At 37.8% G+C, this 72089-nt stretch overlaps 2 protein-coding genes across 2 annotated transcripts in view; one reads left to right on the top strand and one right to left on the bottom strand.

Annotated features, from left to right (window-relative positions):
• Positions 1 to 21946: 21946 nt before the first annotated feature.
• Positions 21947 to 53464, top strand: OSTN (osteocrin). The gene is made up of 3 exons (XM_003412922.3): positions 21947 to 22355; positions 25136 to 25335; positions 53240 to 53464. Exons 1-3 carry the CDS (start codon positions 22257 to 22259, stop codon positions 53322 to 53324), a joined length of 384 nt encoding a protein of 127 aa, XP_003412970.1. The 5' UTR covers positions 21947 to 22256; the 3' UTR covers positions 53325 to 53464.
• A 14001-nt stretch (positions 53465 to 67465) lies between these two features.
• UTS2B (urotensin 2B) overlaps positions 67466 to 72089 on the bottom strand; it is a 10498-nt gene continuing 5874 nt past the window's right edge. Inside the window, exons 3-4 of the mRNA XM_010592857.3 lie at positions 71564 to 71601; positions 67466 to 70459 (exon numbers count right to left, since the gene is read on the bottom strand). Of these exons, the coding sequence (XP_010591159.1) occupies positions 70367 to 70459; positions 71564 to 71601 (131 nt within the window). The 3' untranslated portion in view covers positions 67466 to 70366. The remainder of the gene's footprint in view (positions 70460 to 71563; positions 71602 to 72089) is intronic.

Below are 72089 nucleotides of genomic sequence, written 5' to 3'. Positions count from 1 at the left end.
ATAATACAAAATTTCACACAAACTCTTTCATAAAATAGAAAAAAATACAAATTTCACACAAACTCTTTCATAAAATAGAAGAGAATGTAATTCTTCCCAATCATTTATGAGCCCAGTATAACCCTGATACTAAAACCTGAAAAATAGAAAATAAAATAATAAAAGAATAAAGATTTAAAAAAATATTAACACATCAAATCCAGTAACACAGAAAAAGGATAATAAATCATGATCAAGTAGAGTTTATCTCAGAATTTAAGGTTCTAATTCACCATATCAACATACTAAAAACAAAGTCATCTCAGTAAGTACAGAAAAATAGAAACATTTGATGAAATTCAACCCCCATTTATGAAAAATATTCAAAAAACTGATTAAAAAAAAAAAAGAAAGAAAGAACTTCCTTAATCTTAAAGAGGGCATCCATAAAAAATACCTACAGATAAACTACAATTATCATCATACTTAACGGTTAGGTTCCAAAGACCAGGTTGTTATGTGAATATTGTTGTTAAGCAAAAATGGAGAATTTTTGTTTTTCTGTTTTCAGACCACCCATTTGTCCAGTTTTTTTTTGTATTTAGAAAATATGATCATAGAAATAATAACAGCTAAGATTTATTGATGTGCTCATCACTGTGATGAGTTCAGTTATAGATTGTTCCTCTGAGGAGAAGGAGGCTTGGAGGAGACAAAGCTGGATAAAGCCAGGCTTTGTGGCTGGAAGGTGCACGGCTTAACCACTTCACCTTCCTTCCTCCTGTGCTGGGTCAGAGCTTCCTCCCGGAGCCACCTCCAGCGCTCCACTCCCGCCCCTGCAAGCCCTGTGTTCACAATCCTGAAGCCTTCTCTGCTCTCTGGGCCTCGCAAGTTACCACAGCTCGGGATTACTGTGAGAGTGCTGGGAGCCCGGCTTCACACTCAGCCTCATACCGAAGCACAGGCTTCAGGCCGGGTTTGGCTCGTTTGGGGATGTCATTAAACTCACACACATTTCTTCCAGACATCCCCTCTGATGCCTCTTTTTTCCCTCCCTCCCCACCCCATAGCAATTTTAAGCTGCAAGGCCTCAGACTGCATAGCAGCTGGGTACCTAGAACAGGTGCCTGCTCGCTGGGTGTTGCCTGCACACCCATCTGGGGGCCGTGGCCACAGAGGAGGCTGGCCTCACATGGCAGCTGGATGCATTGGCCGCTGGCAGGAGGGAATGAGGGTGTGGGCCAGCATGGCCCAGCTTTGCGGAGGCCACCTGGAGACCCTCCTCCAGGAAGGGGATGCTCCGTAGCTGTTGTTGCTATGCCTGCTGCCTCGTTAATGCCCAAAATAGTCAGATATTAGATTTTTTACTATTGTTGGAAATGCAAAAGGTCCCATATTGAGAGAGTCGATAAGTGAGGAGTAGGTGTAGAATGAATATTTCCCCCATTTAAGACCAAGAAGAAGGCAAGGGTGTTTACTCTTCCCACTTCTATTCAATATTGTACTAGAGGAGCTGGTTGAAGCAGTACTAAGGCAGTAGAAAGAAATAAAAGACATACAGATTTTAAACAAAGCTATAAAAGTTTTTATTTACAAACATGATTTTCTACACATAGAAAATTCCATAGAATCTACAAAACCTACTAGGTTTTAAGTTTAGAAGGTCACAGAATACCAGGTCAGCATACAATAAGAGATTGTATTTTTATCTGCTAGCAACGTACAATTAGAAATTGAAGTTTAAAAGAAATGTCATTTACAGTAGCATCAAAAAACATGAAATAAGTAAGGGTAACTTTAACAACATATGTGCAAAGTATGTATGTTGACAAATACATTGTTAAGAGAAATCAAAGACGATCTAAATAAAAAAGAAACATGCCAGAAGACCTAATATGTTTAAAATATCAATTCTCCCCAAACTGGTCTATAGATTCAATGAAATCCCAATTAAAATCCCAGCAGGCTCTTTTGTATAAATTGATAAGCTGGTCCTAAGATTTATATGGAAATAGAAAGAACCTAAACTAGCCAAAAGAATTTTGAAAAACTTCTGGAAGGAAACATAGGAGATAATATTTGTGACCTTTGGTAAGGGAGTGGTTTCTTAGATGGGGGGAAAAAAAACATGATCTATAAGAGAAAAAATTGTTAAATTGGATTTCATCAAACTAAAGTTTTAAAAAACTTCTCTGTGAAAGAAACTTACGAGAATGAAAAGGCAAGCTACAGAAAGGGAAAAAATTGCAAAACACGAATCCTGTAAAAGTATCGAGAATGCATAAAGAACTCTCACATCTGAATATTAAGCAAAAGATTTGACCAAATACCTCATCAAAGAAGATATGCAAATGGAAAATAAGTACATGAAAAGATTCTTAACTTCATTAGAGAAATGTAAATAAAAACACCATGAGATGCCAGTATATACTCAATAAACCAACAAGAATCAGTTACCATCCAGCCAATTTCAATCCATAGTGACCCTGTGTGTTTTACAGTAAAACTGTGCTCTGTAGGGTTTTCACGGCTGTGACCCTTTGGAAGCAGATATCAGACCTTTCTTCCCAGGTGTCTTTGGGGGGGCTCGAACCTCCAACCTTTCCTTTAGTAGCCAAGCACTTAACCATTTGCGCCACTCAGGGAGTCCAATACATACTTATTAGAATGGCTAAATTAAAAAAAGGGCAACGTCAAGTGTTAGCAAGGATACAGAGCAAGTGAAACTTTTTCACCCATCGCTGGTGGGAACACAAAATGGTAGGGCCACATTGGAAAACAGTTTTCTTTAAAGTTAAACATGCTGTTTCCACATGATCTAGCAATCCGCATCTAGGAATTTTCTCAGGTGAAATGAAAACACATATCCACTCAAAGACCTCTAAATGAATTTCTACAGCAGCTTTATTCATGATAGCCAAAACTGGCAACCACCCATATTTTCGTCAACTGGTGAATAAATAAGCAAATTGTTATACATCCGTACTGTAGAATGCTTTCATCATTAAAAAGAAACCAAGTGCTGAAACCTTTGGCACCATGGATAAATCTCAAATGCGTTGTCCTAGGTGAAAGAAGTCAGACACCAAAGACTACATTAGAGAAACAAAGGCAAAGGCAAAATTATAGGGGCAGAAGTCAGATCTGTGAAAGTCAGGCCCTGGGGGTAGGGTAGAGGATTAACTGCAAAGGGGTATTAGGGGAAATACGGGAGGTAGTGGAAATGTTCTGTATCTTGTGCTAAAAAAAAAATAGTAATAATCAAAGCACAAATAATGTATGTAGTGTTTATTCGAGCAGTTATTCTATATGCATATAGGGAGACCATTCTGTTTCTAAAAAAATAAATGGCTCAATGGAGGCTATTTACAATGGCGTTTTTATATTTTAGTCTATCACTGATAATTACATATTGCCTTGGAAACAGGGCCCAAATAGGGATCATAAAATAACTTATGGACATGCAGGATTCCATGCAACATTTCTTGAAAAACCAGGATCAATGGTTGACCTTAAAGCATAGCTTTCCATTTGAACCTTTCAGTTATTGCTGTCAATTTGATCACACGTAGATAATCCTGTAAAACAGCACAGTACTTAAGGCCAAAGTTCTTTGCTAACTAAGCTATTGCTTGGTTTAAAGATGATTTTCAGAGGACAGTTTCAGTTAAAATTTTACTTGAAGATTACCTCAGGAAAATCGTTTTAGGTGGTCAACCAGCCTGCCTCACTGGCGCCAGAAGCTCTGGATTCCATGAGAATTTCAAATTCGGTTCGACACTTGATTGGAGGTCAGTTGAACGTCTACATTTTTCAAAATACATCAGACTGCACACTTAAAAATACTAATTTTGGGTATAAAAATTATACCTCAATAAACCTGACTCAATAAACCTGACTTGAAAAAACAAGTATTAGCAAGTATGGGATAGTAGTACTGGCCGTGGTTGCATTTGCAGTCATGTTTATTTCCCCAGAAGACCCAATATATATGCCTCTTAGCATAATTTTGAGATTAGACTGTATCCTGGCCCTCTTTTATCCTCGCCTTCAATGCCTTTTCCAGTGGGATTTGGCCAATGGGAAGCACTATAGGAGACTGTAGGGAGGAAGTATAACGAAATCTTGGTGTTAGGTTCCTGGGTTTGCGCCTTACTGGCTGCATCCCTTGACAAAAGGTCACACTTCTGGCGGACAGTCTTCCCCACTCAGCTCTCCTTGTCCCTGGGCCCCTGTAACCACTCTCCCCCTTTAGGCCTTGGGGTGGCCACTTTTATGGGCTCAGGGTACTGCTCTATCTTTTGTGGTTCCTCTGCACCCTACCTGCATCTTTGTAAATGGTTCCTTTGTTAAATTCTCCTCAGATGAGTCCATTTGAATGTGCCATCTCTTTCCTGCCTGGATCCTGCCTAATATAAACCAAAACAAGCAAACAAACAAACCCGTTGCTGTTGAGTCCATTCTGATTCATAGCTACCATATAGGACAGAGTAGAACTGCCCCATAGAGTTTCCAAGGAGTGCCTGGTGAATTCGAACTGCCCACCTTTTTGGTTAGCAGCCATAGCTCTTAACCAGTAAGCCACCAGGGTTTCCAAGATAACCAAAAACCAATTCCCTTGCCATGGAATCGATCACAACTCATAGCTACTGTATAGGACAGAGCAGAACGACCCCACAGGGTCTCCAAAGCTGTAGTCTTTATGGAAACAGACTGCCACCTCTTCCTCTCACAGAGCAGCTGGTGGGTTTGCAACACCAACTTTCGGTTAACAGCAGAACCCTTAACCACTCCACCAACTCCTGGTCACATCACTTATAAGCTGTGAGAATTTGGGGTGACTGTTTAATAGATTTGATCTTTGGTTTTCTCCTCCCTTACATATGGATAATAATACCTCCTTGGTGAGGTTATTAGCAGAATGAAATAATGGTGTGCTAGCTAAAAATGTTTTTTTAAAAATATTTTCTCATTTTAGTCTCTCCCTAACCATCACGGTCTCTCAGAGACCATTAATTCTCTTCAAGACCACTTATTCTCTCGATTTTTCCATTACTTTTTATGTTCCCATTTCTACTGTCTTTTTTAAGGTAAAGGACTTATTCTATCGGTACAAATACGTAAATTAACGGCATAGGGGATGTATAATGTACAGAAGCCTGTATAAATGGCTTCAATGTACCAGAGTTATGTTCCTGGAATAAGCTGCTGCTATTTCTACTGCTCCAGAACAGATAAGTCAAACTTTTGAATTAGGTCAACGAAATCCACAAATAGGGTGGAATCTTTGGACTGTCTAAGCCAGGACAGATCCGGAAAAAATCATCCACAGATATCACTTGTCAGCATGCTGAAAGAGGCCTTTCAAGTAAGGATAGGCCATCCGTCAAGGATATGGGCTTCTGGTAGCAATGTCAAGCATCCATTAAATCTATATTGAGAGTTTTCCATCATGTGGGTTCAAGCTAGCATAATTGTTTTATGGCAGTAATGTCTAAACAAGGATCTACAATTAGGCTGTATTTTTATCTCAACTTGTGAACTCTTACTGCCAACTACTCAGATTTCAAGCTTGTTGAGACCTACTTAATCCCTGGAAACCCTTCATAAAAAGGAAAACTTTTACTGTCCCACCAGTTCAGTGAGCTCTGCTCAGTTTACCCTTCTAGATCCAAATTAACCATGTAATAGTTCCTACACCAGTCAGGTGTATTTTGAATGGCTTTTCGAGCAAAACCAAAAAGAACAAATTTATTTCTATTTGTGCAAAAAACATAACCTGGCTTGGATTCCTTCTTCCAGTGTTTTAAAGAGTGAGGCAGAATGACGCCGGAAAAAGAACTGGCTATGAAATTAAGAAAATCCGTGTTTGAAACCTGGTTCTGCTACACCTTCCTAGCTGTGTGATCTTAGGAAGTCACTTAATTTCGCTGAGCCTCAGTTTTCTGATCAGTCAAATGGAGATTCGTCCGTGAAGCCAATGATCTGACAAGGTAACATATTCCGTTCAGGACTCCGTAATTTCAGTGTGTGTAATTTGCCTGCGTAAGGATGAAAATGTGATCAGTGGGCGCTGGGAATGAAGGCAATTTTCAGACAGAGGAAGGAATATTTTGATTGAAAGGAAATTAAAATACTGGCAGAGAAGAGCAAGGTAAGAATGATTATAACTTCTGCATTTATAGCCCACATGTCACAGTTCAGTATTTATAGGTTTGTTAGTGACACCTTTCCTGGTACAGCAATGTTAATTACGAAGTAACTGTTAGTTTCACTGATACGGCGCTGCGCCCCTGACTGATCCTGGAACTACTCGCCATCTCCAGAGCTGATCAATTAATTTAAGGGTCTGAAACATACACCAATAAATCAGTTTGGGTTTCTGATTATAATCGTCCCAAATTGTACTTTGAAATACCCAGTGACTTTCTTTTTAACAAATCTCTTAGTGCATTTTATGATTTGTGGTAATCGGAGCTAGGATAAACCTCAGGAAGAGGTGATAGGTCTGAAGCTAAACATAATATTAAATGTTTCCTCAAGTTTTCCAGAGTCCAGGCTCTCACTGTTACTTAAATGCCTTGATCAAAGCAATAGATAGTGCATAGCATGTGGAGAGGAGAAAAAGGAGAGAAGAGAGGAAAACATTCAGTGGAAAATCTGTAGAAATGATGTAAGAGGAAGCAAAGGCAGGGATTGGAGTAAGGGGTGTATAACTGAGACTATAAAAACTAGGAGAGAAAAAACTAACCATCAGGGCTGGGTTTGGGAGAAACTGCACAGACCGGCCTTTAAAGTTAGGATCTCTTGATTTTTCACAAGGTAAGTTAGATGTAAAAACTGATAAAGATTGAGCTTTCTTTTCTTTTAGCTATTGTTTTTAAATTTTTACATACATTTTTAATGTGTTGATTCTGTCTTGATTATGTTCAAATGAGGCTTCTTTTAAAATAGTATTTCCTTTATAAAGTGAATACAAAATCTAAGAAGATATTTTTGTAATGCATACATAGGGTAGAACTAATTGTTTGCTCTGATGTTTCATATATATTACATAGGTTTTTGCTTTTTTTTTTTCATTTTAAAGCAAAGAGAAAGGAAACTCAAGTTAATGATTTCATATGTACATTAATAAATTTAATTGTGCTTTCATCAAAAACGTTCAATGTGAGGACGTTTTTAAACATCCAGAATTGGTCTAGCTGGAACAATCTAGGTAGGAAAGGAAGTTTTCCTTGTTCTCATCTCTTCCAAAAGTAAGATTAAGAAGAATTTCTAAGTTGATCAAATTCTGCTATGAATGTAAAAGGGATTTTATGTTCTTTAAACCTAAAACATCCTCTGTTTTTCCTTTTATGCAAATCAAATATGCAAATAGGATATTCATAACAGTTTGGAGCAGACATAAACCACATCTCTTCTTCAGTATTTGGAATACTCCTGCTTTTTGTGACTGAGTTGAGAGTTGATCTGAAACGTATACTTGAGCTCTGCTTAAGAACCAGTTTAAAATTGTATTTAAGATTTCAATGTATGGAAAGGTTAATAGGTAGTAGGCACTCATTGAATTCATTTTTAACAATGAAAAATTATACCCCTTTATTACAAGTATAGACTCTATAGGTTTAGGTGTATGATTATTAGATCCTGAGTTACATCTTTACAAAATAAAGAATTTTAACATTGAATTGTGGTGATTTTAAGGCCCAGATAGCTATAGAATTGATGGGATTAGATCTTATGATCTCCCCAAACATATCAGGCATATTTTGTATATTCTCTTTATGTTAGCATAACTCTCCAGCACTCTTACAGAACTTTTTCTACGGAGTTTTCTGTAGGTAATGAGTTCAAGTCTCCTTCATGTAAGTGACTTCATTAGAGAAGTTATTCAAGGTACTTAAGTTTGTCATTTGCTTTCTTACCTTTATTTCTCAGAATCTTTAACTGAGTCATATAAAATGAATCACAGGCAGTAGAGAAGCAGAGATCTTTAACAGTCTAGGTTTGGAGACCTCAGGGCTATAATTTTAGGTTCTTCTTCAAATACTCTCAGTGATTTGAATGTTCCATTAATAAAATTAGATTAGCTGAGCTTGTCTCAAAGGAATAGAGCTCGAAATAAAGAGCTCCTGAGTGTTGTTCCAACTAAACTACCATCTAGCTGTGTGACCTCAAGCAAGCCTTCAGCACAAAATAGGTTCCATAATCTTCTGTTAGTATTGAAAGGCACAAAAGAAATAAAAGTGCCAGGGTTTCTGAGTGCAAGGGTGACCCGGAGAGGTTTCCCTACCAGTCGGTTTTCCTACATTAGAGAATAAGGAGTCAGTATCACAGAATTTGGCACGAATCTTTAGACATTACCTAATTGAATCTCCTGGCCGACATTTCATCTACTGTGATTCCTATTCACCAGACAACTTTTGCTTAGATCCAACGATAAAGTCAGAAGAACAAAAGCTTTGGCACTGGGAAACCAGACTTCTTAACATAGTCCTGACTTTAACGGCTTTGTCACCCTGGACAAGTCATTTGGCATCTCTGGGGCTTTGTTCTCTCCTCGTTAAAACTGTAGTCTCGGGTATGGGAGGGTAAAATAGGTGAGTTACAATTTATATCCTAGGCCCGGCTGTCTTTTTAAACAGGCCAACTCTCCATGTGCCTAAACATCTCTGATTAAAGGCATGTGTTAGCTGAGCCCTTCTTCTTTCTCCAAATAATTCTCAAGGTACCACTCTGGAGCAGTGATTAGCATCATCTGCCAACAACTGCCTGGTACCTTAGTTGGCCTGAGCTGGTTGTTGCCCACCTTACCTCTTCTACCTTAGTTGACACCCATCATCTCATACCCAATATCAAGGACTCCCTCCCACCAGTAACAATTTCTTTGCCCTAGTCTTCTTCCTCTCCCTCCTCTTCTTCATCCATCTCTACATCCTTTACTTATCTCCTCTCCCTCAGGTAAGTTAATTCTCTCTAAGCTTCACATTCTACATCTGTTAAATAGGGGTGATGGAGCCCTGGTGGTGCAGTGGTTAAGAACTTGGCTGCTAACCAAAAGGTCGGCAGTTCAAATCTACCAGCTGCTCCTTGGAAACCCTATGGGACAGTTCTGCTCTGTCCTGTAGGGTCACTATGAGTTGGAATCAACTCGACGGCAATAGGTTTGTTTTTAGTTTTGTTTTTTTTTGGTTTTATGCAAATTTAACAAAAATAAAAGGTTATGAAAAGCAATTGTCCTTGAAGGAAATGGAAGCATTCCAGGAAGAGCTTGATCTTTCATAATGAAAGCCCTATGTAGAACAAGTGGTTGAAAGGTTTCCAATGTGTCCTCTACCAAGCTGTGAGCACCTGAAAGATAGGGTGTCTTACTCACTTTTACATCCCTGGTGCCAGGCATACAGAGTGTGCCTAAGAAATGCCCCCTGTTGTTGAGTATAACATTTACATTTTTGCTCTTCCTTTACATTTTGAGAATACTTTTTCATTGACTTTATTGGCTAGTTTAATGTAATTCTAAGTCAAGGTTGTTGTTATATAGTTAAGTACAAGGTGGGAGAAAGGGTGAAAGCTGTGGTGATAGTTTCCATTATCCTGAAATTTATAAATGCTGTATATTCAACTGCATTTACCCAACTTTACTCTTTGAAAGCCTTTTTATGCCATAAAAGAATTGCCTGTGATCCTATGTATCCAACGGCCAAACAGAACTTTTACGTGCAACTCTACCAGTTTTTGCCTACCCATAGTTTTAAAGTCCTTCCCCCCATTAGTGGACATTAGAATTAAATAACGGATTTCCATGGCAGAATCATCTACAATCATACCCTAAACACTTTTCTGTTTCTAGGTGACATAGTTTTATAACAAGAAACCTGTAGTTATTCAGGGATCTAAGTACAAATAAGGAACCCTGGTGGTTAAGGGTAGTGGTTAAGAGCTACGGCTGCTAACCAAAAGGTCAGCAGTTCGACTCCACCAGGTGATCGTTGGAAACACTATGGGGCAGTTTTACTCTGTCCTATAGGGTCTCTATGGGTCTGAATCGACTCAATGGCAACAATAGCCAGCCAAGTACAAATTAATGGTTGCCCAGGAGAAATCTCAAACTCTAAGTGGGATGATGTTTGGGGAATGCAATGCATGTCACTCTTCTTAGCACGAGAATCGTGATGTACGGGAGAAACATTGATAGACACACAGGGATTCTAGCAGGAATTTCATCACATATTACTGTACGCATAAAAACATGGGCAGATCTCTTGACTTCTCTGAGTCCTAGTTTCCGTATCAATTAAACTGAGATGACAATATTTGCCCTGTGGTCTCATTTGCCTCCCACTTAAGACTGCTTCATTCATTCACTCAACTAATGAATGTTGACTCTACGACAGGCATTATGCCAGATGCCAACGTACAATGGTGAACATGACATCGTACCTCCCTTCAAGGGGTTTTCAGTGATACCTAAATAATTTGTTAAAGAGACATAGTTTTTTTAAAAAATGGGAACTTACTTTAAAATGACATCATTGACTAGCCCTTTGGGAGGAAGGAAGAATGAAAAAAAACAAAGATACAAGGGAAAGATTAGTCCAAAGGACTAATGGACCACATCTACCACAGCCTCCACCAGACTGAGCCCAGTATAACTAGATAGTGCCCACTACCACCACTGACTGCCCTCACAGGTATCACAATAGAGGGCCCCAGACAGAGTTGGAGAAAAATGTGGAACAAAATTCTAACTCAAAAAGAAAGACCAGACCTGCTGGCCTGACAGAGACTGGAGAAACCCTGAAGAGTATGGCCCCCAGACACCCTTTCAGCTCAGTAATGAAGTCACTCCTTAGGTTCCTCCCTCAGCCAAAGATTAAACAGGCCCATAAAACAAAATGAGACTGAAGGAGCACACCAGCCCTGGGGTAGGGACTGGAAAGCAGGAGGGAACAGGAAAGCTGGTAATAGGGAACCCAGGGTTGAGAAGGGAGAGTGTTGACATGTCATGAGGTTGTTAACCAATGTCATAGAACAATGTGTGTACTAACTGTTTGATGAGAAACTAATTTGTTCTGTAAACCTTCATCTAAAGTACAATAAAAAAAAAGAGAGAGAGAGAGAGATAAAATGGCATCATAGAGTTGTTGCCTTCTTAATCTTTTGCAAAAAGAAAAAAAAGACATTCAGAGTATCATTGAGAATTCTGAATAAAGATATTTAACAAAAAAATGTTAAGGAGATTTTTGGAAGGTCTGAAAAGAATAAAAACAGTTCCAAACAGAACAAAATCAATTAATATAAGTATACTGGTAAATTATCATTCGTCATGATTTGTAGGGTTCAGAAAAAGTCATTTTAAAATGCAGGTTTCTCCCAAATTGAGAACACCTCATCCGTAAAAATCTTACCCAATAAGCAATTTATTTTGGAAATGGAAACATGTTTTTACACTTAACAAATAGATTCTACTTGAAGCTGGGAGTCTGAAACCTTCAGTTCTTGTTCTGGCTCTTCTTCTAACTGGCTTTGTGACTTTGGAAAATCAACCGCTGCCAACTGAAGAGCGTATCCCTGATATTTTAATTTTTAGAAAACTGGGATGTATTACACTTCTCACTCACAAATTACACCTTCTTTTCAGGATCGTAATCAACACCGAAAGCAAAATGCCCATCACACCGTTGACTGAAGATAACAAATTTCACAAGGCATAAATAAATGGGCATTTCTCAGATATATTTTTAAGAAGATAATATAGATGTTAGTGACAGGAGCTAAAAATTGTAATTCAATTGCTGTTGGGCCAAAATTGCCAAGTGATTTTTAAATCTCTTAATTGAGTTCCCACCTAAAGTTGGAAGTGCCATAGCCACACTCAGTGGCCTGGTTTTGTGGGGTCAAATTCACTGAAGGCTGTGGGATCTCAGCTCCAATGAAGAAGAGACTCCAAAGTCATGTGATCCGAGATTCTGCTATCAGGGGTGCAAATGTCTAAATCTTCTGATCGCTGCTCCCCTCAAAGAACACTAGAAACAGCCTTCTTTAAAACCCTGTTCAAATTGTGTCACTTATTGAAATGCCAAGATGATCTGTATAATGTCAAACTGTAATTTGTTCTCTTGATTTTTAACAAAAAATTTTGTAGACGGTTGCTATGAATGGCCCCAAATTCCACATGTGGTGGTTCAAGATAAGCTTTATGTTCACTGACAGGGCTTGTCTCCAGAGACCTGCCTTCAGCTTCATAATAATCACGTTTATATCATGTAATTAATATTTTTATATTAGGTTATAGTTTATAAATGATGTTATGCACGCTTGTAGAGTTCCTATTGCAAGTTCCTACTTGGCTATGACAAACTCAGCATTGAAAATGATGTAGTAATTTTTCCACAGATAAACTTACACAATTTCAAGACCTAGTACCTTGAAAATATATCTTTATACATTTTGTGTAAATAATATAATGGTAGGGTTGTTTGTGTGTTTGTTTTATTACTCTTATGATTTGAGCTGTTCATAAGTCATTGCACTATTTCATTCGATTCCCCAACCACCAGTGTATAGTCCTTAACATTACTGTTTTAAAAATTAATAAAGTAAGACTTAGGCAGTTTAAGCTTCTTGCCCAAGGTCACTAGGCCAATAAGTAGCACAGTAAGGACACTTAGCCCTTCAAATCTAATTCTGAGTCTTTTCCTCATTGTCACAGTAATAACTTTTCTCACCTTGAATACCTATTTATTGACTGAGAGTTTTATTTGAAAGTATTTGTTAGTTCATCTAAAAGGGTTTTCGGGGTAACTATCATGTGAAAAAAATATGTGTGTGTGGGAAACCCTGGTGGCGTAGTGGTTAAGTCCTACGGGTGCTAACCAAAAGTTCAGTGGTTCAAATCCACCAGGTGCTCCTTGGAAACTCTATGAGGCAGTTCTACTCTGTCCTATAGGGTCGTTAGGAGTCGGAATTGACTCGACAGCAATGGGTTTGTTTTTTGTTTGTTTTCTTTGTTTTTTTGGTACATGTGTGTGATTTTGGTGGTCATTTCAGATGCCTGAGCACTGGAAATTAAAAATTCATAATATAAAAATTTCCTATTTTTGTATTCACTAATATTGAATGGAAGATTTATAGTTACTAAGAAAATATTCAAGTGATTATTTTACCCTGATAGACAGAAGGTTATCTCCAAATGTAGGGAAATAGATACTCCATCAAATTTTTACAAATTATTAATATCATGTGACTTTTAAAATGTTTATCTGGTAATTATGTTAAATATCATACCATTCCTACTTTCTCTGTGCCCAAAAGAGGGATGTAGCTGCATTCTGTTGTGTCTAAAATCTCAGCTGTAACAATTCTGGAATGTGTGTGGATTTGAGCATAGTGACTTAAGCACTTAGAGAAAAGTTTAAAAAAAAAGTTCCAAGTAAACTTTTGAAAATAAAAAGAAATATATATATATATGTGTGTGTGTGTGTATATAAAATGTTCATCAATTCTAAAGCTCACCTTTTAACATTTTTGAAAACGGGGTAAATTTTACTCTTGATAGCATGTCATTATTTAATTGGTAGCATTGTATCTTTCTTAAATTAAAAATGGGATCTCTTACCATGAATGAGGTCTTAAATTCAGTGATTTGGGGACCCTTTCTTTTCAGCTAGAAGTACTTAAAATTAAAAAGAGATGTATTTATATGAAAGCCTAGAGACAATCTTGTATGTTGACTCTGGCTGATTTGAGGGACAGCAAAAAGGTTTTTCTACCTAGACCTACCCCAACTATATCATTACCTATAGCAGCCGCACTTCCACCAGAGAAAAAGCCAGATTCACCAACAGACTTAAAAAGCCAGAAGCAGCATTAAAGGTGAGTTAGACCAACCCCATTTTATGCGGTCTAGAGAGGAAAGGGAAACCCTGGTGGTGTGGTGGTTAAGAGCTATGGCTGCTAACCAAGAGGTCAGCAGTTCGAATCCACGAGGCACTCCTTGGAAACTGTATGGGGGAGTTCTACTCTGTCCTATAGTACCACTATGAGTCGTAATCGACTGGGCAACAGGCTTTTTGTTTCTTTTTTTAGACAGGAAAGAGTTCACTAAAGATCACACAGTTAAATAGCAGCTGAGACAAAGCCAGAGCCTCACAACTCCCAGATCAGATCTCCTTCTATGATCTCAAACTCCGCCTACTTTGTGTTAAGCATTGTTTCGCTTAGGTCCTGTTTAAAAATTAAAAATTACAGTTACTCTATTATTAAAAAACAAAAATAAGGTGGCTTTAACTTAAGGGATTGGCTAAAGAGTAAATTGAAGGAGAACTTGTCCTACTTTACAATTTCATTTAAGGACCAAGCTGGCTACAAGACCACCATTAGTTTCAGAGAAAGACAGCTGTGAGCAGTGATATAAGCAGGCTCGTACAGTCATTGCATAGTGTCAGAACTAGGGGCACCTTAACATCCTCTTAAATCTCAGTTTAAAACATCTGTGCTCTGTCAAAGTGGGGGAAGAGTGCCGAGAAAATATAGACGTTTAATTGGTCTTTGACTTTTGTTGAAACTAGTGATGGAGTGGAGTCTGCTTTGAAGACTTCCAATCAAGAAATTCAGACAAATAGACAAGTTCCCAGAATTCCTCAAGATCCACCTGCAAAGCCAGCATTCTTGTGAATTTCTAATAGTTGGTTGACAGTACTTAAGTCAGATATTAATTATAAAATCTCAGACTGAAGAGAAATTCCCTTCATCACCTGAGTAGCTTCTTCAACACCAGCCCTCAAAGTCAGAGGGCTAAAAAGTTTTATAGAAGTGCATTGGATCAGATACTGGCTCTTTGCTTCTCTTTTTCGGCTTAATCCTCTCTAGTTTTAACAGCTTCCCTCATTCCCGTCTTGCTCTTTGTTTTTAGATCAGTTATTCTCAACTTTTTTTTTTTTTTTTTGCTTTTCTCTCCCAGCCCACTTGAGAGATTTTTTTTTTTTTACAATAACAATGACTCTCAATACTGGAAATATTTTTTTCTTCGTTTTAACAGACTTCTCATTTAACTCTGTTTTAGATATAATTCAGTCAGCTTCTTTACTACTCAACTTTCAGAGCCTTGAACCTTTCACGTGCCAATATGTGCCCTCAATGTTCAAAAAATATATATGACTACAAAAAATCATGTTGCCTTTCAGGGTATGAGTCCTTACATGTGGAAAGCCTGGAACAAAGTATAAGATTTAATAAAATGCAAGATGTTTGTCAGTTCCTCAGTATTATTTGAAAAGTGAAAAAGCATGCACATGGTAGACCAATTGGCTAAAAATGAATGACATACCCACCGAATTCTTCTTATAAGGCAGATTCTATGCTCCCTGTGTCTTTTGAAACTCCTTGCAACCCAGGAAATATTATTTTAAAATCATTCAACAGAAAATATTGACGGACTGACAAAATTAGAGACACGTCTACTTTGGAGCACTCACACAGTCAATGAACATTTTTTGAGCATGCTTTTCTGTGATCTGCAGTGTACATGGGGCCAAGCAGATTTTTAAATTACGGGCTATATTTATCCACTATCAACAAAATGGGGAAATAGAGCTGAGCCAATCTTTCCTGTCCCTCCCTATAATTTCCTCTGTTTCTAATTTCGTAGCAATAAAGTTTTAACTAGTTAATCAAATGTCTTTTGTGCGGCAGGTGCCGGGGTGTTTGTTTTCATTAGTGTACCAAATGCCATATTTAGGAATGTGGCCTTTTAGTTAACTGGCTAGGCACATGGCTTTAAACCATTAAATGTGTGTATTTAAACTCCGAGTTTATTTTTACATCTTCATGTCCGAATAATCAGGATGTGGTTATCTGTAAGATGATACATTATAACTTATTTCCTTTATACACCCAAGCACAAAAATATATGCCTTAAACATGATCACCAATATTGTAAACAGCCCTCCCCTCCAGCCATTTATAAGATTTCAGAGTTGAAGAAAAACCCAGTTAGTAAAATGTACATGAAAATAGTCAAAGGAAATCCACATGGAAAGGCTTATAAACTTGGGAAATCTCACAGTTTGTAAATTGTTTTTTTAACATGCTAAAAAGAAAGGAAGGAAAACCTCATAATTGCAGTTTCTTTGATTAAGTGAGAGAACTTTAAAAAGCAAAAGATATGCCAGAAATATGAGATCACAAAAAATACAGTTATCATCTTAATATACCTTCTTTATGGCAAGCAAAGTAAAAGACGCATCAGCAAAAACAGAACGAAAGAAAATACAATTTGGGGCTGATTTTCTAAAGGAAATTTTTACCAGGGAACCATTGTATTCTTTTATTGTCGTTTGTCTACTTTCTCATTTTAAAGAGAGGCATAGTCATGATTTATGGTTTTTTGATAGTTACCAAAAACCCAGTTTAAATGTCAATTTGGCACAAAAAAGAATACAGAGAGAGTTTACAGCTCCCTTCCAGAAAATTATGGATTACAGAGAAGTAGCTAATGACAGTCATTATGTACAAGATTCCAATATAGTTGCTGGCATAACAAAGAACTAGTTTAGGCTATATTACATGGAAATTAAAACTGTATTTATAAATAAGTGCTATAGACAATGCTAAAATATTTTTTTATCTCTGTTATAAATCTTAATAGACATGGTTAATACCGACGCTACCCTGTCTGTATAAAACAACTATCTAGGAACAGTGGTTAAAAGCTCAGCTGACAACAAAATTCAGCAGTTCAAATCCACCAGCCACTCCTTGGAAACCCTATGAGGCAGTTCTGCTCTGTCCTATAGGGTCACTGTGAGTGGAAATCTATTTGATGGCAAAGGGTTTGTTTTGGGGGGAGGGGGGTTTATCTTTATTCTAACATGTAGCATTTATTATTAAAATCTACATTGAGGTTGCACAATACCATTTTTTAGAAGGTGTCATTAAAAAAAAAAAATCCCGGTCCCACCAAAGAGAAAATAGAATAAAAGAGAAACATTTTTCTTTTAGAATAATTCTCTTTTAGAAAATTAGAAATATTTAGGAACATGTCTCTTTTAGAATATTTCTCACACCAAACAGAACCATTTGAACATTTGAATTATTGTGTTGGCAAAGAATATTGAATATACAATGAACTGCCAAAAGAAAGAACAAATCTGCCTTGGAAGAAGCTCAGCCAGAATGCTCATTAGAAGTGAGGATGGCAAGACTACATCTCACATACTTTGGCCATGTTATCAGAAGGAATCAGTCCCTGGAGAAGGACATCATGCTTGGTAAAGTAGAGGGTCAATGAAAAAGAGGAAGACCCTCACAAATAAAACCTCATAAAGTTCTTTCACTTAGAAATTATAAATGCTTTATGGGATAAAGAAACCCTGGTGGCATAGTGGTTAAGTGCTGTAGCTGCTAAGCAAAAGGTTGGGAGTTCGTATCCACCAGGTGCTCCTTGGAAACACTATGGGGCAGTTCTGCTCTGTCCTATAAGGTCACTATGAGTTGGAATCGACTCAATGGCAACGGGTTTTTATGGGATAAAGAAGTTAAACTTTAATCGGTTCAGTCCCCTCAAAGTCCTGTTCAGATGAGAATCTTCCTCACTTCACAAATAAGGAAAATGACCCCTCGAAGCCCTGTTCAGATGAGAATCTTAATCACTTCACAAATAAGGAAAATGAAGTTCAAGCAGGTTAAATGATACACAATCAAGGTCACACTAATACTAAGGCAGAAGAGACTCAAAGTCAGGTTTCAAATTCCATGCTAGCATCCCTTCCTCTTTGCTTCTAGCAAACTTTCCAGATGATATTCTTTGGGGGGGGGGAGGGGCGGGGAAGATAACTGAGACTTTTTACTTGAAATGGATGGATCCAGGGGAACTTTTCCGATGCCATATACTAAATGGCAAAACTTGGGTTCAGACCTACCCTGTTCTAGCCCATACCCCATGATCTCCCCTCTTCAGCCCATTGCCTCCCCCTGTACCACATGGTGTTTAGAGAAGCAGTGGTGTCCAACTGTCAGCTGGCTGGCCCGGTGTAGACCATGCCCGCACCTCCCCGCCCCCCAAAAAAAACTGTTGCCATAGAATCAATTCCAACCCATGGCAACCCCATGTGTTTCAGAGTAGAACCACGCTCCATAGTGTTTTCATGGTTGTGACCTTTACAAAACAGATGCCAGGTCTTTCCTTAGAGGTGCCTCTGGGTGGGTTCAAACTGCCAACCTTTCAGTTCATATCTGAGCACTTAACCATTTGCACCACTCTGGGTAGATGAAATTTAATTGGTGTATGTGGTTTTGTTGTTGTTAGGTGCCATCGAGTCGGTTCTGACTCAGTAACCACCCTATGCACGACAGAATGAAAACACTGCCCGGTCCTGCGCCATCCTCACAATCATTGCTATACTTCAGCCCATTGTTGCAGCCATTGTGTCAGTCCATCTCGTTGAGGGTCTTCCTTTTTTTCGCTGACCCTCTGCTTTACCAAGCATGATGTCCTTCTTCAGGGACTGATTCCTCCTGATAACATGTCCAAAAGTACATGAGATGTAGTCTCACCATCCTGGCTTCTAAGGAACATTCTGGCTGTACTTCCTCCAAGACAGGTTTGTTTGTTCTTTTGGTAGTCTGTGGTATATTCAATATTCTTCACCAGCACAATCATCCAAAGGCACCAATTCTTCTTCCATCTTCTTTATTCATTTGTTCAGCTTTCACATGCAAGAGGCAATTGAAAATACCATGGCTTGGGTCAGGCACACCTTAGTCTTCAGGGTGATGTCTTTGCTTTTCAACACTTTAAAGAGGTCCTTTACAGCAGATTTGTCCAATGCAATGTGTCCTTTGATTTCCTGACTGCTGCTTCCATGGGTGTTGATTGCAGATACAAGTAAAATGAAATCCTTGACAACTTCAGTCTTTTCTCCGTTTATCATGATGTTGCTTATTGGTCCAGTTGTGAGGATTTTTGTTTTCTTTGTGTTAAGGTGTAATCCACACTGAAGGCTGTGGTCTTTAATCTTTGTCAGTAAGTGATTCAAGCCCTCTTCACTTTCAGCAAGCAAGGTTGTGCCATCTGGATAATTCAGGCTGTTAACGAGTCTTTCTCCAATCCTGATGCCCAGCTCTTCATGTAGTCCAGCTACTCGGATTATTTGCCCAATATACAGATCAAATAGGTATGGTGAAAGGATACAACCCTGATGCACACATTTCTTGACTTTAAACCACGTAGTATCTGCTAGGTCTGTTTGAATGACTGCCTCTTGATCTATATTCAGCTCCCTCATGAGCACAGTTAAGTGTTCTGGAATTCTCATCCTCCAGAATTTTATCCATAATTTGTTATGATCCACACAGTCGAATGCCTTAGCCTAGTCAATAAAACGCAGGTAAGCATCTTTCTGGTATTCTCTGCTTTCAGCCAGGATTTGTCTAACATCAGCAATGATATCCCTTCTTCCACATCCTCTTCTAAATCCAGCTTGAGTTTCTGGCAGTTCCTTGCCAATATACTGCTGCAACCACTTTTGAGTGATCTTAGCAAAATTTTGCTTATAAGTAATATTAACGATGTTGTTTGATAATTTCTGCATTTGGTTGGATCACCTTTCTTGGGAATAGGCATAAATATGGATCTCTTCCAGTTGATTGGCCAGATAGCTATCTTCCAAATTTCTTGGCATAGACAAGTGAGCACTTCTAGCACTGCATCCATTTGTTGAAACATCTCAATTGGTATTCTGTCAATTCCCAAAGCCTTGTCTTACTCCAAAGCCTTCAGTGCAGCTTGGACTTCTTCCTTCAGTAGCATCAGTTCCTGATCATATGTTACCTCCTGAAATGGTTCAATGTCGACTAATTCTTTTTGGTATAGTGACTGTGTATTCCTTCCATCTTCTTTTGATGAGTCCTGTGTCATTTAGCATTTTCCTGTAGAATTCTTCAGTATTGCAACTCGAGGCTTGAATTTTTTCTTCATTTCTTTCACCTTGAGAAATGCCAAGCAGGTTCTTCCCTTTTGGTTTTCCATCTCCAGGTCTTTGCACATATTATCGTAATGCTTTGTCTTATCGAGCAGCCCTTTGAAATCTTCTGTTCAGCTCTTTTACTTCATCATTTTCTCCTTTTGCTTTAGCTACTCGATGTTCAAGAGCAAGTTTCAGAGTATCTCTGACATCCATTTAGGTCTTTTCTTTTTCTCCTGTCTTTTTATTGACCTCTTAGTTTCTTCACGTATGATGTCCTTAATGTCATTCCACAAGCCTTCTGGTCTTTGGTCATTCATGTTCAACATGTCAAATCTATTTTTGAGATAGTCTCTGAATGCCGGTGGGATATACTCAAGGTCGTACTTTGGCTCTCATGGACTTGTTCTAATTTTCTTCAGTTTCAACTTGAACTTGCATGTGAGCAACTGATTAAACCTGTTTGCCATGGGTGACCCTGCTGGTATTTGAATACCAGTGGCATGGCTTCCAGCATCACAGCAACACACAATTCCTCACAGTACGACAAACTTACAGACACATGAGGGAATTGATGTATAGTGTTTTTTTTTTTCTTTTAAAGAATCAAAAATGTATAGATAATACACCTTTATGCTTACTACCCAGAATTTTTTATATATAATATTTTAATATATGTAATTAAAAATATAAATAGAAATGGAATCATTTCTGGTGATGCAGTGGTTTAGCACTCGGCTGCTAACCAACAGGTTGGCAGTTCGAATCCACCAGCAGCTTCTTGGAAACCTTATAGGGCAGCTCTACTCTGTCTTGTACAGTTGCTATGAGTCAGAATTGACTCACCAGCGATGCGTACGTTCCCTTCAATAATCTAATTCACTTTCCTCCCTCTCTGGAGGCAATGAGTTTTACTTGTATGAATTACGTTCCATATTTTTACACTCTAATTACATCTATATATTCCAAAATATATGGATTTTTTTATGTACGTACAATTTAAGCAAATGGGATCATGCCATAGTTATTATTCTAAGATTTCCCATTTCTCCTCAAAGCTATTTCTTTGAAATCCATGCATATATACACACACAAATACTTAAGTTATTTGTTTTAAGTCCATAGTATGAATATATCTCAACCAATAAATCCATTCCTTCTACAGTGGGGCATTTGAGTTAACTCCAAATTTTTACTGCTATAAACAGCCAGGGTATGTGCATGTCTCCTTATGCACATGTGAGAATCTCTCTGGGGTACGTTCCTAGAAGTAGAATAAATGAGGCATAAATAGGACAAGATCATTTTCAACTTTCTTTATATTGCCCAATTTTCTTCAAGTGATTGGATCCATTTACAAATTCAGCAGCTTTATTTGTTTTTCTGTTTCTTTCTTTCTTTTTTTTTGATTGTACTTGATGAAGGTTTACAGAACAAACTAACTTCTCATTAAACAGTATACATATTGTTTTATGACATTGTTTAACAACCCCACGACATATCAACACTCTCCCCTCTCAACCTTGGCCTCCCTATTACCAGCTTTCCTGTCCCCTCCTGCCTTCTAGTCTTTGCCCCTGGGCTGCTGCACCCCTTTAGTCTCATTTTATTTTATGGGCCTGTCTAATCTTTGGATGAAAGGTGAACCTCAGGATGTTTTTTCTTTTTCTTACCATCAGCCTAACACTTCCACTGTTGACTTTAAATTTTTTCTGATCTGATGTGTGTCAAATAGCAATTATAATTTTATTTGTATTTCCTGATTATTAAGTAGGCTGCATGTATTTTTTTTATGTTTATTGTCCATGAAGCTCTCCTTTTTCTATGAAACCCCCATCGATAATATTGGCCTATTTTTGTTTTATTAAGTATGTCATTTTTAATTTACATGTTTTATATGCTGATATTTTTCATATATGTTGAAAGTGTCTTTCAGTTTGTAGTTTGTCATTTGATTTTGTTTATTGTACCTATCATACATAATGTTTCAATTGTAATATAGTAAAATTTGTCTATTTTTTCTTTAAGATATCTACCTTTTGAATCTTCTTAAGAAATCCATACGTAACACAAGGACAGAGATATTCTTCTATTGGATGTGTGGCATTATTGAAAATTTGAATTTAAATACTTTTAGACATGGGACATTCTCTCTGGTTCACTACAGACCCCACCAGATCTGCATGCCAGCATATAATAGTGAAATACTTTGGCTTATCACTTGCCTCTAACAGGCTTTCTAGGAGCTTTTGGTTTTCTCAATCTTTGTATGCCAAGCTAATAAATGTTAACCCTGATGTGCGTGACCCTTAGATGCTGGGCTGGAGAGTGGCGAGTGCACAGTTCATCCTGGCTGTGATGGTGATGCTGTGGAGCTCAGGAAAAGTGTTCTCAGTGGATGTAGCAACAGAGGTAATGGAAAATAGCTCAAGGGACCATATATGTTTTATGAACATAGCTGATCCAACTAGATTCAGAAGCCAGGGCAGCACACAAATAGGAATATGTCTTGAAATCACAAAAATCAATCAAATAGGCCTAATTTTTTATTTGCTTTATTTTTATTCCCAATATGACATTCAAGGTTGTAAATTTCAAATGTAAAAAGTAATAATTATTAGCCTTGTCTTCCCAGTGGATTCCAAGAAAGCCAGTTTTCTAAATGTTAAAAGATATTGGAAGTAAGAACCAAGGTTTATTTTCCTTAAACAATAAAGCCTAAGAAAAATTCATTACCATTTCAGATATAATCAAATCAGTTACATCAAGATGAAGTGCTTTGAAATAAAATTTAAAGTTGTTTGCATGTCAAAATATGCATAATTTTTACCATCCTTATTACTGTACAAATATTTTCTTGGTGACGACTGAATTACAAAGTGAAAGAGGTATGTGGACATTCCCACAGAGAAAGAAAATTAATCTGGTTTATTTGACCTTATAAGAAGTATATATTGTTTGCATTTCTTCTGGAGCCCTGGTGTCACAGTGGTTAAGCTTTTGGCTGCTAACCAAAAGGTCGGCAGTTCGAATCCACCAGCTGCTCTTTGGAAACCTTATGGGGCAGTTCTACTCTGTCCTATAGGGTCACTCTGTGTTGGAATCAACTTGAGAGCAAGGGTTTGGTTTGGGGTTATTCTTAAACAACGAAAAGAGATATTCTGAAATGCATTTTACCAAATGGTAATCTCTTCTTTTTCCTGAGAATTAAGGAGATCTTTAAAAAGAACCAGAATTCTATTGTATATGAGGCATTAGTTGGAAGAATAAAAGTATTTTTTTGAAGGATGTGCTGGGAAATAATAAAAGATCTAAAGATCTCCTATCTTCTCCTTAGAAGGTTTGTCGTCTGCTCTTTGGGTTTCTTTCTCATAATTGTAGCACCCTTCTCTCATTCTGTTTCTATGTTGTCAGACTTGCATAGGGAAGTGACAAAAGTTGGAATTTTCAAAGGAAGTTGAAGCCATATTGTAGGTAGCAGAGAGCTACCTGATTAAAGTGGTGTTTGGAGATAATTAACTTCACGGCAGTACGCTGGATGGGACAGAACATAGTGGGAGATAAGAAGTAAGGAAACAAGTTCTAAGATCATCAAGGGAGTACGCTAAATCGTGAAGAGGACTTGATGCCACTACTGATAAGTGTCAGACAGAGCAGGAGCAAGGGAGATTGTTCAGGAACAAATGACTGGACTTAATGTAGGTTTGACTGTCTTAGGAAAGAGGCAGCTCAGTAGCTTCGAGGCTACATTTCAGACTAAACGTATTTCAAAAGAGAGTTGCTTGGGCCAAAGATGAAAGGGTTTTATTGGTGAAGATGAGAAAATTAGAAAAAGAACGTAAGAAGAAAGAGAAAAGATAACAAAGGTGAAGGAAAATCAAAACTAAGACCAAGAACTAGGCACTTAGAAGAATGTGTCTGAAGGGGAAAAGAGAACAGACCACTGGAGCTAAAATTTCTTCCCATGGGGGAATATGGGGAAGCTCTTGGAAAAGGGGCAGAATCTCATGGACTACAGAATGACTTGGGATAGTTAATGGAAGAACATACTCCCCCACACAAATGCTGCTATTGAGCCAGGAAAGGAAAAGACAGACTTCACAAACTGGACTCCCATCACGTACTTGTATAACTTGAATGAAGTGCAAAGGGGCAAATATATGGAATGAACAAATAAAAAATCTTGCATGAAATAATAAAGTTACTGGTACAGCTCTGACTCTTGTAGACCCTCATTGGTATTTGCTAATGAATGAATCACATGGAGGGAGACAGTAAACTCCCTGAGGGCAGAGACTAGACTTTGTACATTTTTATTTTCCTGAGGTCTAATGTAGAACGTGGTACATAGTAGATGCTTAGTGACTGTGGCTTGAATAAATAAGAAATGAATGAACAGTGAAAGAAAATAGCATGAGGTTTAGCCTTCTCCAGAATTCATTCAATAAATATGTCAAAAGTTTATTGAGTTCTAACTGTGAGCAGAGTTGCTGGGTGGTGCACATTGTTAATGTGCTCAGCCACTGACCTAAATGTTGGAGGTTTAGGTCCACCCAGAGGCACCTCAGAAGAAAAGCTTGTTGATCTATTACTGAAAAATCATCCACTGGAAACCCTATGGAGCACAGTTCTACTCTGACACACATAGGGTTGCCATGAATTAGAGTTGACTTAATGGCAACTGGGCTTTTTTTTTTTTAAGACTATTCTTGGGCTAGGCATTGAATAGAACAAATACAAGGTTAAGTAGACACAATTCTTACCATCAGGTTATTCACAATCTAATCAGATATACAGATATGTTGTAACCATTCTAATATGAGACAAAATGTAATGAATGCTATGATGGAGGAAGTGTGAATAACTTGCTATGGGAATGTTAAGAAAGGATGCAGTTATCATTGGAAATGAATCAGAAAGAACAATCAGTTACTATTTCAGGGGCAGGCCTGGAGCCTTTTTCTTTTCTTTGTTTTGTTTCAATTTCTTTTGAATATATCTCACTTCTTCGTGTTTCAGGCCCACAAAATCTGTTTCTCTATGGAACGTAACTCCATGAGATATCAGAAAACATTTCATGAGGGGCGTGTCAGCTACAGGTAGCAGAAGCCAAATGTAGACCATAGTACTTATTTCGGGTTTGGCGGTGGTTGTTGTCTTCATGAGTGGAATTGCCTCTCTCTGTCCTACAGGCCTTTGATTCTGGAGTCATTGACCTACAGTCACAGCCCACAGTCAGGGAAGAGAAATCAGCTACCAATCTGGCAGCAAAAATCTTGCTTCTTGATGAGAATGATGTCATTGAGACAAAGAAGAAAAGGAGTTTCTCTGGTTTCGGGTCTCCTCTGGACAGACTGTCAGCTGGCTCTGTAGATCATAAAGGGAAAAAGAGGTAAGGGAGCTCCCGAAGGACGGTTTTCAGTTTCTAATTCTTCCACTCTGGGTTTCGAAGCAGAGAATTCCACATTAAAAAAAAGAAAAAAAAGTACAGTGAAAACACTGTAGGTAATCAGACTTGATGGCATGTTAGGTAACTTGTGGGATTTATTATGTGATTTGGGAAACAACTGCTCAGGGAATAAAATTACTGCTATGGCCTGCATTCATGTTTTTGTTGTAATGCTTCCAGGGGAAGATCCTGTTGCAAAAGCAGATATAAAATAGTTATTATCAGACATTACTGCAGTCGGTGAGGGACAGTGTGCATGCAGTGGGACAAATGTCCTGCTCAATTGAGTTTTCTATTTAACAGACAGCACCTGAGTACTATTTTTATTTTTACCCTTGATACAAAGCTTTTCAAAATATGTGAATGTGTCTGCTCTCCTACACCAAGAGGCGGTGAGGAAAGACCTCTCAGAACCTGCAGCGACAATACTTGTTTGAGTCGAATCCTACTGATTTTTAGCCATGGGTCTTGTACGAGTATCTTATCCTCTATGATCCTCAGCTTTTTTTTAATCTGTAAAATGGGAATAATAATTACATCAGTGAAAAGAAAATGAGATAGTCAAGTAAAAGTGTTTATAACAGATGTAGAGTAATTAAATCTCCCTTTAGTCATTGAGTGTCTGTCGATTCTCTAAAGCAGCCATTCAAATTAGATTCATTTTCTACCCCCTCAACAACTGTTCTTCATCCTGTGCATTTCCTATCAGTCATGGCACAAGAGAACACCCAATGACCAAAGTCAGGAATCTGGGAATTTGCTAGGATTCCTTTCCTCACCCTGAACATCCCATTGTTCACAAAATTCTCTAAATCCCATCTGTTCTATATCTTACACAGCTCTGGAGTACGTCCCACTTTAAGGCTTTCCTAATTCTGGCCTGAAGGGTTATGTTTTTCACATTTGCCCTTTCTTCTGTCTTTTCTCATCTCCACCTCCACCACCACAACCAACCCTTCATAACCGGTATGTGCTCTGTGCTGCCACACGGGTGATCATCTAAAACAAAATTCTTTGTGAAATGTGACCCATTGCTTACAAAACAAAATTCACACAAATCCTTAGTGACTCCTTCCCAGAATTTCATGACCTGGCATATCATTTCTTCTTGTACTTGTCTTCACATCCTTTGCTTGAGTTTTACCTGCTTACTTGAAATAAGACCTGTAATGTTTGTTCATGATTCTATAACTTCACTGTTCTCAATTGTTCTCAGAATACATGATGCAATTTGCTAGACCTCTATATACACACACACGCACATCGTATACATATTACATGCATGTGTGTATTGCAAACATTCAAATGTAGCTTAGCTTGCAAGAAATAAAGATAAATTTGAATAGACCTTGTTTTGCTTCAGAACCATCTGAATATTTTATATAGTGATACAATAAAAATAAATATTAAAATGTGATACCCAGATATTAGAAAAGAAATAAAACAATTAAATATATACCCCAGGTGATGGCATTACTGCACCAAGGAGAAATTGTCCCAGTGTCAAAAAATTTGACTGTACATCCTTAGTAAAATATATAAGACAAAAGATCTGAAAGAAAAAAAAGTTGTAAAGCCATTTTCTGAAATCATATTGCTGGTGGTACTGCTGGTATTGTTATGCTAAGATTGTTGAGTATATATTGTAGGATAAAGCAAATAAGTGATCATTTGCTATTCCAGTTCTGTCATTCCTGGTGCTAAAAAGAACCAGTATTCACATCCTGGATAAAAATGAGATAAAGATGTAACTTGAATGTGTTAAATAAAAATTTTAAAACTCTGGTCCTTACATATTTAGAAAATATTTTAATTTCCAAAATGTCCATGAAGTATTCATATTAATATGAACTCATGTTTCTGAGTTAATATTCGTGTGAGTTCTTGATTCAGTCTGTGCACCGAAAATTCCTCAAAACAATCACCAATCCAGGAGCAATGAGCAATCTTTGTGCCCAGATTGCCATTGCTCAATACCATTTCCCACTTGAAGGAAGTAGAGCCCCTCAGAAAAAAAAATGTTGGAGAAGAGTATGTTCAAAATGAGCTCGTGCATCTTCTCATACCTGAGAGCAAAGAAACTTTCTATTAGTAAGGTCAGGTCAAAAGGACCCAAGAGCCAATTTGAAGACGTTCTCACTGCCCAAAGTAATATACTCAGAATCAATAGGTACGTGGTTATTGCTGTTAGTTGCTGTCCAGTTGGCTTCAGCTCATGGTGACCTTATGTATAGTAGAATGAAACATTGCCTGGTCCTGCACCATCTTCATGATCATTGGTATGTTAGAGTCCAGTGTTGTCGTTATTGTATCATCTCATTGAGGGTTTCTCTTGTCTTCTTTGGGCTTATACGTTACCAAATATGATGTCCTTTTCTAGAGACTTGTCTTTCCTGATGATGTGTCCAAAGTTAGTGAGACAAAAGAAATATTCTGGTTGTTTTTTATTCTAAGGTTGATTTGTTCATTCTCTTGGCAGTTCATGTTATATTCAATATTCTTTGCAACACCATAGTTTGAACATGTCAATTTTCCTTTTTTTTTTTTCATTATCCGACTTTTGTACACATAGGAGGTGATTGAAAAGACTATGGCTTAGTTCAGCTGTGCCTTAGTCAATAAAGAACATTAACTACATTGCATTGAATATGCTGAAATTATGAGTTAATAATGACATTTTAAAGATTAATTGGTCACCTTTGGAGAATGCTAATTATCAGTTCATTGTTTTGAAAACTCATAAATAAAAAAATATTAAGCCCACCTTTCTTACGTGAATTGCACCAATGAGTAACTAATAGTGGATGAGGAGAAATTTGCTCCTTATTGAATTTTTACAGATTAAAGCAATGAATAAGAAATGACAGAATTAGTAGGTGAGGTAGACATTCACCTTATGGAATTATTCCTGTTAATAAGTTAAAAAGGAATGATAGAACTAGAATGTCTTTATTTTGCAAACCCTAAAGAAAAGATGAATCTAGGCAATGGTCACCAATGACTGCTATCATCACAAGAGTTTAAAACAGGTAGTCATTATGGAAACCCTGGTAGCATAGTGGTTAAGGATCCAGCTGCTAACTAAAAGGCCAGCAGTTCAAATCTACCAGATGCTTCTTGGAAACTCTGTCAATAGAGTCTCTGTGAGACAGAACGGACTCAACGGCAAAGGGTTTGGTTTAGGTAGTCATTATATATCTCCTTATGGAAGAACACGACACTACCTACAATACAGTCTTGCAATAACGCTAGATTTTATCAGGTTTAATGAAATAGAGAAGACAGAAAAATGGCTTCAGAGAATCTACAGCCATGTAAACAGCAAAATCCAGGCTGTGGGAAAATACAAGACAAATAATTCAGTAACTTCAATAAATATATTACAAGAATTTGGGGGAAAATTTTTTTTAAAGATGGAAGGAGAAGGGGATTCTAAAGATTAAAATAGCCTTAAAAACTTATTAACCAATCAGAGTGTTTTTTGGGGTTCCGAGCCATACAAAAATCTGTTTATAAAGTAACATAAGAAATGGTTAGGAATGTGAATGATGACTAATCATTTGATGATATTCAGTAATTATTGTTTAAGTACAAAAAGGGTTCTGTGGTTATGTTAAAACTGAGAGAAATCTCATTTTAATATTAAATATGAAATAATTTCTCTTGGATTTGCTTCAAAATATGATACAAGAGTAGAAGGTGGTACAGACCTAACAACATTTGTCATAAGTTGAGAAGTGTTCACTTTGAGTTATGGGTACATGGAAGTTCATTATACAGTTCTCTGTTTGCATATGTTTGAAATTTTCCATAATATTTTATTTTAAAAACTCAATGATAAGATAAACAGCAGATTAGACCTAGAAGAAAAGTAAATAAATTCATGATAAGATAAGGCTGAGGAAATGACTCAGAATATATCCCAAAGATGTCAAGAATAGAATGAGAAATTGCAACACAGAATTTAAGAGATTAGTAGGAAGAGAGAAGAGGAAGAATCACTGTTTGAAAAGATTATGGGCATATTATTAAGAATTTTCCAGAAATGATGAAAAAATTATTTCTCAAATCCATGAATATTGACAAATTTTGACCCAAATAACTAATACCAATTTTGACAGGATAAGTGAATTAAAAGCAATGATTCTGCTAAAAGGAAATTGTGTAAGAGATGACCTAAAGGTTTAGATATTTAGGACGTGTTCTTGAAAGGACTGAGTAGCAAGATTTAGGTCTAAAAGCAGGTACTAAGAAGCAGGATAAGAAATGAAATTGGCAAGGGGTGTTGAGGGCTGAGAGAGATGCCATATTGTACAACCATTCATATTTTTACCCTCTGGACTTGTACAGTGCAAAACCCATGTAACCTTGTTTCCCTGGAGCCAGACTGTGAAGGTGCAATGTTGTGCAAAGCAGAAAGGATTTTAGTAAACAAGTTGATGACCTTCCACCACCATCAGTTGTCCTCAAGTCCGTTCCAACTCACGGCAACCCCAGGTGTGTCAGAGCAGAACTGTGACCTCAGGAGGTCAAAAATGATCTTTTTTCATTCCTTTTTCCTCTACCTTTACCTTCACATCCAACCCCTTCCAGGAGGTTGGCAGTGTTAAGGAGAGTTTATACATTTGCACAGAAGTTCACTCACGAGCTTGACAAATTGAGGATTTCTCCTAATCCAGACTCTTTTACCTTGTTTCATGGCTGCAATTAGAATACAGAAACTCTGCTCCTTTGTTGTCGAAGATTTAACAGCCAAAGTGACCTCCAGTGTCAGGGATGCTTTACCTAATATTATTTAGAATGAGGCACACAGTGTAACAATTTTGTTGTTTACATGTAATTTATTTATGACTTTTATATTTTCATTTTTGATAATTGATGCTTGACTAATTCAAATTCCAAGGGCACTTCCTACGAGATTTTTCCACAGCATTCTTTTTTTTTTTTTTTTTTTAATACAGGAATGTTTGCTTTGGTCTTAAATTAAATATTAAATTTGGTTTGGGGGTCTAACATCAGGCAGTAAGAAGCATAATAACAAATAAAATTGGCTATTAGAGTTGAAGACAAACATGGATGCCATATTGTACAACCATTTATATTGTGGAAAAATATGGGAAAGAAATAATATAATGAAATATAAGGACAACCTGGAAAAATGTGGCAGAGAAATACTAGCAATTTCATCAAATATTTCAATAGGCATTCTCGAGTTTTAATAGAAAAAATAATTTTAGACATCTTTCAAAGTATAGCAATAACTCAAACAAGATTCATTTTCAAGGTTAAATTTTTCTCTCATCTGTTACAAAAATATTTTCAGCATTATTTCAGTTTACAGAATAAAGCCACAAGACTGAAGTTAATATTTTTACATATTTGGTAGCAAAAGCCTAGAGTATTGCAACTATTTTCTGAAAAGATGTTTCATACAAGTTACAGTAACTTTGTTTGGGAAAGCTGTACCTAGGATTATTTGATACTCTTTTATCACATTATATAAGATGATCCAGGTAAGTTTACTCCTTCATTCTTTATTTTTGGATTCTGTACAAGGCCGTGATTTTTAAAAAAATTTTAATATGCATGAATGAATACAAACACTTTCTGTAGTTGCTTATAATCGCCTGTGGTTTTCACATATGCGCCATAAATTTTCTCCCTCTTAGGCATGCATTCAGCATCTTATCACACTCACCAAAAGAAGGTAATAGGCCTGAGATCCATCTTCCTTACTTAAGCCCTAAAGAACCCACAATGTAGACAAGAGGATTTTTAACTTTTTTGTGTGCCATAACACGCATTGACACTCTGGTAAAATCTATGGACCGCCTCTTGTTGTTGTTAGGTGCCATTGAGTCGGTTCCAACTCATAGCGACCCTATGCACAACAGAACGGAACACTGCCCGGTCCTGAGCCATCCTTACAATCGTTGTTATGCTTGAGCTCATTGTTGCAGCCACTGTGTCAATCCACCTCATTAAGGGTCTTCCTCTTTTCCACTGACCCTGTACTCTGCCAAGCATGATGTCCTTCTCCAGGGACTGATTCCTCCTGACAACATGTCCAAAGTATGTAAGACACAGTTTCGCCATCCTTGCCTCTAAGGAGCACTCTGGCCGCACTTCTTCCAAGACAGATTTGTTCGTTCTTTTGGCAGTCCTTGGTATATTCAATATTCTTTGCTAACACCACAATTCAAAGGTGTCAACTCTTCTTCGGTCTTTCTTATTCATTGTTCAGCTTTCCATGCATATGATCTGATTGAAAATACCATGGCTTGGGTCAGGCTCACCTTAGTCTTCAGGGTAGAATACCAACTGAGATGCTTCAACAAACAGATGCAGTGCTGGAGGTGCTCACTCGTCTATGCCAAGAAATATGGAAGACAGCTTCCTGGCCAACTGACTGGAAAAGACCCATATTTATGCCTATTCCCAAGAAAGATGATCCAACCGAATGTGGAAAAATGGACCACCTCTTAGAATAAGGTTTTAATGGATAAGATGCATAGGAGATCAAAGATTACCAATTACATAGAACAAAAATCGGAATACTTTAAAAACTTTATCTGTAGTAAAATCACTACATGCTCCTCTATTACGACAAAAAAAATAAATAAATAACAAGACGAAGTGGCAGATCTGAAAACAATGATAATTTCAAGTAGAGGTGAACATAAAAACCTTTCCTGAGTATCTACCACACAACTACAAGGAGCCCTGGTGGCACAATGATTAAGCGCTTGGCTGCTAATGGAAAGGTTGGTGGTTCAAAGCCACCAGCTGCTCTGAGGGGGAAAAGATCTGGCAGTCTGCTCTGGTATAAATTGCAGCCTAGGAAGCCTTATGGGGTGGTTCTTCCCTGTCACATGGGGTTGATATAAGTTGGAATCGACAGCACGCGACAACTAAAATGTGATCTGGTATTTGTGATTTCTATTTATGACAAAGCTCCAGGTATTACTAATATTATTGTTATATGTTGCCTACTTTCATAATTGAGGCAAATGCTATTGAGGGTTAGTGAAAGTAAAGATGTAACCTGTTCTCTTTTAAGTCAATGGACTCCTAAGTTATATTGGCACATGACCTCAGATTTAAAAATTCTAAGTCTCAAACATATGGAATTGCATTCTTTTTCTCTCAATTTGTATAAATAGATATTTTATATTTCACCAGGAGATAATATAATAATGACTCTGTGTATTCCTTCCATCTTCTTTTGATGCTTCCTGCATCATTTAATATTTTCCCAATGGAATCCTTCACTATTGCAACTTGAGGCTTGGATTTTTTCTTCGGTTCTTTCAGCTTGAGAAACGCCTAGCTTGTTCTTCCCTTTTGCTTTACCATCTCCAGCTCTTTGCACATGTCATTATAATACTTTACTTTGTCTTCTCAAAAGGCCCTTTGAAATCTTCTGCTCAGTTCTTTTATTTCATCAATTCTTCCTTTTGCTTTAGCTGCTCAACGCTCAAGAGCAAGTTTCAGAGTCTCCTCTGACATCCATCTTGGTCTTTCTTTCTTTCCTGTCTTTTCAGTGACCTCTTGCTTTCTTCATGGATGATGTCCTTGATGTCATTCCACAACTCATCTGGTCTTCTGTCACTAGTGTTCAATGCATCAAATCTGTTCTTCAGATGGCCTCTAAATTCATGCGGGACATACTGAAGGTCATATTTTGGCTCTCGTGGACTTGGTCTGATTTTCTTCAGTTTCAGCTTGAACTTGCATATGAGCAATTGATGGTCTGTTCCCAGGAACCGATGGTACTGAAGGAAGAAGTCCAAGCTGCTATGAAGGCATTGGAAAAAAACAAGACTCCAGGAATTGATGGAATATCAATTGAGATGTTTCAACAAATAGATGCAGGGCTGGAGGTGCTCACTCATCTATGCCAAGAAATATGGAAGACAGCTTCCTGACCAACTGACTGGAAGAGACCCATATTTATGCCTATTCCCAAGAAAGATGATCCAACCGAATGTGGAAATTATAGAACAATATCATTAATGTCACATGCAAGCAAAATTTTGCTGAAGATCATTCAAAAGCGGCTGTAGCAGTATATCCACCGGGAACTGCCAGAAATTCATGTCGGTTTCAGAAGAGGATGTGGAACCAGTGATATCATTGCTGATGTCAGATGGATCCTGGCTGAAAGCAGAGACTACCAGAAGGATGTTTACCTGTGTTTTATTGACTATGCAAAGGCATTCAATTGTGTGGATCATAACAAACTATGGATAACATTGTGAAGAATGGGAATTCCAGAACACTTAATTGTGCTCATGAGGGACCTTTACATAGATCAAGAGGCAGTTGTTTGGACAGAACAAGGGGATACTGATTGGTTTAAAGTAAGGAAAGGTGTGCGTCAGGGTTGTATTCTTTCACCATACCTATTTAATCCATATGCTGAACAAATAATACGAGAAGCTGGACTGTATGAAGAAGAACTGGGCTTCAGGATTGGAGAAAGACTCATTAACAACCTGCGTTATGCAGATGACACAACCTTGCTTGCTGAAAGTGAAGAAGACTTGAAGCACTTACTAATGAAGATCAAAGACCACAGCCTTCGGTATGGACTGCACCTCAACATAAAGAAAACAAAAATCCTCAAAAATGGATCAATGAGCACCATCATGATAAACAGAGAAAAGATTGAAGTTGTCAAGGATTTCATTTTACTTGGATCCACAATCAACAGCCATGAAAGCAGCAGTCAAGAAATCAAAAGACGCATTGCATTGGGCAAATCTGCTGCAAAGGACCTCTTCAAAGGGTTGAAGAGCAAAGATGTCACCCTGAAGACTAAGGTGTGCCTGACCCAAGCCACGGTATTTTCAATCACATCATATGCATGTGAAAGCTGGACAATGAATAAGGAAGACCAAAGAAAAGTTGACGTCTTTGAATTGTGGTGTTGGTGAAGAATATTGAATATACCATGGACTGCCAAAAGAATGAACAAACCTGTCTTGGAAGAAGTGAGGCCAGAATGCTCCTTAGAGGCAAGGATGGCGAAACTGTGTCTTACATACTTTGGACATGTTGTTGGGAGGGATTAGTCCCTGGAGAAGGACATCATGCTTGGCAGAGTACAGGGTCAGCGGAAAAGAGGGAGACCCTCAATGGGGTGGATTAACACAGTGGCTGCAACAATGAGCTCAAGCATAGCAATGATTGTAAGGATGGCGCAGGACCAGGCAGTGTTTCCTTCTGTTGTGCATAGGGTCGCTATGAGTCGGAACCAACTCGACGGCACCTAAAAACAACGACATCTATCGGGATTCAAACAGGAAGGAGACGGCACATTTGACATAGGAAAATCTGAGAAGGGTTTACTCATACTGGGACTATTTACAAAAGTCTGGGTGTAGATGAATAATAATGAATGGTGTCAAAGCCCACGGCAGTAGCTCGAAGAGACAAATGAAGGGTAAGGATTCCAGAACTTAGAGAGTCATGGAGAGAAGCAGTGACCTTCGGTGAAGGCCATAACTCACTTGAAGCAACCATACAAGGATGGAGCCAGAGAGAAAATTATCTTGCCTCTCTCCCAGCCTCTCTCAGTTGTCTCACCAAGGCTGCCCATTGCCTGGTCTAAACTAAAGCCAGAAGGCACAGGAACTTTTATGTAAGATCAACCTCATGCAATAGAAAACAGGGTGAGAAAGAGTGGAAAGCAGATCTGGAGGGCAGACAGAAGATATCCAAACAATTATATACGTTTTATTGATTCAGAGTCAACAAACACTGTGTTCCAGGACATTGTTATTGTGACCACTTAATTGGAAGAGAAGGGTTCCATAGGACATAATCAGGAAAACAATTTCATCTGCCACTGCCATACGTTAAAGCCCAATCAATGGAAGTTATTGTTCCCTAGTCCTTGGATTAAAAACTAAGGTAGCTTCTATGGCCCTACTGGTCACAATAAAACATTCGAAATCCCTCTATTCACTTTTATTAAAGAAACAGCCATATTTAAGTAATTAAAATAACCAATTGCGTGTTTAAGCCAAAACCATGAATATTAAAGCTTCTCCTTTACCCAACTTGGGCCTTATTCAAGTTGGAGAGCTGCAATGGATAGGGGGTTGTGGTCAGTTTATCCATAGCCTTCCCGCTCCCCCTTCCCACTGCAGTAGGCTCCCTGCGTCTCCACTAGAATTGGGGGTGACAGTACAGAGAGGTTAAGAAAAGTCTTCCTTTCATGACCATGAAAGTCTATCATGGCCTGGCTTTAGCACTTTCTGACTTTGGTAAATGCTTAAAGCTGACTTGTTATCATGGGATGATCTTGTGTGGTCTTCACATAGCCGCATTGGGAATGTTGATATAAGCACCCTTGCCTCTAGCAGTGCTGTTCTTCCAGTAGGTCAGTTTTGCTCCTAATCCCACCCCATCCTCTCAGCTTCTCCTTTAGATCACCACCTGTACCTTCTGCTAAGGTTGCCTCACCTATCACCCCTGGCAGGCAGCCCTTGGGTCAAGGTCCCTTTTACAATGAAACCAGGCCAACTCTATCAACATGCATTTACATCTGTTCCACAGAAAATCCATATTGACCTCGGGTCACCGAAAGCGAAGCTGTTCCTTATGTCGCCATTCTTTACTCTAGTACTAACCCAATTCTCACAGCTTCTTGCCCATGACATTGTGTTGACATCATTCTATCATGTCTACCATTCTTCAGTGGGCCAAGGTCAAGCTCTTTGAGTAATTTTCTTAAAGCCTTTCCTCCATATGAAGGAAGAGGAAAACTGTTGCAGCTCTTCAATACTTGCTCTAGAGAAATTCTCCCTTCTTGGCTTATTTAACATCAATCCTTTTATTGGATTAAAGTTGGAAGAATCAGTTTGTGGTGACCTTCTTTGCAAAGACTGCATATGTCCAACACCTCGCTTTGGAATGCAAAAGGAAGCATTGGTTACCTACTCTTTTTCCTTTCTTTTCTCAGCTTTTTAGGGCCACAGTCAAAACTGAGGTAGAAAGAATCCCAATTTTAACATCTTGATACATTATTTTTTTCAAACTCATAACACTCTAAGGAAGAGGTATTTTACTGGTATATTTTCAGAGGCAAAATGATTTGCCTTTGATTACGTAACTATAAATTATATGCCAGGTTGTTTGACTCCACGTCAAGCTACTTCCAGTAAAGAAATTAAGGCTCTGTGAGAATTAGGCATTTGCCCAAGGCAAGGAATTATGACATTAGTTAGGAAGTATATGCAATAAATGAACATATTTAGAATTTCTGTGCCTAGAATGTATGGGTTTCTTTCCTATGCCAAATATAAGGTTCAGGCTAAAGTTGAGAATAGCAGACCAGTTTCAATTTGTGGGACACAATTGCCCTTCTTGATGACAGAACCGAGATTAAAAATAAAAGATTAAAAAGCTGATCTCTCATTTTCCTTCCTCATTCATTGTGAAGCAATGCCATAGGCTTAGAATAACCGAGGCATCTCATGTGTTACTGTTTCTTTCCAGCTTCTATTTGGTGATGCCCAAAGCAGGTAGTTCAAAACGGGCTTCATTTCAGATGTGTGAAACACAGAAAAGGGATTTAGAGCATGGTGGTCTCTTCCCATGCTTCCTCCCACCCGGTTGAAAAGCAAAATCAGGCTATATAACGGGAAATGCCCTTGAGCACAGGGCCTTGAGCTGTTCTTCCCCTAGCTGCCCTTTATTGCCTGCCTCGTCTGACCCCCAGCTCAACACTACAGCAGTACAAGACAGCCCTTCGTCTTTTCTCCTCGCCTTAACTTTTTAAGTTTTCTCCCAAAAGGGAAAGTACTTGATTCCATAAATAGGCTTTGAAATCTGTCTTACCTCCCCTGAAAAATTCCGTAAGACATTTTTGTATAAATCAGTTTCCAGGATTGAATCTTCAAAAGTTTCATGAGAGCTCCAAAAACCTCCTGAATCAAGCATCCTCTCTGCCTACAGCTCTGGGGCAGCTTCCCAATCAAGCCTGCCTAGGTCACTTTACAGAAACTGAAACGGCATTATTTGATTCCAGTGCTCATGGCGTCTTTCTGAATACCTGTGCCTATGGCGCATTCCTTTGGATAATACTTCGGAAGTTGACATTACGCTAGTCAGCACTATTATTATAAACTTATCAGAATCTGTTCAAAATTGAACTATGACTTTTGAGAGAGAATTCCAGAATAAGAAATCAACTTTCTCCTAAGTGCAGTAGCATTTTTTTCCATCAGTCTAATTTTACTCCATGTATTAGGAGGGAACAAGATTTCGCCCAGCCTCATAGTCCCATGTCGGGGAAGTCCTCTTAGGACAAGGTTCCAGGCTCATTGCTCCACCCCTTAGTCACTCCTTCCCAGGTGAGGATGGTGACTTATCTGATTGGGAGGAGTAGTTGAGCTTGTTCTGCTCTTCCCCTTCCTTCCTGTATTTATTGGATAACTATTATGGATGGCCTGGTGGCATAGTGGCTAAGAGCTACAACTGCTAACCAAAAGGTTGGCAGTTTGCACCCACCAAGTGCTCCTTGGAAACTCTGTGGGCCAGTTCTACTCTGTCCTATAGAGTTGCTACGAGTTGGAATCTACTCGGCAGCAATGAGTTTGGTCTTTTTTTTTGTTTGTTTGAATGACTAGTTAGGTAAACCTGTCTAATCCAGGAAGGAAACGAAAGGAAGTGATTTAAACGCATTTGCAAAGCCATATTCTATATTAGGCCTTCTTAGTAATAATAATGACGTTTAGATTTTTATGCATTGATACTCGTGTCTTATTTATTTTTTTCTGAATGTGAACTAGGGGAAAGGGAGAATTATGCATCAGCCCCTTAAAACCAAATCATCACTCAGACTTACCTTGGTCCTTCATCCTAATATTCTCGAATTTGAATTTAGAAGCCTGATTATCTGTTTTAAATTTAGATATGACTCTGTGGACTTTCATTATTTCTCTTCTCATTTTTCCCAGGTCCTTGCTGCAGTGTCTCCTCACTTCAGCTTGTACAATTCTCTTTTCCTACTATGGCCATTTCTTACTCCTACTCTTTAATTTTAAATTGTGGTAACCAAAGACTCCAGGTTTAGGGGTCACAATTTGTTTTTGCTGTTCCTATGTGCTCCATAAGTTCTTCGCAAATCAGGGATGATCTCTTCTCTTGCGAATCCCAGAGCTCACTCTATTAGACATGTAATGAATTACCCAAAATTTAGCGGTTTAAGACAACAATACACATTTATCATCTTACAGAGTTTCTGTGGCTCAGAAAGCCACAAACAGCTTGGCTGGGTGCTTCTGGCTCAGGTGGCTCATCTACGTGGGGCTGGAGGATCCACTTCCAAGATGGCTCACTCTCACGGCTGATGGTGACAAACCTCAGTTCCTCACTGGCTATTGTCAGGAGGCCTTAGTTCTTTGCAAAACAAACCTGTCCATAGGGCTGTTTGAGTGTCTTCAGGGAATGACAACTGGCTTCCCCAAGAGCAAATGATTCCAGAAAGCAGGGCAGAAACTGTAGTATCTTTCATTGCCTAGCCTTGGAAGTCACACACTGACATATCCATGGTATCCTGTTGGCTACGGAGGTCAACCCTGTTCAGTGTGAAAAGGAGACTACGCAATGACAGAATTATTGGGGGTCCATCTGGAACCTGGCTCATCTAAGCCTCGTACTGTAACAATTTAATTCCTTGTTTTACTAGGTCATCTGAGTTACTGAACTATTTAAAAGAACATTCTCCACTAGCCATTCCTATGTCCTCCCTCCTACAGAGTACTCAACGTTTGTGGAGCTGTATGCTCTTGTTCTTAAAGGGCCCAGCATTTTAATTGTCCTTCAAGATGTAAGAGCACATCATACTATTGTTTTTAGGGAATACTCTCTCTCTAGACCCTGACTCCTAGGTTTCTTTTCTTGCAACTCAAAGCCATAACCAGGATCAGTAAAATGTGTTGCTGTACCCAACAACTGGAATAAAAAAAAATTTTTTTTCTAATCTTTTAAGTACGCATCAAATAAAAAACTATTAAAAATTTATGGCAAGACATAAAAGGTAACCTAAATAAGTGATTTGGGGTAATAAGTCTCAATATCACAAAGGTTTTAATACCATATTTTTATGCAAATAATGTGCACCTTCTACATTTGTTTGCCAACTGCTCCCTCCACAATGTAAAAAAAATGGTATAGCAACACTTATGAAAATACTCTGCAGAGGGACAGCACCATTGGCAAACAAATGTAGAAGGAGCCCATTATTTGTGTAAAAATACAGTACTCGGATTCATTGCGATTTCAGTCAAAATTGCAATAGGATTTTCCATGGAACTTGATGTATTGAATCTAAAATGTCTAAATAGTTGGATAGAGAAAACAAAAAGAAGCATTTCCTGACCTCACCCATTAAACAAAAATTAATTTCAAAATAATTAAAAACTTAAGTGTGAGAGACAAAGCTACAAATGCTTTTGAAGATAACATAGGAGAATATCTTCATGATGTTAGGGTAATGGATTATTTATTAAACAAGATAAAAAAATTCTGATACATTTTAAAAACAATACCAAAATTTGCATAAAAGATACAATAAAGAAGAATAAACACAGAACAGAAGAAGATAGATGCTTTTAACTAACGAAGTCTAATATTCAGAATATATGAAGCCCATCCACAAATCAATATTTAATTTAAAAACAAACCCATAGAAAAACAAGCAAGAGACAAATAAACACTCCCAAAAGAAGAAATTCAGGTCTCCAATGAACAAAATGAAAGGATGAACAACTGTAGACCATAAACACGCATCAGAATATTTTCCGTTGTATAATATAATCACAAAAAAAGGATATATCTCAGATTTCCATCCAGTAGAATGAATAAGTGGTTAGAGATTCTACAACAAAATATTATGTACACCCAAACCAAAAACCCACTGCTACTGAGCCAGATCCGACTCACAGGGGTTTCCAAGGCTGTAAATCTCTACGAAACCCAGCTGCCACATCTTTCTCCCAAGGAGACACTGGTGGTTTCAAACCACCAGCCTTTCTTTTGGTTAGCAGTTGATCGCTTTAACCATTGCACCACCAGGGCTCCTTATTACATATACAGTAATTAAAATAAAGAAACTACAGCTATACTCATCAACATGGGCAAATCTGAAAACACATAAGGTTTACTGAAAGAAGTAAACTGAGAAAAATTCATACGTGATTTGATTTAAAATAAATTCTAGTAGTCTAAACTAAACAGATTTTTAAAAGAAAATCAACTTTGATTATAAGGGGAAAAAATGGAATGATTAGACCAAAATTGAGTCTACAGATGACCTCTGGGATAAAGCGATGAGGGAGATGCAATTTGGAAAGGGCGTACTAGGGACTTCTAAGGTCCTGTACTATTCTATTTCTTAAGCTGGTTTTGCAAGTAGAGATGTTCATCTTATTTTTCTTTCAAATGAACACAGATAAATTCATAGACTCTTATGTGTGTTAAGTGATTCACAATAAAAAAAAGTTAAATACAACTTTTCTAATAAATTTTTTTTAGAATATGAAACACTTTTAGAAATGGAATTATCAAAGAATACAAAAAAAAAAAAAAAAAACTCGTTGTCAAGTTGGTTCCAACTCATAGTATCCTATAGGACAAAGTGGAACTGCCCCCATAGGGTTTCCAAGGATGGCCTGGTGGATTTGAACGGCCAATCTTTTGGTTACCAGCTACAACTCTTAACCACTATGCCACCAAGGTTTCCTATCAAAGAATGTAAATGTTTAAAAAAAAAAAAAAGTTGGCATAGGAAGTGTATCATTCATTAATGTTTGAAATAATCCAGTCATTCTCTTGATATTGGGTTGATGGATATTCTAGAGCCGTAAGCTGCTTTCAGAATATTTTAGAATGGAAAACGTGGAATTTTTTAAATACGTCTGGAGTATAAGCCATGTCATACCATAATTTTGTCACAAGAGGGACTAAATAGTAAGAAAATATAGCTTTCCCTTTTGCTCTTATGAAAATTTCTCTATCTCAATGCTTACTTTTCACAACTGTGTGTTTCTGCCTGTCCATTTGTTATAAAGAGTAGTACTATTGTGTTCACTTCAAATCAGCAAAAAATGTTCATATAAATACCATCCTGTCATTTTACTGTTGAATGGTTATAGAATCTATTCTAACTTTTGTTTATCTCCTTTATGGAAATAATTGTTTTCATTTTTGTGTTAGTGCCAAAAACTTTAAATACTGAATGGATTTTTCAACAATATTGTTTTTTTTTTTTTTAAATTCAATTTCATGATGTGCTGAGTATTTGCAACCAATTCCAAATTTGCTAAGATAAAGCAAAGTAATTATGGATCTGCTAAAACTAAAAACCTTCATGATTTAGATCTCTACTTTGTGTGCTTGACCATTGGGTTTCTCTACTCACCAAAGGAAAATATAGAAGTCAGAATAGTATACTGATCTGTATTTTGCAACTACCATTTGAAGAAGACAGAGAATCTCCTGGTTTAATTGAATTTTCCATTCATCAAGCCTGAGATAAGTTCTATCTCCTCTGGGTGGTAATCTCATGCCTGTGGAATATACCTCTAGCAACATTGGGATGGAGGAAGAATCAAGAGTGTCTGGGGTCTTAAAAGCTTGTGAGTGACCCCTTAAGACAAACTTTTGGTCTCTATGCATCCGGAGTTAGAAAGAAGGAAACCAAAGACTAAAAGAAGAAACTAGTCCACGGGACTAATAGTCTATCTACACAGACAACAACCTCATCTATCCTGAGGCCACACTACTGACAGTTCTGATCAGGAACACAATAGATGGATCCTGATAGAATGGAAGCAAAGTGTGGAATGGAACTCAAATTCTTAAAAAGTCCGGACTTACTGGACCGGTTGAGACTGGAAGACTTCCTGGGATACTCTTTAAACCTTGAACCAAAACTATTCCATGAGGTCATCTTTTAGCTAAATAACGGATTGGCTCATAAAATAAACAATATTATCCATGAGTACCCTGCTCCTTTAAAAAATCATCTACATAAGACTGAACAGTCAACATTTACTTAAAAAAAACAAGAAGTGGGGGGTGAGGGGCAGGGAAACCAGATTACTGGAAACAAAACAACCAGAACAAAAATAATGAGACAATTGACACGCTGTGGTAAATGTAACCAATGTCAGTGAACTAATTGTGTAGGAATTGTTAAGTAGAAATAAAATTTGCTGTATAAAATTTGCTGTTTTGCTTTTACCAAAAACACAATAAAATATTTTAATTAAAAAAAAAGAAAGAATGAATGAGACAGCCATACTTCTCTTTAAAATATCAAAAGAATTATTTTTTCACGACATTATCTCCTTCTCGACCTCTGCTATAATGTCCATACCCTAGTACTGTTGTTAGTTGCCTTCGAGTCAGATCAAATCCTGGAGACCTTATATAAAAAACCCAGTGCTGTCGAGAGTCGATTCCGACTCATAGCGACCCTATAGGACGGAGTAGAACTGCCCCATAGAGTTTACGAGGAGCGCCTAGCAGATTCGAACTGCCAACCCTTTGGTTAGCAGCCATAGCACTTAACCACTACGCCACCAGGGTTTCCAGACCTTATATATAAAAAAAAAAAAAATTGTCTGGTCCTGCACCTTGTTCATGATACTTAGTATGTTTGAGTTAGTTGTTGTGGCCCTTGCTTCAATCCATCTCACTGACAGTTTCCCTTGTTTTCATTGGCTTTCTACTTTACCAAACATGATATTCTTTTCTAGTGATTGGTCTTTCTTAGTGATATGTCCAGAGTAAGCAAGCCGAAGTCTCACCATCCTCACCTCTAAGGAATATCCTGTTGAATTTCTTCTAAAACTGATTCGCTTGTCCTTTTGGCAGTCCACAATATAGCCACTATTGTTTGCCAACAGCACAGTTTGAACACATCAACAGTTCTTGTGTACTTTTTTTCATTATGCAACTTTTGCAAGCATGTTGTTTTTAGGTGCCTTTGAGTCAGTTTCAACTCAAAACATCCCTATGTATAAAAGAATAAACACTGCTCGGTCCTATGCCATCCTCACAATTGTTGCTATGTTTAAGCCCATTGTTGCAGCCACTGTATCAATCCATCTAGTAGACGGTCTTCCTCCTTTTTGCTCACATTCTACCTCACCAAGCACTGGTCCCTCCTGATAACATGTCCAAAGCATGTGAGACGAAGCCTTGCCAACCTCTCTTTGAAGAAGCACTCTAGTTGTACATCTCCCAAGACAGACATGTTCGTTCCTCTGGCAGTACCCATTATATTCAATATTCTTCACTAACACCATAATTTAAAATCATCAATTCTTCTTCGGTCTTCCTTATCCATTGCCCAGCTTTCACATGCATATGAGGTAATTGAAAATATCGTAGCCTGGGTCAGTGGCACCTTAGTCCTCAAAGTGACACCTTTGCTTTTTAACACTTTGAAGAGGTCTTTTGCAGCAAATTTGTCCAATGCAATGTGTCTTTGGTTTCTTGACTGCTGCTTCCATGGGCATTGATTGTGGGTCCAAGAAAATGAAATCCTTGACAACTTCAATATTTTCTCCTTTTATCATACTGCTTATTGGTCCAGTTGTGAGGATTTTTGTTTTCTTTATGTTGAGGTGTAATCCATACCGAAGGCAGTAGTTTCTTCAAGTCCTCTTCACTTTCGGCAAGCAAGGTTGTATCATCTGCATATCATAAGTTGTTAAGGAGTCTTCCACCAATCCTGATGCCATGTTCTTCTTATATAGTACAGCTTCTCAGATTGTCTTCTCAGCATATGGGTTGAATAAGTATGGTGAAAGGATACAACCCTGACACACAACTTTCCTGATTCTAAACCAAGCAGTATCCTCTCGTTCTGTTCCATAGACTGCCTCTTGGTCTTTGTACAGGTTCTACATGAGCACAGTTAAGTGTTCTGGAATTCCCATTCTTCAAAATGTTATCCATAATTTATTGGGATCCACATAGTCAAATGCCTTTGTATAGTCAATAAAACACAGGAAAACATCTTTCTGGTATTCTCTGCTTTCAGCCAAGATTAATCTGACATCAGTGATGATATCCCTCGTTCCATATCCACTTGTGAATCTGGCTTCAATTCCTGTTGATGTACTGTTGCAACCACTTTTGAATGACTTTCAGCAAAATTTTGCTTTTGTGTGATGTTAATGATATTGTTCAATAATTTCCGCATTCTCTTGGATCACCTTTCTTTGGAATGGACACAAGTATGGATCTCTTCTAGTAGGTTGGCCAGGTAAGCTGCCTTCCAAATTTCTTGACACAGGTGAATGAACACCTCCAGTGCTGCTTGTTCTAGTTAATGATATTGACTCTTCTCCATCGTCTCTTTCCACAGATGTAGTTGATTTGATTCCCGAGTTTTCCATTTGGTGAAGTCCACATGTATAGTCACTATTTATGTTGTTAAGAAAAAGATATTTGCAATTAATAAGTTGTTGCTCTTGCAAAATTATATCCTGTGATATCTGGCATCATTTCTATCACGAAGGCCATATTTTCCAACTACATATGTTTCTTCTTTGTTTCCAATTTTTCCATTCCAATCACCAGGAATTATCAGTGCATCTTATTTGTGTGTTGATCAATTTCGGACTGCAGATGTTGGTAAAAATCTTCAATTTCCTCATCATTGGTCTTAATGGTTGGTTTATAAATTTGAATAATAGTCGTATCAACTGGTCTTCCTTTTATGCGTAAGGATATTATCCTATCATTTGACAGTGTTTTATTTCAGGATAGATCTTGAAATGTTCTTTTTGACAATGAACGTGACACCATTCCTGTTCACTTTGTCATTCCTGGCATAGTAGATCATAAGACTGTCGGATTCAAAATAGCCAGTACCAGTCCATTTCAGCTCACTAATGCCTAGAATACTGATCTTTAAGTGTTCCATTTCATTTTTGATGGCTCCCAAATTTCCTAGATTCATGCTTCATACGTTCCATGTTCTGATTATTAATGGATGCCTGCAACTGTTTCTTCTCATTTTGAGTCATGCCACATCAGCATCAAGGTCCTGAAAGCTTTACTCCATCCATGTCCTTAAAGTGGACTCTACTTTAAGGAGTCTATTTTAACCTCATGCATATGAGGTTATTAAAAAAAAATGGCTTGGGTCAGGCACACCTTAGTCATCAAAGTGACATCTTTGCTTTCTAAAACTTTAAAGAGATCATTTGTAGCAGATTTTCCAAATTAAATACATCATTTGATTTCTTGACTGCTACTTTTGTGGACATTGATTTTTAATCCAAGTAGAATGAAATCGTTGACAGCTTTAATTTCTTCTGTATTTTTCATGATGTTGTTTATCAGATACTCAGAATTAAGGGACTTTTATTTGTGATATGGATTATTTTCCCAACTAAGAAAATTTTCACGGTGTTAATTTTTTTCTACTTAATACCTGTTGGTTTTTAGAGTCCAAGTTCTCAACTATCTACTTTAAAAATAGTGCAATATCATTCAGAATAAAGTTGTCCAAAAATAATAATTATAACTCTGTACTTTCATGATTGTTTGTTTTTGTTGTGGTTCTTGTCCCTTAAAACGTTGTGTTTTCCGTTTTTGAATTTTATCTTCAGAGATACCCTACCCTTCTGTCTTCCTCCTCATCACTCAAATTGTCCCCCATTGACTTGATGCCCTCCATAGGGTTTTCGCTGGCTGTTCCCCCCACGCCCAACCCCCAGAAGCAGGTCACCAGATTCTTCTTTCTAGTCTGTCTTAGTCTGGAAGCTCCACTGAAACTTGTCCATCATGGGTGACCCTGCTGGTACTTGAAATACTGGAGGCATAGCTTTCAGCATCACAGCAACATGCAAACCATCACAATATGACAAACTGACAGATGAAACGGCAGCATCGGGATTGGTCGAAAACTCATTAACACTCTGCTATATGCAGATAATACAACCTTGCTTGCTGAAAATGAAGAGGACTTGAAGCATTTACTGTCGAAAATCAAAGACTACAGCCTTCAGTATGAATCACACTTCTACAAAAAGAAACAAAAATCCTCACAAATAGACCAATAAGCAACACCATGATAAATGGAGAAAATGCTGAAGTTGTCAAAGATTTCGTTTTACTTGGATCCACAATCAATGCCCATGGAAGCAGCAACCAGAAAATGAAAAGATGTATTGCTAAAGTGTTAAAAAGCAAAGATGTCATTTTGAGGACTAAGGTGAGCCTGATTCCAGCCTTTATGTTTTCAATTGCCTCATATGCATGGGAAAGCTGGACAATGAAAAAGTAAGACCAAGGCAGAATTGATGCCTTTGAATTATGGTGTTTGTGAAGAATACTGACTATACCATGGACTGCCAGAAGAACAAATGAGTCTGTCTTGGAAAAAGAAGAGTCAGAATGCACCTTAGAAATGAGTATGCTGAGACTCTGTCTCACATACTTTGGAAGAACCGATCCCTGGAGAAAGACATCGTGCTTAGGAAAGTAGAGGGCCAGCAGAAAAGAGGAAGACCATTGAGGAGATGGATTAACACAGTGGTGGCAACAATGGACTTAAACATACCTTTTTATTCTTGTAAGGATGACACAGGACCAGGCAACATTTCATTCTGTTATACATGGGTCCCTGTGAGTTGGAACTGACTCAGTGGTACCTAACAAGAACAATAACTAAATGCTGACTTCGGGTTGAAGTGTCTCATTCCATCTGGAAAGTCTGCAGAAGAAAAGTCTGAGCCCTATAGGATCAAGGAATATCAGTCTAAGGAATAACGTATCTTTCTTCTTACCTCAGTTTTACAAAGCAATTCATTATGTCAGTGGTTCTCAGAGTTTGTTCCCCAGAGAAGCAGCATCTATACCACCCAGGAACTTGTTAAATATGCAAATTTTCAGGCCCACCCAAGACCTGATAAAACCATAAAAACCAAACCCATCACTGTAGAGTCGATTCCGACTCATAGCGACCCTAAAGGACAGAGTAGAACTGCCCCATAGGGTTTCCAAGAAGCACCTGGTGGATTCCAACTGCCAAATTTTGGTTAGCAGCCAAAGCTCTTAACCAATATACCACCAGGGTTTCCATCCAAGGCCTACTGGATCAGAAACTCCAAAGATGAGGAGGGGCAGAAATCTGTCTTTTAGCCCTCAGAAGATTCTAGGGCATGCTAAAGTTTGAGAACCACTGCTTTATAGTATTTTACGTCTGTGATAGGGTCCAAATTTTAATCAGAGCACTAATTAAATGTGCTTAGAAATATTTTTCCATTATTTTCTAAAATGTATCTGATTTTCCCTACTTGTTACGTCTCTTTCTCCCATCCATCACCCAACCTTACTCCACTGGCAATGAGGGAAAATTTAAACTTGTCAGCTTGAAGTATCATGATTTCTTTGTGTTATATTTTTGGAATGGCTCTCTTAAAAGAATATTCTCAATCTTTCTCAATTCCTCCCCTTTCTGTGCCTCCCCAGAGGTATGTGGAAGTAAGGGTATGTAAGAGGGAATATTACATGATCTTGTGGCTGGAGAATCCTGGAGTTTGGCTATGAGTTTCATGCAGTCCCCAGCCTGGGTGGGCTGCCCTGCCCTCATCAGTAGTGCAGGGTCCATTTTTTCCTTTCTTTTATAATTCCTTCAGCAAAACTCAGGGGCTTGTAGAACATTCTGGGTCAAAAAACTCAGGGGCTTGCAGAACCTTCTGGGTCATTTCAGTATCATGGGAAATCCAAGGGCAGTTCAGGCTTGATATCTACCTAAACGTGTTTCTATTCTAATCTATTATGTCACTCCATGGAATGCTCTCTGAGGTGTACACAAGGAGGAAGTAACTGCTTTTGACTTTCCCTTCAAATTTTCTAACATGTGTTACCTTCTAGGAGTGTATTAGTCATAGTAAGTTAACAACTCCAAAATGGCACTGGTTAGACACATAATAGCTTATTTCTTGCTCCTGTCACACTCCAATGTGAACCTGTGGATGGGGGAAGGGATTGCTCCACACAGTGCTTCAGGGATCAAGGCTCCTTCTTTTAACTGTATCATCCCCTCAGGGCCTTGAAGTCCTCCATGCTATCCTCTGTATCCAGCTGGTAGGCAGGCAAAAGAGAGAGCTTAAAGCAACACACAGGAGGAATTTGACTAGAACTCAATGGCTCCACCTATTTGTAAGGGAGACTGGAAAATATTGTCTAGAATAATATTTAGGACTTTGTGAACCAAAGACTCCCTCTTCCATAGGGGCTTTTGGAGGTCTTTACACATGTGGCACTGCTGTTTTTCCCAGCTGTCATCTCCTTCTGCTTCTCACAAACCCTTTAAAAACCTGGAAGGGGTTTGTTTTTCACTTCCTCTCCAATTATGGGCTTTCCCTAAGTATTCTCCTCCATCTCGAGGAGGCTTCTGCCTTACCCCTTTCCTGAAGATACAATGACAGACTAGTTAGTAAATGAAGTTAAGGGTTAAAGGAGTGAAAATCATATCAATATATTCTACATATTAACCACATTACACTTAGACATAAGTCCTAAGTCGCATAGAGGAATGTATTAGTTTTCTACTTCTGCCTTAACAAAATACCAAAAACTTATTGGTTTAAAATGAACAAATTTACTATTGTACTTTACAGTTCTGTAGATCAGAAGCCCAATACAGCCTCACTAGGCTAAAATCAAAGTGTTTGCAGGCTGCATTCCTTCCCGGTAACCTTAGGGAAGAATCCATTTCCTACTTATTTGGTTGTTGACAGAATTCAGTTCCATGTCTATTTTAACGTACCCTGTATACAGAGCACTGAGTACAGTGTCTGGGATGTAGAAGGTGCTAGACCAAATCAAACTCACTGCCATCAAGTCAATTCCAACTCATAGTGACCCTACAGGACAGAGTAGAACTGCCCCATATGGTTTTCAAAGAGTGGCTGGTGGGTTCAAACCGCCGATCTTTCCGTTAGCAGCTGAGCTCTTAATAGAAGGTACTAAGTAATTGTTAATTAAGAGGATGGGTAAAATAATGAATAAAGACTTCATTGGGCAATCTCTACCTTCAGAGGAATTTTAATTAGAAATAAGCAATGCTTAGTTTTGTATAGAATTTTCTATGTGCAAGATACAGCAATATTCAACACTCTTCGCCAACGTCACAATTCAAGGGTGTCAATTCTTCTTCAGTCTTCCTCATCCATTGTCCAGCTTTTGCATGCATATGATACGATTGAAAATAACCATGACTTGGGTCAGGCACACCTTAGTCTTCAAGGTGACATCTTTGCTTTTCAGCACTTTAAATTTACTTGATAGTGGTAACAATCTGGGAACACTGCTAAGGCTTAATTGCTGAGGTCAAAACCTGGCATCAGTGAAAATGAGAAATATTTCCTCTACTATTTGCATTAAAATAGCCACAATAATGAACTCAAACATATCAACAATCGAGAAGATGGTGCAGGACCAGGCAATGTATTGTTCTGTTGCATACGAGGTCACCATGAGTCAGAACCAACTCCAAGGTAACTAACATTTGCATTAAATCATCATTATTCTCAGAGTGTTTAACTGTGACTTTTTGAAGGCAGGTTATTTCTTACTCATCTATTCCATGTCAGCCACGATCTTTACCTTATTCCTAGTAGTTAGAAATAAGTGATAGTAGGAAAAAAATCATAGACACTGAGGATTCTATTCATTTTAGTGGTTAAATTATGTAGCATAAGTTGACAATATCATGCAAAAAAAAAAAAAAAAACCAAACCCACTGCCGTCGAGTTGATTCCAACTCATGGCGACCCTATAGAATAGAGTAGAACTGCCCCGTAGAGTTTCCAAGGAGCACCTGGTGGATTCGAACTGCTGACCTTTTGGTTAGCAGCCGTAGCACTTAACCACTACAGCACCAGGGTTTCCGATATAATGCAAGTAATTAGAAAAGACTAAAAAAGCTATGGAAAATGTTCTGAGACAAATCTTTTGTTTTTTTTTTTTAACTCTTTAAGCTGTTAAAAATGAATTAGATTGTCTTGGAAAGTAAGTCTCACATCACTGAGATATTCAATCAATGAGCTACACCATTGCTGGTCAAAAAACTGAAGCAGAATTCTTGAATTTGTTGGGAGAATAATCTCTAAGATTCTTTCCCAGGACAAAAAAAAAAAAAAAACACTTTTTTATTGTATTTTAGATAAAGGTTTACCGAGCAAATTAGTTTTTCATTAAACAATTAATACACATACTGTTTTGTGACGTTGGTTGCCACCCGCACGACATATCAACACTTTTCCTTTCTCGACCCTGGGTTCCCTATTATCAGCTTTCCTGTCCCATTCTGTCTTCTAGTCCTTGCCCCTGGGCTGGTGTGCCCATTTAGTCTCATTTTGTTTCATGGGCTTGTCTAATCTTTGGCTGAAGGATAAACCTCAGGAGTGACTTCAGTACTGAATTAAAAGGGTGACCAGGGGCTATCCTCTCAGGGTTTCTCCAGTCTCTCTCAGACCAGTAAGTTTGGTCTGTGTCTGTGTCTGTGTGTGAATTAGAATTTTGTTCTTCATTTTTCTCCAGCTCTGTCGGGACTCTATTGTGATCCCTGTCAGAGCAGTCGGTGATGGTAACCAGGCACCATCTAGTTGTGCTGGACTCAGTCTGGTGCAGGCTGTGGTACTTGCGGTCCATTGGTCCTTTGGACTAATCTTTCCCTTGTGTCTTTGGTTTTCTTCATTCTCCCTTGCTCCATGTGGGGTGGGACCAGTGGAGTATCTTAGATGGGTGCTCACAAGCTTTTAAGACTCCAGACACTAATCACCAAAGTAGAATGTAGAACATTTTCTTTGTAAACTCTGTATGCCAGTTGAGCTAGATGTTCACTGTCAGGTCAAAAAATTTGACATCTGGTAATGTTCTGTTTCTTGATCTGTATGCTTATTACATTTGTATATAATACTGTTCACTTAAAATATTTTGTCATGTAGGGTTTTATCTTAGAAAATTAATAGAGAGACACTCAGGTTTTTCATGTATCAACTTGTTTAGTTTATTTTCAGGTGTTCATGGTAAGACATGCAGGTAAGACCTCACAACATTCATTTAGAACCAGAGAATCAAAATAAACAATTACAATTACAATGTTAGTTCAATGGTAAGAGTTCAAGTCATTAGCCTTCAGGCTTTTACCTTTAATGATGAGAGGTTTCAGGAGGAAGGCTTAAACACTGCTGGAACTTGGGGGAGGCCCCTCATTGCTAGGTTCTGAGATCTGTGGCAACAGGCAGAGTCTTAGCAAGCTCCCAGCCTTCAGAGAGTAAGAGACTAGAGAAAGCACTTTGCCTCTCTCTTCTCTCAGTGAGTGAGCAAGAATTCAGGGTTTGTATATGATATTTTCACCTTGACTTTTTCTTTTCACACAGTAAGGGCCAGTGTGACATCAAAGGCTAGTACATTATGTCGTTTCTCCAGGGTTAGAGATTACCTAAATGTCATATTTTTCTTCAAGGCTAGAGATTAGGGAGGTTGATTAGATTTATGTCTCAAGGATAGTTTACCAAGATTAACTATGTTATGTCTTCTTTTATCACAGTATGCTGGGTCAAAGTCAAATTAGAGGTTGTTTACCATATTCTTCACATACTTCTATGTCTAAGTTCGGAAGTTTTGTAAATAACTATCCAATGACTTGCAGGTTTCTAATGATTTATAGTTGGTGTTAGAGAGCTTCACAAAGGTAGACATATGTCTATTTCTAAATTCATATTATGAGTGATTATATATATGTATTTTGAAAGCATAATAGTGACTTACACCTGATGGATTTGAGATACTATAGAAACATACAGAACATGTCTCACCTGCACTTGCATTATGTCAATAAAAAGTCTAACCAATCTATATGCCAATTGCCTTTAACTGGGAGACAAGTTGCCGACTTACATAGGCTCTTTAGTTTTGCCCACCTATCTCAGTCTTCCTTAAGAGGACTCAAATCTCCTCTTAACTCCAAGGCCAGTGACAGTTATACACTCAAAGTTCCGAGACCTCTCCCGTTAGGATTTTAGTTTGATAACACTGAGTAATGACTAACAACTCAAACAAAAAGGTTTCTAAAAAGTTCCTTCTTCTGAAAGAGGTAATTTATAGGATAGACAAGCTACAAGTTATATTAGGCTTCTTATGGGCCAGTGGATTTTTTTTTATATACTTCCATTTTTAGTAATGCTTTTCTCAAACAAAATTTGACACAGAGAATATATAAATAACATAGGGTGACACAAGAGCTCTGAATCTGGATTGAGTAGAGACACGACAGTCACACCCACTCCACATTTAGTCTTAGCATCAGCATCCTTTTCTCTGCCACCACCATCCTCCCTAATCTCAGAAGAAACATTCTGAGATGACGGTTGGGGAAAACCACCAATCTAGTCTAAGCTTCCTCGATGAACAGAAGGATACACCAAAATCTAAAGAGGGAAGTGAATTACCCAAACTAAAGTACCTAGTTAACAGATTGGCATGGTGGATAAAGCATTACCTCTAAAGCTGGAAAGCCCTGATTTTTCATCTGGGCTCTACAGACAATGTGTGATTTGATCTTAGATTTGTTGCTTAACTTCTCTAGGTCTCAAAGCAGATAGTAATGCCTACTTTGATGCATGTTGAAAGGATAAGAGAGAGTGTCTGGCTCATAGTGGGTAGTCAATGAATGGTAACTGTAATTTTTATCCTGCCTCCTAAGGAAAGTCCTTGAATCTGCATGAAATAAAAGAGCAAAAGTAATAATGGATCACTTGACCTTTAGTCTAAAAATGTTCTTGCTTTGTTTCAGGAAAGTAGTAGAGCATGCCAAAAGGCGATTTGGTATCCCTGTCGATCGGATTGGTAAAAACCGGCTTTCAAATTCCAGAGGCTAATTGATTCTAATTGTGAGTAGAAGTTAAATATTTTTGACTAACATTTCATAATTTCATCCTACTTTATGTATTTCCCCTTTTATTTCTTAGTTTATAATTTCCCTTTCAAACATCTCAGTACTTAACATACTGATGCTGAATAAATTAAATGACATTAAAGAAGCAAAGAGATGTTCTAGATCTATTCACTGTGTCTTAGTCATCTTAGAAATACCACAAGTGGATGGCTTTAACAAAAACAAATTTATTCTCTCACAGTCTAGAAGACTAGAAGTCCAAATTCAGGGCGCCAGCCCCAGGGGAAGGCTTTCTGTCTGTGTAAACTCTGGCAGAAGGTCCTTGTCATCAATCTTCCCCTGGTCTAGGAACTTCTCAATGTAGGGGCCCTGGGTCTAAAAAATATGCTCCCTTCCTGGTTCTTCATTCTTGGTGGTAGAAGTTGCCCCTGTCTCTCTGCTCGATTCTCTCTTTTATATACCCAAAAAGATTGACTCAAGATACAACCTGATAGTGTAAATCGAGTCCTGCCTCATTAACATGACTGCCTCTAATCCTGCCTCACTGACATCATAGAGATAGGATTTACAACACACAGGAAAATCATATAAAATGACAAAATGGTGGATAATCACACAATACTGGAATCATGGCCTAGCCAATTTGACACACATTTTGGGGAGACGCAATTCGATTCATAATGCATCCTAAAAATTAATAATTTCATTATCCTCACAGACTCTTAAATAATTGGTAAATGTTAATGTGCAAATAAGGATTAAAGAAAATCTAATCAACTTAATAAATAAGTTACAAATAACAGGGAGCATAGGAGAAAGAATGGGTGTAGCAGAAAAAAAATTAGTCTTGTAATCAGAACACCTAAGCCAAATCTTGGTTCTGTCACTCATTCATTGTTTCCATCAAGACACCTTATTTGTTTAAATCTTGCACATTTAGATAATAACACAATGGTATTATGAAGGTTAAATTAGATGTTTATATGGGTCACACAGCTAACAGATAAAGGACCTGGGATTCAAAATCACAGCTATGAAGGTCAGATTTCGTTGAGTCCAAATCCAGGGTCCTTCATCTGTCAGCTATGTGACCTTGCTTAAATTCAGAAGCTCTCCTCCAGAAAATGTAGATTAAAATAATTTCTATCACATAGCATTGTCCCGAGGACTAAATCAATTGATACACATTAAGCAATTAAAATAGTGCTTGACATATTAAGTTGTTGTTGTTAGGTGCCGTCGAGTCATAGCAACCCTATGCACAACAGAACAAAACACTGCCCGGTTCTGTACCATCCTTACAATCACTGTTATGCTTGAGCTCATTGTTGCAGCCACTGTGTCAATCCACCTCACTGAGGGTCTTCCTCTTTTCTGCTGACCCTGTACTTTGCCAAGCATGATGTCCTTCTCCAGGGACTGATCCCTCCTGACAGCATGACCAAAGTATGTGAGAGGCAGTCTCACCATCCTTGCTTCTAAGGAGCATTATGAATAGCAGTGGACATATTAAGTATTCAATAATTATAGGGCCACTATGAGTCAGAATTGCCTAGACAGCAATGTTTTATTTTTTAATTACTAGACATTAGTATTATTATTGGAGCCATGGTGGCACAGTGGTTAAGAGATTGGTTGCTAACCAAAAGATCAGCAATTGGAGTCCACCAGCCACTCCTTGGAAATTCTATGGGGCAGTTCTATCTGTCCTATAGGGTCTTTATGAGTCAGAATTGGCTGGACGGCAATGGGTTTGGTTTGGCTTAGTATTATTATTTTTATACAAATAACTGAAAAAGCTTAGATGTGTTAACTCAATATGCCACATAGCTAGTAAAAGATACAGGTAGAATTCAAATCCAGAAAGCTTAAATCCTGAGCTAATATTTTAAATATTTGATCATATGTATTTGATCATATGTATCATCTTTTGAAAACTAATGCTTATTGAATCTGAAACTTCGGCAATATATTTTCTCTCAATAAGGCTGACTGCGGGCTCAAGGGTCATGCTCCCCTCAAACAGATAAGACAACCTAGAATGGCTTTGACAATTTCAGGCTAGAGAAGGGGAAATTCTGCTCTCTGCTTCCCTCAAGATATAGAGGCTCCTGAAACATTGCATTAGCCCTGACACTCTCTTAATGGAAACTGTGCCGTTGTTTCCTCCTGCTCAAATGCTCTAAAGCGTCACTGAGGGGTAAATAGTTTACCTCAACTCTCTCTTTCTCAGAATGGTTTAGTTAAAAGGAACCATTTCCATGAAGTTGTTGATCAGCGAAGTTCCGCAGTGACTGAACGCCCATAAGCACAGGAGGTCTTACTGAATCCTTCCACGTACCCTATTTTTTCAACAGCACCATCTTCAAAATTCAAGTTGAACTTTCCCTATATTTGGTCCATATGTTGTTGTTAGGTACAACCTTGAGTCGGTTCCAACTCATAGCGACCCTACATACAACGGAAGGATATACTGCCTGGTCCTACGCCATTCTCATAATCTTTGTTATGCTTGAACGCATTGCTGCAGCCACTGTGTCAATCCACCTCGTTGAGGGTCTTCCTGTTTTTCACTGACCCTCTACTTTACCGAGCATACTGTCCTTCTCCAGGGTTGGTGTGTATATATGTATATATATAAATACAGTCATCTCTCAGTATTAATGAAAATCGGCACATTATATTTAAGTAGCTATTCAAAGTCAAGTAACTCCTTGAATAGGGGTCACCATCTTCTAGTTTCTTCATGTATTCAGGACATTATGACACTCAGGTTCAAATATTAAGTTTCATGTGGTTTCCGTCCTTGCTTATTACACATTTTAATGCTTCTGAGATCAGCCACCACAGGTTATGATAAACAAATCCTTCAGGAAACTCATTTTCATATGATGTTTATAGGAATTTTTATACCTTATAAACTTCTGATAGCTACTAAATATGACAAAGCCAAGCTGGTTGCCTTTGAGTCGATTCCAACTCATAGCAACCCTACTGGACAAAGTAGAACTGCCCCATAGCGTTTCCAAGGAGTGGTTGGTAGATTTGAACTGCTGATCTTTTGGTTAGCAGCCAAGCTCTCAACCACTGCACCACCAGGGCTCCAGATATGACATGGAATTTGAATTAATATATTTTCTGAACCACTGATAGTTGAAATTTATTGTCTTCTGTTGTGTCCTTCACTTTACAGACTTTGTTGAGGATCATGACAACAGCTGTTATTAAAATTTCAGAATGGTGCTAACACAAAGGAATAGATTTAGAAAAGAATTCAGCATCATATATTTTCTCCTTCCCTTTTCATTCATTGTGGGTTCACCTGCATTTGTGGTTACTCGTTCTGTTTCTATTCATTATTTCCCACCACCATCACCATAATTTCTCAGAATTTTTTACTTCCTCAAATGCAATTTCATGGTTATAAAACCAAGAAACCAAACCTGTTGCCATTGAGTTGATTTCAACTCATAGTGACCCTATAAGACAGAGTAGAACTGCCACATAGGGTTTCCAAGGAGTTGCTGGTGGATTCGAACCTCTGACCCTTTGAAATCAAATGCTTTAACCACTGGGCCACCAGGGATCCAATATAGTTTATGAATAATAAAAGCTAAAACAATAATAATATATTTCTAATTTGCAATCATCTTTTCAAAGTTATTTTTGGTATATTCTTTCTTATTAATTCATTCGAATTATACAGGGGATGTAGTATGTACATTGCTTAACCGGTAAAAATCTGAGTTATTAAATAATGTTCACACAGACATGCAGCTAAGTAGTTAGGGATTCAGAAACATGAAATATCATTTCATCCTATTTTTTAAACAAATGAGGAGACTGGAGGTGTGAGGGCGAAGTTACTTGCCCAAATTTCATAGACTTTCAGGCAAAGCAAGATCTAGGACCCGGTCTCGGAATTTCTAGAGAGCCCAGCATTCTGTCCATGACTCATTTCTTGGTGCTAAATGATCATTGCTGGATGCTAACTTCGCTGGTATATGCTTAAGTCAAACAGAAAGTATCTCTGACTTTATGAAAAACTTGGTTTCACTTCTGTAGGGTTTGATGTATATTCTTTTGAAGCCCGTTTATTTGTGGGTTTTCACCTTCTGGGTTTCACTTTACATCTTCATGCTAAAAGTGAAACTTGTGGAAATTTTGCTTGGTTGGAGGTCAAGTCTAGATAAAACTGTTGTGTTTCACCTAGTTTCCAGCCCAAATACTAATTCTTTCACTGATATGTGTTTTCAGAAAATAATCTGATTTTTACATGACACATTCCTGAAATCACTAAATATGGCGAACCAAAATTTTGAGTTTTAAATATGCCTCATACCCAAGCAACTCAGGTTCGGAGTTTGTCTAAGATTTCATAGCTTCTCTAGACACAGTTAGCAAGTTCTCGATTTCTAACATTGAAATCTCGTTGTTTATTAATGAAATTTGGCAGAAATACAGCCATTGGGTTGCCACTTTTTGCCACGCGCATTAAAACTTTGATTTTACTACTGTGAGCTACGTGCTGCTGTGTTATTCTAGCAGTTTTTATTTTAGACCAGTATTGACACACCATTATTCAAATAAATCAACATAATTTTTTCAAATAAGGCTGTCACGTTCTGCTTAAATACTAATATGTGGTTGAATCTTCTTAACAAGCAACATATATAATCATTTTCAATGTGCTATATAATCATAATGGAAACCCTGGTGGCATAGTGAGTGGTTAAGTGCTATGGCTGCTAATCAAAACATCGGCAGCTTGAATCCACCAGGCTCTCCTTAGAAACTCTACTGGGCATTTCTACTCTGTCCTATAGGGCCGCTATGGGTCAGAATCGACTCTATGGCAATGGTTATGTAATAATAAACAAAAAGTCACAGTCAGTCAGCTTTTGTTGACCTTTATTTTGTCTGTCATGACAACAAGCTTTGAACCAAGATTGAAAATTCAAGAAAAATAGAACAGAGGCGATACCTGAAGAGAAAGGTGTAACAGAGGTGTTCTATGCTTTATTAAAATGAGCACAACCACCTAGCTTATATGTTAAGATACTCTTTTAATGCATTTTATCTGAAATTATCATTTTCCATTATTTTTACATTTACATTATTGTTTTAGCAATTAAAAAAAGCTACAATGAAATATAATGCAGTTAGCGTTTTAGCTCATCTCAGCTGAAATCTATGTGTTTTCACCTGATCTACAGAGTTCTCGTTAGCTCTAACAATGCCAACTTTCACTTTCGCAGATGCAACTTTCTCGGGTGAAATGTCACAGAAACATGGAAGATGCTTTAGTGAAGGTCTTCACACTGCTTGGTGATTAAACTCTTAAGGAACTGACTTTCTGCAAATCCTTTCCAAAGCCGGGACTTCAGTCCACACATCCGAGCACTGTTAGTTTCCATTAAATTTTTCAGATCATTTCAATGAACGGGTATTAAAAGATATTTTTTTTAATCATTCAGGGTATTTACCTACAACCAAATGTTACTTTTCTAAGTAACATTCAAAAATCACAATGCAGTAAAATGCCTTCTGTATACATTTACAATTCACATTTATGCATTTGAAGAATAATAACTGAAGGCTGATTTGCTTCTATAAAATTTAAATACAATCTGTTTATTCATTGTAAAACCAAATCCATTACCATCAAGTCAATTCTAACAGAGGAGAACTGTCCCATAGGGTTTCTAAGCAGTGGCTGGTAGATGCACACTGTCAACCTTTTGGTCAGCATCCTAGCTCTCAACCACTGTGCCACCAGAGCTCCTTATTCCTTACAGGGGAACAAGAAAAAAAAAAAAAAAAAAAAGGCTGTTGAGTTAATTCAACTCATAATGACCCTAAAGGACAGAGTAGAACTGTCCCATAGGGTTTCCAAAGCTTTAATTCTTACGGAAGCAGGCTGCTACATCTTTCTCCCGTGGAGTGGCTGGCGGGTTCCAACTGCTGACCTTTGGGTTAGCAGCTGAGCACTTAACCATTGCGCCACAAGGGATCCTGTAGCACAACAAGGAAAGCCAATTCTATATATGCTTCTCTTGAGTATTTTTACTTTTCTCTTTTCCTTTGTTTGGAGCCTGCTGGGTAATGATTATGAAATTAGCCTTCTCTTCTCATACTCAAATTTCAGTCAAGTTCAACCAAATAAAACAGAGCCCCAATACCAGAAATAAGAGAAGAAGATTTCTGGGCAAGGAAAAAAGAACAGTAATAAAGCCCCAAAATACTATTCTCTAAAAAACGGAGTAAATGCCTGTAGGTCTGAGCCTATTGACTCAGACTTAAAGGGGAAAAGGATATTACTCATTTGTCAAGCTTGGGTATGGAGTATCCCCTGTCGATGTTCCATTTCCCTAAATAACAATTGATTGTTAATTAAGAGCAGCAGTGGCTGGTTTAGAGTGGAGCAACTGCACACAGAAATAACAGTTGAAAGTAAAAACCAAAAAAAAAAAAAAACCTAACACATTGTCCTTGAGTCAATTCCCATTCATAGCGACCCTACAAGTAAGGAGGAAGTCAAAAGAATTACCAAGCAGTAAGTAAGCCACCAGAGAAGACGGGCATAGGTTTGTCATTTTAGCATAGTGACTTTTTTGATGTAACCGAATCATCTAACAAAGTTTCTTATTATATCCGTTTCTATTTAAAAAAAACCCATTGCCATCTAGTCGATTCTGACTCATAGCAACCCTATAAGACAGATGAGAATGGCCCCATAGAGTTTCCAAGGAGTGCCTGGTGGATTTGAACTGCCGACCTTTTGGTTAGCAGCTGTAGCTCTTAACCACTACACCATTGGGTTTCCATCTGTTTTTATAGAAGAGCTTAATAAGGCATTGGAGGGTTTAATGAATTTGCGAACGATTTCTTTACAAGGATTGAAAAATTTTTAATTGACCTTTCAAAGCAAAGCTCAGTTCTCAGCAACACCTGTGATGATCCTGTATTTTAGGCACATAGGCCCATTGTGAGTTGGATATGTTTTCAAAGCACAAAGATAACATTCCTTGAAGCAGGAATGTATCATAAGAGCCTGAGTTTATAAAGCATCTGGAAAACACTTCTTCAAGCCCTAGTGTCTTAGTCATCTAGTGCTCTATAACAGAAATACCACAAGTGGATGGCTTTAGCAAACAGAAATTTATTCTATCACAATCTAGGAGGCTAGAAACCTGAATTCAGGGTGCCAGGTCCCAGGGAACCCTTCCTTTCTCTGTTGGCTCTGGGGAAGTTCTTGTCATTAATCTTCTCCTAGTCGAGAAACTTCTCAGTGCAAGGACCCTGGGTTCAGAGCACAAGCTCCATTCCCAGTGCCTCTTCCTTGGCGGTATGAGGCCCCTTTCCTCTGTGCTCACTTCTCTCTCCTTTTATCTCTTGCCAGAAGGCCTGGTGGTGCAGTGGTTAAGAGCTACAGCTACTAACCGAAAGGTCAGCAGTTCAAATCCACTAGCTGCTCCTTGGAAACCCTATTAAAGAAAAAAACCAAATCCACTGCCATCCAGTTGATTTCGACTCATAGCAACCCTATGTTTCGGAAACCCTATGGGGCAGTTCTATTGTGACTATGAGGTTGACGTGAGCCGGAATCGACTCCACGGCAATGGATTTAATGGGTTTTTGGTTTAAGATAAAAAGGTAATCAGGCCACACCCCAGGGATACTCCCCTTACGTGGGATCAGGGCTGTGACCTGAGGAGGCTGTTGAACCCCATCCTGATCCTCTTTAACATAACCTCACCTTGCCTCATTAACCACAGGCAGAGACTAGGATTTACAACACATAGGAAAATTACATCAAATCACAAAATGAAGGACAACCGCACAATACTGGGAAACATGGCCTACCCAAGTTGACACATATTTTTGGGGGGAACACAATTCAATCCATGACACCTAGTACTCATCTTCATTACAGAACTCATATGTGGGAGGGAAAAAAAGTTTTGGCTAGTGAGAAAGAGTATTATGACAAGGTGTCTTCATATTAGAAGAATGGGGGAAATGGGTAGTTGTTAATTTTAAGAAAAAATTAGTTAACATACTTGTATCATCCAAAACATAAAATAAACCTAAAAAAATATTGTGATGGCAAAAATGTATTAGAAAAGAGTTGATTAACTAGAAGAATTGACTTTTTATGAAAGACCAACTGTTCATCATCCCATGTGCTTTCTAGAACTAGTTAAAAAATTTGAAAAACAGACAAAAAAAAATGAGCATGTGAACATGAAATGCATAGTGGTTATATATATACAATTTGTCAGTTTTCTGGAAAATTTGAAAATCTTCAAATTTAGTTTTAGGATAAAACAATAAATGAATCTTTTAATTGTAAAAAAGGGGTTGTAACAAAGTGAAGGAGCCCTGGTGGCACAGTGGTTCAGAGCCCAGCTGCTTACCGAAGAGGTCAGCAGTTCAAGTCCACCAGCAGCTGCCTGGAAACCCTACAGGGCAGTTCTACTCTGTCCTATAGGGTTGCTGTGAGTTGGAATTGACTCAACAGCAATGGGTTTGATTGATTTTTTTTTTTTTTCTTAACAAGGTGAAATTAATTTTGGGAAAGCTAACCAATTCTATTTTTCTTAAATTTGCATTAGAAAGTTAGCAGTGGTATATGGGTAAATATCTTATAGAACTTGGTATTTGAATTATTTAAGAAGAAGGTATGAACTCTCTTGCCAGCCTTTCCCCCAACCTATTGGTGAATTACAGGAATGTTTCCTATTCCTTGGAAGCTCTGGCTTTCTTTTCTCTCCCATTTGGATATTTGCAAGCTTCCAACCCAACTCAATATGGCTTCATGCTTTGATTAAAAAAAAAAAAATTGCTGTTAAGTCAATTCTGACTCATAGTGACTCTACAAGACAGAGAACTACCCCACAGGGTTTCCAAGACTGTAAATCTTTATGGAAGCAGACTGTCACATCTTTCTCCCATGGAGTGGTTAGTGGGTTCGAACTGCCGACTTTTGGTTAGCTGGCAAGTGCTTAATCCCTGAGCCACCAAGGCTCCTTTCAGGCTTTGACAAAGGTATTAAAACCTACTCCAGCCTACAAAGTTCTCCTGATAAAGATTTTAATTTGGATTGAACAAATTGATTTCTTTATTTTTCAAATTCAAAATTAGGCTTATGGCATCCAATTTAATTAAAGTAAAGGGTTGCAATATATTGATTTACATTCTATTCTACTGTGTAAGGCATTTGTCTCATAGTAAAATATATACACAAGATTTCTGGTAAGGCATTTATCTCATAATAGAGTATATACACAAGATTTCCATCAAGAAAAATTAGAACATTTATTCTTTTATAACTTTATTTTATTTCATATTTTAATTTTAACCACTACTTTATACAGAGTAGAAAATGAGTCAGCAATATGCTAGTTTAAAATAGGGCATTCTGTTAACATTGCAGTAAAATAAGACATAATTTCTATTGAGAATATGACTATTCATCTCATTTAATTGTCTATTGCATTGTATATGACTAAATCCTGCTATAATGTTTTGAGAAGCCAGTAATTTGAAGGACCTTTCCCCTAGGTTACGGAGGTTCTCAGGCAGAATTGAAGGGAACAGAAAAAGTTAATGGGTGTTGAGCTATATATCTCAGAATCAGTTAATTATAGGGTGTGAGTAACTGGAAGTCATTAAAGAACTATAATATTTAGTTCCAAAATAATATATTACTTTTTTTTTTTTTAATCTTTATTCCTGTGTGGAGCTTCATAGAGCTAACTCTGAATATGGACTTCTGAGTTCTGGTATCAATTTAACTTCTCATGAGGGAACGTTACTTCTTGACTGTATCATCTTAAAATTTACTCACAAAAAGTTTGGTAAATTGTACCCTTAGTCTACACGTAGCTTTTGGAAATTAAATCTATGAAAGCAAATTATTAAAAAATAATTTACTGGAATCTTGTAAAAAGAAGAACTCTCCAAAACTTGTTTGGAATGGCAGTACCCCTTATACCTAAAGGCTCGAAATGCTTGAGTATTGTTCACACTGCTCCAAAGTTAATAAACAAGAGATGATGAAAGCAGGCGTTCTTGCCTTTCTTTACAGTAACATTATGTTTGTGTTTGCAACTATTTCAGACACATAGGAAATCTTCAGGCATTATGTGTACAACTAATCCTTATATGTGTGTGAGGTTCCCAAGCAAGTACATACATAGCACTTCAGGCATAATACCATTTTGTATGTTTTTTATTTTTATTTATTTTTACTTTAAACAGAATCATTTATTTATCTTATGAGATAGTTTTATCAATAAGTACTACACAATTAATATTACATAGAAAAAACTCCATTTCCCCCATATTGTAAAATAAGGGAATGTGTGTACACTCATCTGGCCAGCTATCATTTATTGTACCAGTCATTAATGTTTTTTAATTATAAAATTACATTGACAATCTTTTATGCCAGCACAGGTAGCAAGAAAACTCAGATTAAACTCTTGGTCTTAGAATTGAATAAATAAGCTTGTTCAGACATAAACAAGAGTAGTTTGATATATAGATGTGAAACAAAAACTAATCAGGGATAACCAAACACCTCGTGGGGTTGGGTCGTTGGGTTTCAGGGCTTAGGACTATAGCCTTGGGGGGCAACTCGACAATTAGCATAATACAGCTCATAAAGATAATGATCTACATTCTAGTGAGTAGCATCTGGGGTCTGAAAAGCTCGCGAGCAGTCATCTAAGATACAACCATTGATCTCTACATGTCTGGTGAAAAAGAAAATGAAGGAAACCGAAGACTCAAGGAAGAAACTAGTTCACGGGACTAATATTCTACATGAACCCAGTTTCACCTATCTTGAGACCAGAAGAACAAGATGGTACCCGGCTACCACTACAAACTCTTCCAAACCGGGACACAATGGATGGTTCTGGGTAGAACAAGAGAAAAATGTAGAACAAAACTCAAATTCCTAAAAAAAGGCCATACTTACTGGACCAGTAGAGACTAGTGGAATCCCCAAGACTGTTGCCCTGGAATACTCTTTAAACTTGAAACTCAAACCTCTCCCAGTGGTCACCCATCAGCCAAAAGACAGAGCGAGTCATAAAATAAATAATAGCACCCGTGAGCACTGTGCTTCTCTAAACAATCATCTAAATGAGACCTGACAATCAATATTTACCCTAGACAAAAGATGAGAAGGTAAGGGGGGACAAGGAAGCTAGATTCATGGAAACAGAACAACCAGAATGGAAATAATGAGAATGCTGACACATTGTGAAAAGTGGTGAATATCACTGAATAATGTATATAGAAATTGTTAAATGAGAACCCAATTTGTTATGTAATTTTCTTCTAAAATCACAATAAAATATATATTTTTTAAAACTAATCAAGGGAAATGCAATGAGTTTGTGTTTTGTGCCATTTCTTACTGTTTTTAGCACACAGTGCCTAGCCTCTTACAAGCTGAGAGTATCAAATAGTGTCCGATGTTATGGAAGAGACAGTGATAAAAATTTAGAACCCAAAAGACAAAATTTTTCTATAAGCAAGTTTTCTTACACATTTTCTCTCTGACCATCTAGCACTCTTTTCTCCAAGGGTTCAATAAATGACACATTTATGTTTGTTAATAATGTACTCATTGAGTTGTGGTCTCCTGACAATTGCCAAAACTAGCAAAAAAGGGATGGAAATCATAAGAAGAAAAAAAAAAAAAAAGACAATGATGACATAGTTTCCACATAAAGACAAGATAATTTATTTTAGCCCTCCAAAATGCTTTTTAAAGTATTTTAATTGAGAGCTCAATAACATAGTCATCTCAGGACCAAAGATATGGAGAGAATGAATTTACAGAAAGCATAGAACAGATATAATACTCCCAATTTGGCTCTACACGGCCATTTCGATAGCCCCATGCCATTGAAGAGTGCAATTGATTTGTCGTTATTCAGGACATAAAGCGTAAGCACATTGTAACTCACTTAGAAACGACTTAGTAAGGTAATAAAAATCATATGCAGAGTAAATGCCACAGTTTCTTTATGCTTGAAATAGCCACAGTATTTAAGCAGTAAAATAGACACGTATATTTTTCTAGTGTTCTTTTTTTAACCCAGAGAAAAAGCTTTAGACACGGTATTTCCGAAAGCAGGCTAAAGAAGAAAAGAAAACAAATTCTTTATTAGAAGGATATTTAATTAAATGTTACATTTGAATGTATGTACGAGCCTGAGAGTTTTGTAAAACGGGTGTTCAACGTGGCAGCCCTTAGCCACATGTGGACCTTTAAATATAAATTAATTAAAATTAAATTAAAAATTCAGCATCTTCATTGTATTATCCACATATTAAGTGCTGAATAGCCTGTAATAAACCAAAAACCAAACCCATTGCCTTCCAGTTGATTTTGATTCATAGCTACCTTATAGGACAGAGTAGAACTACCCCATACATTTTCTAAGAGTGTAAATCTTTATGGAAGCAGACTGCCTCAACTTTCTCCCATGGAGCAGCTGGTGGGTTAAACCATCTAACTTCCAGTTAGCAGCTGAGTGCTTAGAATAGTTGCATCATTGCAGGAAGTTCTATTGGACATCACTGTTCTACATTATAATGCATGTACTGCCATTCAGGAAATACACACTCATTTTAAATTGATCCCTCTGCTTTACAATTGATGTAACTAAGATCCAAAAAGGGAAGTCACATAAGTAAAAGGTAGAGATAAATGTGCTTCTATTTGTTGGGTGAAAAGGGGGGGCAGAGAGTTTAAGGTCACTTTGGAGTCCACCAAATGATATTTAAGTAACTTCACTATGTATCACATTGAATCTTCACATTTTGATGTCAAAATTATACTCCACACAAACCAAGCCAGTTCTGGAATTGAAAGCATTTTAATCCTCAAATGCATCAACGAATGCTTTTAAGTGCTCTGTAGGTTTTTCCCAATTAATCATTTGACTCACAGTAGTACATCTATCTAATCACAAATTTCTTTAATCTCCTTCAATCTGGCTTATAAAACTAAGATCTCAAAGATGGGCCTTTGATTCACTATCGATTAGTTAGATGTACAATGAAAACCTCATTGTACAATTAAGTCACTCATTGAAATAAATGACTAAAGCCTGTCTGTTTGAAGTCTATCCCTAACTCTGTACACTTTATAAACTGAACTCCCACGCTCATCAAAATAGACACACAGTGTCATGATATTTCTACAAGAGCTACAACTTCCCTTCATCAAAACCATGTGCAAACCTAGGAAAGCAGACGTCCATTCTCAGATATTCAATTGAGGAGCTTGGTGTCACTAATCCATTCTTCTCCGCAAAGGCTGCTTTGGAAAGCCATCATCACAGACCTTTGTGTTCCTTCGGATGATCAGGCTCTTTGAATATCTCATTCTGGCAGAGAAATATAAACCTACTCATAACCAAAACTTACTCCACATGAGCAACTCAATGAAGTATGCAAAAAATAGACCTTGGAGAACTTTTTGGACCTGGTTGATGGGAACTGAGGAGACCTGGTGGTGTAACCAGTTAAACGTTTGGCTGCTAACCTAAATGTTAACAGTTGGAACTCATCCAGTGGCACCTCTAGAAAAAGACCTGGTGATATGCTTCCATGAAGTTTACAACCTAGAAAACCCTATGGAGCAGTTCTACTTTGTCACATGGGGCCACTATGAGTCAAAATCAACTTGAAAGCACCTAACAACAACACAGTTTTAGAAAAAATAGAATTCCGTCCTCCTGGAAACAGTTTTTCACCTGGCTTCTGAGGCATCTCTTTCTTTGTCTCTTCCTACTTTGGTGCACACTCCTACTCAGCCTTTCTGGTTCTCCCTCATCTGTTCATTCTCTAAACTGTGCAGTGTCCTGGGCCTCATACTTTCGATCTCCTCTCTTTTATAGTGAGTCACACCCTAAATGGTCTAATCACAATGTCCAACACTATTGATATGCTGATAACTATCAAATTTTTATCTCCCATCTGGGCTGCTTTCTTAAACTCTAAATACATATAAATATATTATTAATATATCCAATGGTCTACTTAAATTTCTACTGCAAAGATTTTGTTATACACCGTACAACAAGCTCAAGATGTCTATGGTAGGGATAGGTCTCTCCAACTATTCCTTGTGCTTCTCTACATTTCCCAGCCCCCACCTATTTAGATTGAGACATGTGGCTAGTTCTGGAAGTTAAGAGAAGGTTTATGTAGTCCAACCCTCTCTGACCCTACCATGATGACATTAGAGGCCATGTGTTCCAAATGCTGTAGGCACAAAGTAGAGGATTGACCAACATGCATGAGGCTTCATGTAAACAAAAGATAAAATAACGAATTAACCACTGAGATTTTGAGGTTATTAAACTAATATACTTTGCCTAGTTTTTCCCAATGTATAATTTGGCAATATGAAGTGGGGCGCTACTTTAAGAAGAACCTAAGATGTGGCATAGTCTCAGCAACAGGTTTATGGCAGACAAACTGATATCACAGGCTGGAAAAATGAAGAGCCATGTTATAAAATGGCAATACATTTGGTAAAACTGGCGTTTGCAACAGCTTGGAATTCAGATCATGTATCTTTTGAACTTCTAGAAGAAAAGGTTGGAAAATTGAGAGTATGTTTAGGTTTCTCTTGGATTTGGCAAGGTATTATAAGAAATCTATAAACTCAGGAAGGATCTGATGTCTTTGCAAAGAGAAATCAAAAGGGAACAAAAAGAGCTCAAAGATACAGAGTCATGAAATGTTGAAAAAGCTAACTGCTTTGAGATCCCAGACACTACAAAATTATATTCAAAATGGCTTTAAATGACAGAGGAACATCACTTGGAATAAAGGACTCAGGGCAAAAATCAGATTCAGTATGTGGCCTTTACGATATGTCACAGATACCTTCAAGGCAGCTGCCATTAAGTTGGGGATGATAATGCAAAATAATTAAAATTGTTAAAACAACAGTAACAACAACAACTTTGTATGTAGCAAATAGTTGAGAACTTTTCTAAATTTTTGAAAGAATGTCATTGCCAAAGAAACTATGAACAATACAATAAAAAAGTCTTTGACACTTCAAGACAAAATAAGCTTTGGCCTCCAATCTTGCAAGAGTAAGAAGAGACCTGTAAAAGCTGTGCATTACACAAGAAGGGAATATTCCCCAGGTAGCACATAAGATGTGTCCAGAGATAATAATTGACAAGCAAGAACCTCACAATGGCTGGAGCTAGGGGAGACATATCACAATGGAGAAGAACTTCTCCTAGAAAGCAGAACCAGGCCCTAACCAAGAACATTTTCCCAACCCCAGAGTTGTAGACCTTCACAATACCCACACAGAGAGATTTCAGAGCTGCTGGGGACCAGCAATCCAGATGTTTTGTCACTCCTGTGAAGGGATTATTTATTGTGGTCATCCTGTCCCTGTTCTACTACCATTATTGGACTCGTGTGGGTTAGATAACTTGTCAGTTTAGTTAACAGGTCTGTGAATGAAGAAGGAGCCACACTGGATTTGATGAAGACTAATACGCATCTCCTGGAGAGCCTGTTCTTTGTACAGGATGCAGCCCCTGGAAGGAATCTGGGGTGGTGCAGTGGTTAAGAGCTTGGCTGCTAACTAAAAGGTTGGCAGTTTGAATCCACCAGCCGCTCCGTTCCTTGGAAGCTCTATGGGGCAGTTCTACTCTGTCCTATAGGGTTGCTATAGAAGTCAGAATAGACTCAAAAGCACTGGGGTTTTTTTTTGTTTGTTTGTTTTTTAAATGAATTGAGTTGAGTATAGTCTGTGTTTAAGAAGATACCAAGGGATTGACCGTGGTACAGACAGTGGTCCCTATGTATTACATGTATTCCATACATTTACCAGCCTGCCTTGCCAACATGTTGATGTCAGTCCTAATAACTAATTCTGGCCAATGACTTAAATAGAAGTGATCTGTGTCACTCCTGGACTGAGGTAGGTAAGAGCTGGGATGCCTCCTCTATTCCTTTCCTCTGCTTTGGCAAGCTTGCAGGCAGTCAAGATAAACAATGTTCCAGATGAGATAGCTACGAGACAGAGGGGAGTTACGTGAATTACATTGCACTTTGCATTTGAACTTTATTATATTTAGCCTCTGAGATTTGGATTAAAATTGTTAGTACATCATACTAAAAAACCCGTTGCTGTTGAGTCAATTCCAACTCATAGTGATTCTATAGGACAGAGTAGAACTGCCCCATAGGGTTTCCAAGGAATGGCTGGTGGATTCGAACTGCTGACATTTTGGTTAGCAGCTGAGCTCTTAATCACTGTGCAACCAGGACTCCTAATACATCATAACCTAGACTATACTGACTAAAGAAAGGTCCAATAAATCCTTATTCTAGCTCTTCTCCATTATCACACTTTCTGTTCCTGCAGCTATCCTCAGCTCAATAAATAGAAATTGCCATAATTTTCTAGTTGCTCAGACTCAAAACGTTGGAATCATCTTTGACATCTGCCTTTGTTTCACATCCCTCATCTAATGCTACAGCAAATTTTGTTGACTTTTTTCCTCAGAATATATCCTAAAAGACTTATCTTTCTAAAATTAAATATTATAAATCAAACTTGAAAACAAGTGTAACAGCAATGAAAGATTCTTCTTCCTCCAGTGATGATGTTCAAAAATACTGAATTGACTTCAAAATTGATTTCTATTTGTGATCCTGCCAGCTCCAGAGTCTAATCAAAAATAACCAGGATGGTCCAGAGTTTTAAAAAATAAGGACCAATATCTTTTATAGCAGAAAACTGTAACCTTACTACGCACTGTTGTAAATATGGCAAAGCTTAGATACATTCCTATGAGAACACTTTCTTTGGAAGCTTTTTAAAAACGTGAGTCTTGATCTTTATCAACATCATAGGATTAAGAAAGAGCAATTTATTCTCTTCCCTCTCAGAAGCAACTGTAAAAGTAATCCTTTAGAAATCAGTTTTAAACTTAGAAATAAAAGCTTACCTCACTTGTTACGATGGGAAGAGGATAGACCATCTATAGCATAGAACATCTCAGCTGCCTTTGCCTCCATGAGCTGTTGTTTTAGCTTTTCTAGCTGTGAAAATCAAATATGATAATTAATTAGTCTTTAATAATAACCATGCTGTTCTCTATTGAAGAAAAGGAAAGATGGAAGGAAGGAAGGAATGAAGCAAAGATGAAAAGAAGAAAGAAGAAAAAAAAGGAAGAGTAAACAAAGGACAGAAAAAAGAAACAAGTAGAAAAAAGGAAGCTTGCATTTGGAGACAGGCTGGGAAAGGTTCATGACTCAGCAGGAAATCTGGAAGAAACAAGTTTATGCGGAAGGAAGTCTAGCCTGGGTATTCATTAATGGGATTCCTGTAAACTTAGCCTGTGTTGCTGGACTTGATTTTGTCACCTACAATGAGCAGTTCTTTTCAAGAAGCTCCACAGAACTATGTGAATGCTTGAATTTCCTGAATTCTTTGTCCTTTCTAGCAGGAAAGGAGAAGTATTTTGAAGCTCTAGAGTTTCCACCCTGAAATCAACCCATGTTAATTTTTAACACGCTCTCTAACTGCCCAAATCCTGAGGACCTAACTCTACCAGAAAGATTCAGACTGGGGGACTGCATGTCACCATGTCCTAGTTGCTCAGAGCAGAATCATGAAAATTCTCTTTCCCAAACAACCAAGAAGTTTGTAGAAAGATGGGTGAGGTCAAGAGAGTAGTACTTCAGGACCTCCAAAACAGCTACATCAAGGAGAAAGGCTTCAGTTTTGTGTTTCATTTCCTGGAATCACATAAAATTTTGTCTTGGGCAAAAGATTTCCACTGTTTAAAAACAATAACTTTTGAAAACCACCAATCTAGTTAAAACATCCCACTTCACAGCTAAGGAGATTTAGGTTTAGGGAATTTTAAGACTTGCCCAATGTATCATAGTTAGGTAGTTGGACAGCTGGGACTACAATCCAGATTTCCAAACAGGGTACCCTATGACCACTTTGGTCACAGTTTGTTTTTGTGGTATAACTTCATTGGTTTACTGTAGTGAATTACTTCACCTTTTTTTTTTTTAAGCAGGAATAAAAGTTTTACATTTTAGTATTAATATTTAAAAAGAAAACATTCTGTCAGAAGAAATCTTCTTTTGATTATTATTAAATTTGAGCATCAAAGTATTTCACACTCTTACCTGGTTAAGTTCTTCCAGTTTGCGAGCCAGTTCTATATCTGCAAGACATATTTGTCATATGAAAAATGTACATTACAAGTAATACTCAATTCATTTCAGGACACACATTTAGGATTTTATGTGAAGTGCAAAGATCTTTTTCACATGACTTGAGATCACCTACCCATTTCTAATAAACCTGCTGCCGCCGAGCCTATTTCAACTCATAGAAACCCTATAGCACAGAGTGGAACCGCACCCTAGGGTTTCTAAGGAGTGGCTGGTGGGTTTGAACTGCTGACCTTTTGGTTAGCAGCCTAACACTTAACCACTGGACCACCAGAGCTCCCCTATTTCCGATAGAAAACTCCCAAGTATTATTTTCAATGCCTATAATATTGAAATGCAATCATGTCATGAGAAAATGCCTAATTTCCAGCAATAAGCACAAAGCTTTCAGAAGCAGACCATGGTTCTCACACGGACTATTACTTAGCAATAAACTATTTTTATGACATTGGGGAAATAGTCATGAAATAATATTAAA

Source organism: Loxodonta africana, chromosome 1 (genome assembly GCF_030014295.1).
Source record: "Loxodonta africana isolate mLoxAfr1 chromosome 1, mLoxAfr1.hap2, whole genome shotgun sequence".
Taxonomy (NCBI): Eukaryota; Metazoa; Chordata; class Mammalia; order Proboscidea; family Elephantidae; genus Loxodonta; species Loxodonta africana.
This window is presented reverse-complemented; position numbering and strand designations above follow the sequence as displayed.

What these genes read in the sequence shown, in the direction of transcription:
- OSTN (XM_003412922.3), top strand. Translation starts at nt 22,257, where the DNA reads ATGCTGGGCTGGAGAGTGGCGAGTGCACAGTTCATCCTGGCTGTGATG. An exon ending in CAGTGGATGTAGCAACAGAG is followed by an intron (nt 22,356 to 25,135) that starts GTAATGGAAAAT and finishes TCTGTCCTACAG; the next exon opens with GCCTTTGATTCTGGAGTCAT. An exon ending in GATCATAAAGGGAAAAAGAG is followed by an intron (nt 25,336 to 53,239) that starts GTAAGGGAGCTC and finishes GCTTTGTTTCAG; the next exon opens with GAAAGTAGTAGAGCATGCCA.